The 72,089-nt window shown below is 38.7% G+C and overlaps 1 protein-coding gene across 1 annotated transcript; it reads right to left on the bottom strand.

Annotated features, from left to right (window-relative positions):
* Positions 1 to 29,316: 29,316 nt before the first annotated feature.
* LOC128380058 (regulator of G-protein signaling 3-like) lies at positions 29,317 to 37,472 on the bottom strand. Its single transcript, XM_053339741.1, has 4 exons — positions 36,732 to 37,472; positions 32,816 to 32,897; positions 30,976 to 31,081; positions 29,317 to 30,373 (listed from the first exon to the last, which is right to left on the bottom strand). The coding sequence occupies exons 1-4, from the start codon at positions 36,987 to 36,989 to the stop codon at positions 29,815 to 29,817; spliced, it is 1,005 nt and encodes a 334-aa protein (XP_053195716.1). The 5' UTR covers positions 36,990 to 37,472; the 3' UTR covers positions 29,317 to 29,814.
* Between the last annotated feature and the right edge of the window lie 34,617 nt (positions 37,473 to 72,089).

Here is a 72,089-nt window from a genome sequence, read left to right as displayed (position 1 = left end):
GCCGTACCTGTTCAAAATGCTGAGTGGGGGGCTCCCTCCTATGAACCTGGAGTTGCTTGTCAATGTTGTCCTTCAGGCACTGACACACACGGCGCTTCTGGTCAGCTGAATAGGCTTCCAGGCTGAGCAGGCAGTCACACGTCTACAGACACAGAGAGAAACGGAGAGGGGGGGTGTAGAGAGAGAGAGAGTGTAAGGGGGGAGAGGAGCAAGAGGGTTGGAGAAAAAGACATTGATTAGACATTTGCCATCACAGAAATATAAAGAAGAGGAAGTACCCCTTGATCCTTGGATAGATACAGTAGAGGGTTGCAGTGTATGGGAGAAGAAATTAGAGGATTTCAATAGAAAGTATGAATGTAAAAGAAAAATGCAAAAATAACTGTGTTCAAAGAGGATAATGACTCACAAAAGTGCTTAATCAATCACAAGTATTACAGATACAGGTGTTGTGTGTGCATGTGAGCATGTTCAAGTGTATGGGTGTGTGTCCAGCAGCATAAAATAAACACAGTATCCATGATTGACTCTGACCCTGATGGTAGAGTATGTACTGTCACTGTCTGCATGTTTCATCTCAGATGAATCTTGTTGCACTTCATGTCACATTCAGCTGTCATTTGAACTTTCTTTTCATGACACACAGGCTGTAAAGTGGCACAACCCTCTGGCAAGCAAAATGCTAGCATTAGTGAAATTAAATAATGGCCAGTACCCACTATGGCAGAATTTGAATTGATGGTAAAATGATTACCGATGGCGAGATAGTACTCCAAAAAGAGTAAAAATCAATATAGTCCTGCTGGGAAATATATGAAAATAAACATTTGACAACCAGTGGTTAAGTGAGAGTTCACTGTAAAAGACATAAAAACACTTTCAGTTGTCATCCAGAATCTGGGTTTGACCTTAGTGATGTTCAGGTTAGATTTGTAGTACTTTAATGTCCCATTTCTTTTTGGTTAAGATTCCAGAAATGTACTGTCAAAAAAAAGATCTTTCATACAACACACAAATCATTGCTCCAAATCCTAATTTGGGAACAGCTTCCGAGCAAACCTCTTAAAAAGTTAAATGAAGGGAGTCAATGGCGGTGTCATATCTCAGATGAGAACATTTTGTGCCAGTTGTGTCACCAGAGTTGTTTCTGTGCTGCTGTGTTCTAAGGACTGAATGAAACTGGACCTTAAAATATTCATTTTCTTTCTTTTGACATCAGTTCTCACATCTGCTGATATTGTTTTTAAAAATAAATCATCCCTAGTTGAAGGGAATGATTTAAGCTCCCTCTACTACATAGCAACTTCTTAACCTTTCACAGTAGCAAACAGAACATTGTTTGGGCTTTGGTGGGAATACTGAATATAACAATTACTTGCTCATTTGATCTCCTCCTGCATACAGTACAGTATATGCACACAGGCACAGCCCAAATTAAAGAATCTAATGGCATTTCCAATGGAAACACAAACTCTATGGTTCTCAGGGTACTAACTAACAAATCACTATCCAAGCACACTCTCATCAGCCCCTCTTGTCCACCTTTGCCGTTATAGCAATTAGGTATTGTGATGCCCTGGTCAGGGTTTTTTACCCACCCAACTCGTTATGGGAGCCAATCAGCACTGCACAACCCACAAAAATATGTGTTAATCAACAATCCAATCCCGCTTTACATTTAAGGCTACATCACAGTGAGCAGTGTTGCACATGATGCTGCTTGTGTGTGTGTGTGTGTGTGTGTGCGTGTGTGTGTGTTTGTATGTGTGTGTGGACTAGCCAACTGCACGCAATGTTTTTGTAAGTAATTTATAACTTACTCGTAATACTGCTCATCAATTTTTGACCCAATTGACAATCCTGGATTGTGGGTTGACCCGCACATCACCATTGGAGAATATATTATATTCAGCTGATCGATAGCCTCCATTATTCTTTCAGTTTTTATTTCTTTCAGTCCATTATGAAATGACCCTATTGTGCTCAATACAATTTTTGTTTTTCTTTTCCCCCTCTATCCAATTCGATCATTTCCACCTCCGTTGTTTGCTTCCAGCGAGGTCAGGGAAAACATTTGTGTTTTGACATTTTTGGGCACAAGTAAGGCTATAAGTAGAATTTTTCCACTTTGTGCAAGTCTTCAGAGATTGACTGAAGTCCTTAGGGCTTTTCCTGACTTTGACGGCCCTGGTCACTGGTGAATCATGATGCTACTTTATTTGCCTGTTCTCTGGCTGCATGGGATTTTTCATGCTGTTTTGCTGTCTATCAGATTATCTGTCTTTTTCAATGTCACTCAATGTCCTGTTGAAGATGGGGATGCTGCTGTTGTCAGGTCTTATGGCACTGTATGGTCTTTTTTCCTTGATGCAACATACAATGTAATTATGTGTTGTGTAGAAAACAGCACAGAACAAGCAATACAACAAAAGAAAATCCATGATGTACCATATGAGACAATAAATAAATTAAATAAAGACACATTTTCAAACTCAAAAGTGGAGAAATAATGAGACAAAACAAGCAAATGGAGCAGGTTGGATAGCAGAAGCACTTATAAAATTAAGTCTGACTGTTTTCAATTGTGCCACAAGATGATGAAATAGCGTTTTTTTCAGAGCAGACAAAAATCAGTTTTGATGTTCTTTGATATCCATCATTTGCACTGAATCTAAGTCTATAAGAGTGTAACATGGGCTATAATACTTGGAGTGCATGCACACGCACACACCCACACACCCACCCAATGTAAACAAGAAGCCCTGGACAAACCCTCATAATACTGCTGTCACTGAAAATCTCATAACTCTATTTTATTTTTGAGATCCTACATTTACGATTACGATTACATGATATTTTGCAGGTTTGGAAAGGTCAGAAAAAGGCTTAACTTTTGTGGATTGACAGTATTTGAAATCTAAGTGTATGATCACAAAGGATGTGTTTCTAATTGCATTTCAGTGTTCTGAGAAAATTTTGTGATTTACGTACATCATATCAATTTTTTCTGCCACAATGTTGGTTTGTTGGTCCACTAATATGGTCCCAATTGAAATAACTGAACAACTATCGGATGAATTGCCATAAATTCTACACAGACACAGACATGGTCTCAGCAGGTTAAAAACTCATGACTTAGGTGATCTTCTGACTTTGGAGGAAATATTTCAACTCTAAGCTGGTAAATACCCACAACATGCATCACAACATGCATGTTCTGCTGTCCAGATGAACCAGATGAAAAAAGAGGCAGGTCTTTGTTTTTATTGATGTAAACAAGGAGGAAACTGTTGTAATGTTGTATATCAAGTCTGAAATTCTTCTTCATTTAGCTAATGGCTTTAGCCACATGACTTATTGACATCAGTTGATTTCACTGTTGCATGGACACAGGAAATCAATACAATTTACCTGTATGTATGCATCAAATTAAGTTAGAGCAATGTGCATCAAAAATTCTTCAAAATTACAAATGTTTGAGAAAATGCATCTTGATTCATTTATTTTAATATCATAACTCCTACCATATCCTTGTAGCCATGTTAAGAATGATCTGGGATGGGTAATACCATAAAAATAATGCAAAGGCTCTGGCCCCCAGGAAAACACTGCCTCATATGGACAGGTTGTTCGAGGCAACTCCCCACTGTCCTACATTAGAAAAAACACATCTGTGATGGAATAGTTCAAGGGCCCAGAGGTATGCATGCACCTGCCCTCACACAAACACACACAAGCACATAGACGAAATCACCCAGCAGAGTTTGAGCTCTTACTGTAATTTCAGTCCTAGCTGCATATTTACAAGATACAATGATTCAAAAGTAAAAACAAAAACCAGCTGGGACACATACTGTAGTGACGCACTGGTCTTAGAGCTGCAGGAGGGCTTACATCCCTAATCTGTCAGAGAGAGGAACTTTGCTGAGTAAATATGACGCAAGTGATTCATACAATAATGTAAACCACTTACCGCTATGTACATTTTGTCTAGGGTAAAGAGAGAAAAAGGGGAATAACAAATGATAACAGATGCAGAATAATACTGAGCACACCTTTATTGTGAGTAATATGGCAGCATTCCTATTGTGTCATATTTTAAAATGAGCTGTGCCCTGCAAGGGGGATGCTAATCATGATTCATGTCTCCTTACTATCGATTTCCATTTCTCTTGTTTATTTTTAGTTCGCTGTTATTACACATTTGCTGTGCTGTTTAACTGTGCATTATTGCATCTATCTGGGATATTTGTCCTGACAGTAACTCACATGTCATTGCATTACATCAGTTAAAATCATGCCAGCAAATGAGTGAACTGTTGACAGCTGGTCACAAACCGCATGTTTTCAGCAGGAATCGTCTGGAGCCAGCTGGAGCTTTCTCTAATGTTGGCACTGCAATCTATTTCATAAAGCAGCTGTCTATTTAGTTTAAACGAGAATGAAGTGCAACTTCACTTTTGTAATGCATACAGTCTGTCTTTCTTTTAAAACAAAAATACCAGTGGCTTTAAAATTAGAATTCAACTGAATGAAACAATTTTTAGTTTGGGACCAAATTGTCTTCACCATTTGGACTGCTGGAGCCTCCCTGACTCTGTGGAAGCAGGTCTCTGAGGATTGTTTTCTTGGCATTAAACAGCATCCGGTCAGTGACCCAGAAGAAACAGTAAGTTACCCTTTTCCAAGAGGTTTTGGTAATTCATCAGTTTCAGTAGCAGTCATGTCATAAATTAGGTCCTTATTATTGAGATAACAGAGTGACTATTTAACTTATTCATAAAATAAAAATCGTATTAGCTATAATACCTAATGGTTCCTTTACTTATGCTCCTACTTTAGTTCAACCCTGTTTATAAATCCACCCGTCCAAAAGATAAACATGAAAGCTAATGAAACAAAATTCAATGAATGGCCATTGGTCTGCCAAGGAGTGGCTAAAAATACAGGCAGCATTTCCCCTTAATTAGATTGATTAAAGTGCTCTCTGGTTGAGGCCCTCCCCCTGAGCCATCTGGCAGATGAGTTTTCAGCGTGTCACTGGACCGCTGTCAACACAGCTCACCTAATCATTACAGGTTATCATGATTTCAGAGACAGTTTATGTATGTAATGCACATTCAGGTATCGTTTTTGTTCACACTGCCTGGTAATAATCACCAAATTGTAATGTTTTGCTCTCATGTGGCAAAGATTGCTTATGTATGATCGATGTTGAACATTTTGAGATTGTAATTCTCTCTCTTGCTAAATATTAGATGAGAAAATTGATACCACTCTCTCTGTATGGTCAATATGAAGATAGCTTATATTAGCACCTAGAATTGAAGCAGTTCTGTCATGTCCCCCCTGTGAAACCACATCATTTTCACACCTTTGTTTTTGTAATAAGTAATCAAACTATATATAGTGTTTAAATGTAAGTTTCAGAGTTGATGAGAGGCAGATAATTTTACCTTGGGACCAAGGTATGCTAAATCTTCTTTAGCATGCAGACATAGTGTCTGAGGGTTATCAATCTTCTCATCTAACTCTTGGCAAGAAAGTGATAAAGCATATTTTCTACTATTGCTTTAACATGGGGATTTTCATGGATGTTTTCAGTTCTTTTTTTGGAAATTTTTAGGTCAACATAAATTTGCTGGAATGCCTGCCCTTTTTGCTCCCACCATTCTAGCAGGCCATCCAGCCCCATATACTCTAAAGTCTAAACCCTTAATTTCTATAGCAGATGTAAACAGTGACATGAGCCAAAAAGTAAAGCCTGAAAGGGAGTGGATTCTTCCCAACCTAAGGAGTACAGCGCTGAAGATCAGTTCACTTAAATGAAAACACATGGTAATCGCTAGGGGTGTGACGAGATCTCGCGAGAAGAAAGTGAACATTGCCTCGCGAAGCTATAATTAAGGAGCGCACCAAACAAAAAACAAAAAAATAAGACGATCGGTTTTCTATCGCTCATTTGCACGTCATGTCTTCTTTTTGTAATGTCACGTGTGGTGGATTATTAACCTTGTTGCAGTTTCTACCTGCTGAGAAGATCTCACAGAAGTATGAGATGAGGAGAGAAGCAGCAGGTTGACCTGAGGTAGGAGGAGCGGAAGAATCTAGCGCAGCTATGGAAGCCTAATGATGCAAACAGTAAAATGAGTCACACTAACAAATTATAGCACAATGTATAGGTTGTTCTACTTGTGTATTTATGTGATACAGGATTTGTACAATTTATTTTTATTTCTGTGTTTTTTTATTAGCAATATGTTATCATTTGTGACAGTTAGATTCTTTATTTAATTTATACGTATATTGTTTCTACTCTTTATAATTTACTTTTTATTAGTATTTGTGATTATATCTAACTTTTGCATAATTTATGGTTGTTATTTCCAAAATCTATAAAATATCTATATGGGGAAACCTTTTACTGTGCTGCATACTGCATATGATAATTATATATTTAGAAAGTAGAACTAACATGATTCAAGATGATTAGTTAAAACATATCAATTCAATTTCCATTTTGTGAATTTCAAATGAAAGAACAGTCATTTTTTTCCTCATTGAAGTTTTCTTAAAAATATAGTTAACATCTCGTCTCGTCTCGATCTCATGAACCCAATATCGTGTCTCGTCTCGTCTCGTGAGCGGAGTGTATTGCCACACGCCCACACCCCTGGTAATCGCACAATGGTAATCTCTATAATGCAGTAAAATAGGTCTAAATGAAGAAATACTGCCATCAACTGCCTTTTAAATGATAATGACAATAACAAATAATTCTATATTGTTTGTTTTGTTTGTGCAAAAAAAAGAAGATACTTGCCAGAAAACCTACAGCACCTTGAATGGTGAGATAGAAAATGTAAATATATCCCATGCTGCTAAGAGATCAAAGAGTGTTTTGGGTTTTTTTTTTCCCGTGGCAAGTCCCTATACACTCTCACACTAAGCAGCTTCATGCCCTATTAGTCATAGCCCATACACTGGTGCTGAGCATGATATCGTGACTTCCATCAAATATGAGTTAGTTACAGATAAAACTACCAGCACGCCATCATCCTATTATCTCATAGTCCTCCTTAAAGCAGACCATGCTAGTACAGCCATTATGGCTTTGTCTGTTGACAAAACCTTAATCTTCTCTGCCTTTTCTCTGCAGTGGGTTGTATGACTTCACTGCTGAGCATTAAACCTTGTAACCGTAGCATTTAATGGGTTTATGGCTTTCAAATAAATGACATGTAAACAAGGGCTAATGATGCTTAAGCAGCTGGCTGACTCCAGGTACAGTATATCCTCACTAATGTCTCTTTTTTTCTGCATCATCATTTAATTTTACCTCTTCTTTGAATTCCTTCTACCCACATTTGGTCGATACTAGTGGCATGGTTCCAGGATGACAGTTTGTCTGCTGGTCGGTCCATCATTTTAGTCCAGGCTGAAATCTCAGCAACTATTGGATGAATTGTCATGAAATTTTGGTCCAGATATCCGTGGTACCCAGAAGATGAACCCTACTGATTTTATAGGTGATCCCCTGACTTTTCTTGTAGCACCATCATCAGATCAAAGTTTTCACTTATTCAGTGAAGTATCTCAACTTGATGGATTGGCATTAAATGTTGTATAGTAATTCATGGTTCCCATAGGATGAATCCTACTGACTTTGGTGATTCTCTAGTGCCACCATGAGGTTGACATTTAGTTTAGAGAGATATGTCTTGTCAACCACTCAATGGAATGTCAAGAAATTTTGGATCAACTTTCATGTACCCTTCAGGATGAATTTGCACTAACTTTGGTGATCCTCTGACTTTTCATCTAGTGCGACCATTGGGTTTTTAATTTGCCCTACAACCAAATACCTGCAAAACAAGTGACCCATCAGTCTTTGCTCTACTGTTGATGTTGATGATGATGATATTGATGTTAACAAGCTAAATTAAAAACATGCTGAATTAACAACATGAATATTTCAAACACAATACTTGTTAAGCATCGGTATGTTAGCATGCTGACATTAACTATACTAAACCTATAAATGCAGCCTCAGAGAACTGCTAGCATGGCTGTAGTCTTGTTCTTTCTCTCCAATTTACATTTTTCTTGTTTACTGTCATAAAAACTCCTGACTACATTAGAAGGTCTGATGAGGTCAGGGTAAGTTAATGGAGCTTGAGTCTGATTCACATGTATGGCTGTCTCATGGCAGCACTAAAGGTTGGATGATCAATTTGTTCCTGAAACTGAGATTACTTCTTACAAAAGCTAATAGATGAGGTGAACAATATAAAAGCACCTATACAGTATTCCCAGTTATAGAGGTCTTCCAGCACCTAAAACATAATCTCAACTGTCAAGTTTAATGTGGTCTCAATGTCAGTATTTTCAAAACTTGATGATGGAACAAGAACCACTAACTGTCAAAAATGTGCCACAGACAATCAAATGCATGTTCCCCCAACATTTACAGCATAGAATGTAATTTTATCTCAACCCAGTGGCTTTCCCATACTCTTTCATCTATTTCTAGTTTGTTTGTCTGGTTTCCAGCTCAAAGCTCTTCTGTAGTTTGCCTAGAAAAAAAGCTGCCATGAAAAGGCCATGTTAACTGGAGTGCTTGGCCCGAGGACCTGTCTATAGCTGCCGGGAAGGTTGTTGAGCACATGACAGGGCCCGCAGGAAGGTTTCTGAAGTCATGTACTATTTCCAAAAAGTTTTCTCTTTTTTCTTCTTTTTTTTAATCAATGGTAGTGTTTAGCATCTTTTCTTTTTTCATGGCCATTACACAGTCAGTAAGTCCATTGATCATTTGCCTTTTCACATGATTCTATCAGTTGTGCTTTCATTGTATGAGCATGAATGCACCATTATGAGCCTGAGGCTTTACATTCAAGTGACTGCTTTGACATTTGGCTAATAATATGCACAATAAATAGATTATCATATGATTTAATGGCCATATATTTGAAAATCGTTAAGAAAACCCTGTATTGTTAAATTATAGTTCAATGCTGTTCATACATACAAAAATGAATTATTAATTTGGAAATGACTTCAGCACACTTTCTCATTAAAGTCAATGAATAATTCAGATTACCATTTCCCTCACACCTAATGGAATAGGGAGGTTATCCATAGTTTACTACATCCTAGGAAAACACTTTCATCATTGAAGTCAATGCTGCTGGATAAGTTGTTGGTGGCTATAGGTCTCAGTGCAATCACATTGCTTAGATGGAGGTCTTTAAGCGATTATATTTAGATGTATAGCCACTGTCACTGCACTGTGCCAGTCACTGTGCTGGCATATTAAATCAGAGAAAAAGGAAAGTACACTTTATGTTGAGGCCCATCTTGAGAGAAGAGGGTATATCTTGGCCCAATTAGACCCCAGAGAGACTGGTCCTGCCATGACCACGTTATGGATTGCTACCATAAGGTATTTTGCTGACAAGGGCCCCTGGGTGCATATCACTCACACCCTGCCTTCAGACTGCAAGTGACAGCCTGTATTTCATGCAGTCAGTGATGTGCCTAAGATCATAGAGACCCTTAAATGCATACATGCGTGCATCAAAAGGCATTCTGTACTGTATATGTGCAAAAAGCCGTTACAAACAAGCACCTCCAGGTGTACATCCTGAAAGATTTTATATTTTCTTAGAACTGGAAAAAACAACAGTCATGCAAAGTAATCCAATCAAAATTGCACCATTTGTGTCCACAAACGTCACATGAACGTCACCCTGCGCATAATAAATGAAGAACAATCTGACCTCTTGCAAAAAAGACTATTTGTATGCGCAGCACTGTGCTATGTACTGTAACCCTGATCACGGAGGTCCCTTGCTGTTCCACGGCCTACACGCAAGCCATCACACTGTGATTTCACCTAGTTTGGAAATATCTCTCTGCATTTAGTGCCTCTTATCTCTTCTCAATCATCTCACCCTCTACACCGCATCAAGTGTACTCAAAGTCATTAATATTTCAAAACCAATAACCATATGATTTACATGCACAACTTAATGAAATAGTTTGTAACAACTTACAAACGTACAAATCTTTTATAATAATTAAAGCAGACTAAGCTGAGATGAGGTAAGTCATTTTAGTCATCGTTACCGCTGTGCTTCGGTTAGTGAAGATTATTCATGATTTTATGGTTATTAGTGACTGCATTGTGCCAATTAGATACTAATGGCTACAGTGGTGATTTCTGGGAAATCAGACAAATGAGTGGCTGTGCTTAATGGGAATCTCAGCTTTCACTTGTAGGAGTGTCACACACATCAGCATACATTATAAGAACCACAATTACAAAGCAAGTTTTGGAACAGTATAACACCAGGCACAGCACAGTATAATAAACAATACAATGTGAACATTTTCAAAAATTACAGTCATCACTGTCACTTCAGCACCACATAGCCCACTAAAAAAGTACAACACAGTCAAAGTTATATGACTGTTCTACTTAAGCCAACACAAACACTTACTGTAAACGCACACACCCTCTAAATGTATTAAGGACGACATATAATCAGCTCATTGTCCTCCAACTTCATGTAAACAGTTACAGGCATAACTCACAAGCCAGAAAGACTATTAAAAGACCATGAAGTCAGTCATTTGCTTTATAATAAACTACACTGTTCCCATAATTTCAACGTTTTTCTCTATCAAATAAACAATGCCACAAGTATTTATTTTCTTCCTATTTCATGCAGTTGAGATACATAATGAGTACAACACAAGCCTCTGTCTCTAAACCAATGTACTCTGAGCCGGTCCATCAATCAGTAGCACTTACATCTCCATTGTCAGACAGCAGGTGCTTCTGAAGAGAACTTGACTCCCTGACGAACCTCCTCTTAGGCCCAACCCGGTCGGCCAAGTTGCCCATGTTGACTTGATAACTTGGTGATGACGATGATGTACTGCAGTGGTCAATATTCTCATACGACGTCTCTCCTTGTTCTCTGTGTTTTTTGGTTTACCTACCGAACCCTTTCTTGCTGCCTCTCTTCCTGCGTCACTGACACACTTACACACACACACACACACATGCAACACACACTTGACTTTCCAGACACACAATTGCAATGCCCCCCGCCACCCACCCCTTTCGTTTCACGTGTAAATCTGGGTTATCAGTTCCGTTTTGAGCAACTGCTAAATTAGGATGACCTCCAGCTATGGAGAAGAAGGGCAGAAGTAGACACAAGGAAGAGAGCGGACTGTGACAGTGTCAGAGATGTAGAGTTTAAGAGGAGGAAAAAACTGAAATTACTTTATAACTGCTCACAGGTTTAGAAGGTATTTTTGCTATACCAAATGTATTTAACAAATGTTATCTCACTAATTATATCTTTAAAGTTTAGAAAATGACTATTATTCACTTCAAACTTTGCTACTGTGACCAGGAAAGTCAGATTTTGGACATTTTCATTCACAACAACAACATATGAATCACTGGATACATCTGGGGGCTGAATCGTGAATCGTGAATTCTAAATCTTGAAAAACTACTAATTTCTAAACCTTTTGTGGTCACTTCTGCATAACTAAATCTTAAGATAATAATAATTATTTTCCTTATTTTAGGCATAAGCAATTAGTAAATAATGCCTAATACCCAAGAACAAAATTTGTGTTACATAGTGTTATTTCTGCAGGAAATGAGTACTATAAAACACAGTGGGCAAACAGAAAAACCTGAATAAACTGACACAGTATGGAGAGACTACCTTACCTTGGCTTACATTTGATGTTGTAGGACATTGACTGAATGAGGCAATCCAGTGGGGATGTGTTATGCATGATGTGGGAGTCATTTGGGAAAAGTAGTGTGTGGCAGCACATGGGAGCCACATGTGTTGTTGTACGGTCTCTTGTGAATTTTCAGAAATATCCAATTTTGGTTGACACAGATTTATGTCATTTATGTTAATGTTTTTTATCCCATTACATACTTTATATGGTGAATGTCTGTGTGCAATCGTGGCTTTCCTAGCATTTTTTGTACGCAAATATATGCCAAGATACTTATAGAGGAACTGTGTCTGGTATTGTCTTCCTTTATTGGACAGTCTGTACTGCAGAGAGACTGGAATGTTTAAGGAGTAGAATGACGTGCAAAGCCGGTCGAAGGTCAGATATGAAGTCCCACATCTATGACGAGCACAGACACACTCATAACAATGTGCTCTTCAAACAGACAGGCAAACAAGCAATCAAACCAAAGACAGAACTGCGGAATTAGTTAGAATAGACCACTTCCTACAATAAAAACCTAGAATAATAGTAAAAGTAAAAACATCTCTCCTCATCACACTGGTTCAGTGTTGCAACAAGGCAGGAACAGTTTAAGTCTCACAGGCAAATGTAATGCTTAACTAAAGACCATGTATAAAGCAATGCAAAGGTGTCTCTTTCTCTGTGCTTGTGCATGTGTGTGACCTTTGCACAGACAGGCCTGAGGGAGCCAGTCAATTAGAGTCTATCACAGTACACACAACGTCTATGTGCGTAAACATACACAAACACAGCACCAAGGTTTATGGCCACTCAAAAACACTTCAAATATGCCTTCCTTCATCTTCTCTGATCAGCAAAATTCAGTTCTCTAGCTAGTTTGAGACCTCCTCTCCTGGTTTGTTTTGATATATTTTCCTCACACCAGTTTGCCTCACACAGCACTTTGCTCTACCAGCAGGACCTGAAGGTCAACCACTCTATAAAGACTCTGTCATCACTTAATGATAAATGAGCCCCACAGTAGTTTAACAGCTATTCACACAAACTATGACTGTACCTCAGTCACATGAGGGTAGGACAGAGAGGATGAGAGGAGAGGACACATGTTCTAAGCCATGTAGCATATAAAAGGAAATGGGCTTTTGAATAGAAGTCTAAGAGTACCATTCTTACAGTATCTGTGCATAAAAGACAAGAATAGTAGGAATAAACTATATTGTATGCACTGTTTCCTTGTGGCTACTGTTTGCCCCCTGAGGTATGAAATGAACTGCTGACAGGTGTTTCAACTATAACAGATGACTGTACATTTCTTGTATGCGTGATTGCGTGGGGGCATCAGACAGGAATGGAATCTCTGGAGGAATGAATCTGACAGGGGAGTTGGGGAGGCAGAGCCAAGTAAATCTTAACTGGACACAAACACACATACGCAGTCTCTTTGCTGTTTGTCTCTTTTCTTGGCTGTCTCCCACAGTCACTTTATTGCACAAGTTTGGTATCTTGTGAGAATCTTTCCAAGGCTTTTGACAAAAAAAAACAACAGGTCTTCTCAAGGGCAAACTGGGGAAATTGTCTGTGATCCCTACTTCTGCGAGCGATTGCCAAATGTGAGATTTATTGATATAAAGCATTCATATGCCATCTTTTAAACTGTGAGGAATCAAGAGCTTCACAGAGAATACACAAATAAGAATTATATATATATATATATAAAAGTAAAAACTTCATTTAAATAAAAAGCACAACACTGGGGAGAGAATACAGATGGTAAGATAACAAAGGCTACTGCACAACACAAGATCTGATCCTGGCAGACCTTTTTAATGGGTCTTATAAAATTCAAAATCTGCCTTTATCTCACTCAAACTCTCTCTCTTCCTCTCTCATGCTGTCTTACGTAAGAGTTTCTATTTATATATGTTGCCTAATTGGATAGACTGAATAATATTGTAGCCTTTTCCTTCCTCTTTTGCAGCCTGTGGGACAGATATCAAGCCTCTCTCATTCTGTCTGGAATCTTTAAAAAAAAAAGGCCCTTTAAAAGATTCATAAGCTGCTAATGAGGTTATGCGGCACATTTCAAAGCCAAAAAATAGTGTGACAATATATGTGTGTGTGTCTCTGCAGCAGTGCGGGTTGGGGTCTAAGTAGTTGTTCAGTGTAAAGATGAACTGTATGAGTAGACATTTACAGCCGAAACGAATTGACAAGTCCCAGTGTCTGGATGGGAAAACAATGGAAAATAGACCCTTCAGCTTTCCAGTCTCTTCAGCTTACATTTTAAACTACCTCTGAGACATTTTTAAGTGAGAAGTGTTGAAAAGCTCTATTTTTATAAAATGGTTTCCAAAAGACCAAAATTAATATATGACAGTCTTTGGACAAGAAATTAAGATATATTATTTGAGCCGAGAGTTTCATAGTCATAGCTTGCACTGTCAAGAAACAAAGCAGGGTGTCACTGCTCACTGCTAATGCACACAGGGGTCCGCACATGCTCCCCCAATCTGGAACTCTAGGAAAGCAGAGGGAGTCGCTTGTGCAGCAAGGATGGGACCTTCACTGGCTTGAAGCCCGCTAACACTGCCAGCTATGTTTGATGCAGCATAAGAGTGTACTCTCTGTGCCCACTGAGTGCAAACAGACAAAACCATTTATAAATACTTGACGTGAATGCAATATGAAATTGAGGTGTGACAGACACTTAAAAGTCATTTTCACAACCATTTTCATGCGGTAGATATTAAATCCAACATAAACTTGTTTTATTTGTAGAATCAGACTTTTTTTTAATGTTCAGACAGATTTATAACTTTCATTCATTATCCTGTATTTGTTTCCTTCCTTCCCTGCATTTCAAGATCCAGCCGGCCCTCAACTAGGGTTGTGTTTTAATAGCTGGGTTCGGTCTGGATCAGGTTTCCAATTTGGTCTATGCTCACTCTTGGTTTGTTAGTGCAGTGACCCACTGTTGCTTTCATTGGTTAAAACATTAATTAAACATCCTCTACAGCTAAAGCCCAATTCTTGGTAAATTAACATTAAAGCCTTAAAAAAATGACCAAAAAAACATCTCTTATTCCAATATATCTAATATCCTCATCTCATTTTCAGGTTGTAGCTGAATACAGGTTACCACTCCAAACACATTCTGCCTTTTCAGCCAAAAATAAAACTTTCTACAACTTTCAATTGAATTGTTGAGTTATTCATAACTTAAGTTACTTGCAAATGGTGACAGCTAAACCTAATTATATTGAATATATCCATGAATTATATTTGAAAGGATCTGAATTCCTCTGTATAACCAGATATTAGTTTGGGTTTTGGGATATGACTGAATTAAATTAAACTAAATTCAACCCATACATTTCATCATGGTGCCACCCAAGTAAAAACCCTAGAAGATGGATCTGAAATATGATTAAAATTTCAGCATGCTGATATTAGCAACTTGAGAATATTGCAGCGTATTCTTATACTCTGCCAGATGACATGTTTTACATAAAATCTGGAAATCTGGTTGAGGTGATGATGGTGAGGTCTCCAGAAAGCGAAGAGTACAAGTGATGAAAGTATAATGTATGGCAACATTAAAAGGATGATGAAATGTGGAGTTTCATTTCCCTCTGCCTGAACACTAAAAAAAAAAAAAGTAATCAAATGGATATAGATAGCAGCAGTAGAAAGGGAGTGGCAGCTGAAGAGAACGGAGAGGACAACCTTCTACCACCACCTGCAAACATACTTATTAACTACTGCAGAGCTACCAGGACAAAAGAACATTTCAAGACTGGAAAACAGCCAAGCGGGCTCCAAAACCATCAAATCCTATCAGATCTATCAGATCTATCAGATCTATCAGAGCCTCCTTTGTTTCTGTCTCCTTCCCAGCAGCTTGCTCTCTCACTCCTCCCTGCCTGCTCTGTTTTAGGGCAACAGATTTAAAACTTTCATCTGATAAACCACTGTCTAAGCATTATAATGACTACTGGGAAGCCAGACACTTTGCAGCATCGCACCAAACTTGATGAATATTTTAACTGAAAACATCTAACTGCACTAAAGTCAAACATTCACATCCCTAGTTATGATTTGCTGTGTTGAGAGAGCATATGCACTTATTCATGTAATTGTAAAGGTCATGATGTTTCCTTTTTGCTGTATGAATTTTTGCTTTTACGGTTTTGCTAAGGCCTTTTTTCAGACTGCTGAAATTCTGTTGTTGCCATTTATTTTTTTATACTGCTGAAACAATGGAAAACATTAGCCTTTAAAATGCCACTTCAGTTACCCAGTGTTGAATAATCGGTGAACACAGCAATGAAATATTAACAATCGTTCTTTTCCCTTTTATCTTAAAATGACAGCCTGAGAGGTTACAGTAGATGGAGGAAAGGATTATTATTTTACATAATAACAGTGAAACTTAATCTCAATTTAAATATGTAGATGCATTATATCTGAGCACATTCATAATGTTTTATAATGAATACTATTCCCAGGGCTGCATTGTACTATGTTACACATGTTCAGATATTCCACAGCTTTACTTTCACTGATGATTATTTTATATTTCATAATCTACTTTTATGCCAAATCAACCACTGAACTAATTGTTGTAAGCCAAAAAAATATTTTAATGGTGCAACAATAACAAGTGTGCTTTGCGTTTCTTGTTGTGACATGCATGTAAAAGCTGTTGGGTTTTTTTTAATCTTGTGCTTAAGCTTGTGGTAGAGACAAGTCTGAGATTGAGTCATATATGAGCAAGACACACAGAGAGGAAAGACATTTTCATTAGAGCTTTCTGCTAATTCTTGTGTCTTCTCTGTAATGTGATTTCAACCGGAGTCAATTGCCCCTCCGGCTCACAGAGGGAATAGGCCATTCACATTAGACCCTCCTTTTTCACTCTGTCCCTCTCTCTCTCTCTCTCATGTTTTTTCTCTGAAACACACAAAATACTGTCTCTTACCTCTGTCATGTGAATAAGGTAGAATCGCAGTTCTTCAGCATAATCTGTAAGACAAAGTAATAGCAAGGTCAATTTTAATATTTAGTGTGTGTCACACCCAAGCACTCAACCTTCTTTCCTCCATTTCATTTTCACTCACTCCTTTCCTTCCCTTCTGGAACATAAAGTGAGCTCTTTGATTTCTGACTATGATTTTGCCAAAATACTTTTATTGATGGAAAGCTTTTTACTGTAGGTCAGCCTTATAGACATCTAACTATAACTCTTCAGTGAGTAGCACTCTCTGAGGCAGGCCTGTGGGTGTGGAGTCAAGATGTATGGTTTTAATCGAATGACACACACCCCCTTACACACACACACACACACAACTATATGCTGTGGCGATGTTTACTAAGCACACACTCTTACTAGCAATCTTGTCTGATGTTCAAGATTACAGTGACGAGCGGGTGAGATTTATAATGATTAATTCAGTTTATAAAGACAGGAATCATCCATTCAACCACACATTATGTCCTTTTCTCCACCCCTCCTTTTATATCTCATTACTGCAGAGGAGCACCTATCTATCTATCTATCTATCTATCTATAATACTCAATGTGCAGGAAAGAACATTCACATATAAAGTAATTAATCTCACTGAAGCTTTTTGAGGGTAGAAAGGGATCTTTTTACCACCAGCACGAGAGGATAAATTATTTCAGCAAACAAACACAGTTTCATTGTACATTTCATGTAAACGCTGTTTTGAGACACACTTGAAAAATGTGAATACTTAAAAGCGACGTTTTATGGCTGAGTCTCAGAACAGAGATAATATTATTGACCAGCATGTTGAGCCTGTTGGCTTCACCAGCGTTGGCTCTGGCTCCACTGCCCCTAAATTTGGCTGTTATTAGCCTATTGAATGGACATTATCATCACCATCTGTCCCAAACCTATGGGCTAGTAGGTGCCCACTAAATATGTTGATGTATGATTCATCACCTATTTATTTCAGTGAGCCAGTGTTGGTGGAGCCCAGTAAGTGCAGAAGGCCTTCTATCAGGCATGTGTTGTCACTAGACTGTCAAGTTTCTGCCTGCCTAGTCAGTTGGTTAATAACAGTGAAATCGAGTGCCTCAGCAGAGCAGAGAAGAGTATTGACAAGCACAAACTGAGAAAAACACTTGAAATAATCTCTTGAAAACCTTGAAGGACCTCTGTGCCACTTTAGAAGAACAACTCCTCCTTAAGGATTTGGGGGGGCAGGAGGGGTCAGAGTGAGCCTTGTAGGAACAGCACAGTCTATGCTGTGTGTTACCATTTCAGAAAAAAAGTGTCTCTTTATATAACAAACAGCAGAGGTCACTGTTGTATATATTTCTAATTTTCAAAAACCAGCAGAGTGCTGTCATATAGCAGACATTTTTAGTGTAATCTTATTATTTCTATACAGTAAGTCATGAAAATGCAGAAAGCCCACTGCACACTTTTAGACATATTTTCCTTAATTTCTGAAAAGTTGGAAATCTTAGATGGATCTGTGGGATCGTGTGGATACACATGATAGTAGTGAAATACTGATTTGTCGAATGTAATTCTCTCAAAATTGAAGGACAATACCAAAAATTAATTCTTTTTTTCCTGCACAACAGTAAATTATTGTTGAATGAATGATTGACCTTTATTGTCATCTCACCACAGTTACATTTATACTTCTCAGCTCAAATCCTATATGTGATGACGTGACATTGCATTTCTTTAGGGTTTTGACGGTGAGGTAGTGTAAATGTAAGAAGTAAGTTTCAACTGTAAATTATTTTCTCCTCTAGTGATGGAGTTGTCATAAAGGCTTGATAAAGACATTTAGATGGACATGTAGAGGGTTTCTTGTTAATTTACTAAGTACTATGATTTTTTTGGACTGACACATGGTAATTTTGGATGCAGGTGGATTTATGTGTGTTTGACAGCACTGTCTGTGTTTCCCACGCTCTTTAGCCTAGTATCGGGGTGACAGGAAGACAGGAAAGCCCCTGTATTGAATTTGTACTGTGTCATTACATGCACGCACACACACATACACACAGATGTCAAACACACCCTTGCTGAAACAAACACAATACCCCGGCGCCTCTTTCCTGAGTGACGCTGCCGATGTGAAATAACAATGACAGGCTACAGGGTGGAGATGTGTGTCTGTGTATGTGTGTGTGTGTGTGTGTGTGTGTGTCCTCTCATGAAATACACATAGACACGCAACTCCTACTGAATCCCCTCCCTGGAGATCTCTGGGAGGGTTTTTTGGGTAAAGGGTGGAGGTCAAAATTGCCCAGAGGACAACAACACTATCTGTGCAGCTCGAGCCACCTGGGTGCTGCAGTACATTTTGAATTGAGAAATACTTGATCATTGATGTGCTCATTTGTTACTGTTTACTTTTTCTTGCTCAAATAAAAATATACACTGTACAACTTCACTGTAAAGGTGACACAATTATTTAAACTTTTGTTGTATATTGTATCTGCAATTATTAACCCCATTGTGTTGATTCTTGATTCTAATATTGAGTCAAAATTAAAATAACTGGCTTCAGTGGCACAAGTCTGACTCATGAGGTGTGCGTTTAAGTTAAATTATATTGAATAAAGTAGAACAAGTATGTACTAACTTAGCCATCTGTAAAATGTTCAGCTCTAGATAAAGCAAAAACAAAGGTGAGCGGGTGGGTTGTGTCACTTTTGCAGTTATGTGAGGTTACACTGACTCACCTCCTCCACTTTAGGTCAGCCTTTCACTGAAAGCATCACATCTACAAATCACTCAAAACTGCGCTGATTTAAACTGATTTAATACTTACAATCAGTGATCTCAGACCCACAGTTGTGTCCACTTACACTGTAACTGACTCTGAACACTATGCTGCCACTAAAGTCATTATTCTGGGAGACAAAACACACAATCTCTGCTCAACATTATCCTCTTAACACCTGTTATCCTTCTACATCAATCCCATAATCCTGATACCACTATCCTAAAGCTTAGTCCTATTTATTGTGACTCAGCTTTTGTTCATGCACAAACAATTCTGGACAATATGAAACTTATTTTGTGTTTGTTTTGGAGTTTTTTTTGGGGGGGTGGGCATTAGTTCTTCAGCATATTTACCGGCTGATCTAAAGTCTACTAGACACTCACCATTCCCATCCATATTTACAATCATTCTGCAATCTTTATATACAGCAAACAGTATGTTATGACAGTCGGTTAGAGGAGAGAGTGACTTATTATGCACTGTACTGGTACATTTTCTGCATTAAGCCTCTACAGTATGTGTATCCCCTCTCTGCAGGCATTGTCACCAACTATGACTCAAACTCTGCACCCTGTCAACGCCCACTACTCTAAACACAGATATTTACAGTGAGCCCCTTCTGTATTTATTTGACTTGCCCGTGCTATGTGGAGCCCTGTTGGCCAAACTATTCTCTCCATAGTGCCACAGGAGATGGTTGTTTACACCAAGGTGAATTAAAAAGACAAAGTAACAGGAACTTGGGCAGTCTTTCCCTAAATATCCTCTGGTTAATCTTGACTGAAAATATCACTCTAATCATACAGTAGCTCTGTATGTTTCTTTCTATGTGTGCAATTATGTGTGTTCTGGCTTAAACTTTAACATGGTTTACATTTGAATAAAATTTTTACTCTTGCATTTTGAGCTCACTGTTGTGCTGAATGACAAACACAACAAAATAAAACTCATTGATGATTAAGACTACATAATCTGCAGAAATTCAGCAGAAGAAATCATTTTCAAGTAAATGTGTGACTTCTTGATTACAGGACAGACTCTTTAGATTCCTTCCTTCTTCTTACTATCATGCCAGAATTTGACATATGAATCCAGGATTTCAGTTTAATGACAGGTGTGATAATGTTTACGTACCGTCCTGGAGCCGCAGGTGTCTGAGGTACAGGGGACTCTGAAGGACGTTACACCTGCCTGGTTCATCTTCTCGAGTCACCAGCATCAAGTCGCTGTAGACGAATATTGTAACCTAAAACATCAGATGGATGGAAGAGGGTGAAAAGGGGAATAACAGAACATTATTTCATGCTTCACAGTCTCACGTGCAGCAGCTTTTCACACCTTCAAGTAATCATATTGCATTACCAAACATCTGCTGTCCTGAAAGATGCATCTAACACTTAACAAGTCTCACCACTGCACAAAATTCACACGTACATATGGTTGTGCATGTACAAGCACCCACATCTTACTTACCTGATGACTGTGAAGTCTCTGCAACAATGCTTTCCAGTGCACTGACATATTAATCAATTATTCTTTTAATATTATAACAGTAAAGGACAACTGCAACTGACAATTCTTTTTATTATTGATTTATTGACCGATTCTTTTCTGCATGAACCATCTTGTATCTGAAAATACTGAAAAATATCCATTATAGTTCCCCACAGCCCAAGTGACAATATTTTCTTTCGTCTGACCAACGGTCAAAAGCCCAAAGATAATTAGTTTACCACCATGACAAAAAAAAGCAATGAATCATCACATTAGAGAAGCTGAAACCAGCACAGTACTTACAAAATACCAAAACAATTGTGCGATTCTCAAAATAGTTGTTGCTTGCTTTCTGATAATTGACCAATGAATAAATCCACTAATTGTTGCAGCTCTTGACAAAGCAGCCTTCAATCCAAAAGAGGTTTATGCAGTTATGCTCATTAGAAGCTCAAAAAAATGCTTTACAATGTATAATTTTAATTGCACTGGCTACAGTATCATAATCAGAATTTATGTTTTAAAATGTCTGTTTGCTTCTGTAGCCTCTGTGTTAATATATTCTAGTATCCAGACAGTGTCTGATAAAGTATTGATCATTTATTGATTATGTGGTGTTAGAAAGATGGCTCCATGTGAGGGTTGCTGTTTATGTGTAGAAGAGGCAATACTGCAGGCCAAAAATTACACATACTTCCAAACTCCTCTTTCTCTCACACGCATACAGACACTTCAGAGTTTTCCAACATGCCCTGATGGCCCATGACTGGCTTTATGTTTCTGTATTGGTATACAGAGAATAGTCATGTGAGTAAAGTGTTAAAATAAGACAGACATATGGTAGATTATTTTTTAAAGAACCTAGATATATGCATCATACTCATATTTTTTGATTCCATGCTTTCATGCAACATGATAAGTGTATGCTGCAATTCATGTAGTTGGGCACTGTGACAATGCTTTTGCTTTTGTGGCTTCCTGAAGGGTGAAATAGCAGAGGGGGTATTTGTGATGTAGCCAGTATGTGGTTAGACTGTGTCTGAGTGAGTGCATGTGCATGTAGGTGAGTGGGTGGAAGAGGATGTAAGTAAGAGTAAAGAAACACGGACAACGCACATGAGAGGAAGCAGCAGTACGTAACAGTTTTCACACAGAATCACACATTTGTTCCATTTTAAACTAAAAAGTTTGTTTTAATTCCTGCTCTGCATCTGAGTGCCTCACTCTATAAATAATTTCAACTATTTTCAGCCCATCTAAAGTCATATTTCAGTCATCTAGATGAAGTGATATCAGGCACACAACACATAAATTGTCCACTTGGTTTTGATATACAACTGACAGACAAGTTATTTGTACATGATAACTGTATGTTACATATACCAGTATTGTGTAGTTTTCCCTAAATATATCCTGTATTGTATCATGACTGTCAAGATAACAATAGCATCCTCTGAATGAAACTTTAATTTTATCAGAAACTTGATGATTCATAGTTTGCTATTATCTTGGTTTTTAAAAAAAGATTTTGAATACAGGGCACCATAACAACATGGTTATGCATTTGCTAAATGTGTAATGGGCAAATCAAATAGGCATTATTAATTTAGTAAGTATGCATATTATTTATTGTACGTGAACAAAAGAGTTGTATGTTTGCCTCCAGCGCTAACTTACACAACTCTGGTGGGTAAAGAGTGAAAAAGCTGGAACGAGATCATTAAAAACAGCCTCTATAAAATGGAACAGTGGAGAGAAACTCCCTCCTGAAAAACATTGGCTGTTAAATATTTGTTTAATGACAGATCGCAGAGAGAGGCCAGGATTACCTTCCATTTGAACAATCGCTGCACAGCAAAGATTATCTGACAGGGCAAATTAAAGAACTGTGCAAGAGCTGAATTCAATTCAGTTCAATTAATGCTTTACATTCTTCCTCTGAAAAACAACATAATACGTTAGAGAGCTTTTCCTCATTTGAAATGAAGATGCAGAAAACCTTACATAGAGTATGAAAGCCTGTATGCTTCACATAAGAGTGATAATGTTTAAGGTTCTTAGTGACATAGATCATTTGACTGTGATAAATTAGTGTATGTGCATGATTATCAAGGAAATGCAAATATTTATAAAGTCAATATTGATATATTAACGTGGCTAACATTTGCAAAGGTTAACAGTCTGCTATTCTATGTGAACTTGGCAGACACATTCATTTTATGTGGAACATTACAGCATCCGACCTAGTTCTGTTGTACAGTGCATATAGTTTGTTCGCAGAATTACATTTGACATATGAAATCCCATTAAATGATAATATATTCAGTATTTCTACACCTACAATGTTAAAATACTTGTGTCAGGATAACAAATATTATTTTATACTTCTGAAACTTTGAGTACCTTGCTGGTTTTACTTTAACAATACGATACCTTATAACGCAGGACATTATTGTAAGGTGAGCCTAACATATTGTGAAAGCATCATTAATATACATATTGAAGCAGCCAGAGCTTCAGTCAGATCTACGGCACACTCCTTCTCATTTATACCTTTATCATATAAATTATTCAGTTCCCACTACAAGCTGATACTCCAGAGTAATTACAAATTCTTCAGAGGTATTTAGACATCTAAGGGTGCCACTTTTCACTTTCGCTCCATTTCTCTATAATTCTTACTCCAAAACACACATACATTATGACTTACTGTACGATGCACATTGAGGCAATGGACCATCACTTTCAGTTTGACCAAATAAACACACAACATAACTGGTTACGTCAAACTATCAAAGTATATTTGTCTCCAGCAGTCTGAAGAGGATAAGAGAGAGCCTCAAACTTGCTGTTTATAAAACTATTTGAAAGGGCAAAGAGTCAGTCAGAATAGCAAGATCAACAAGACCCAATCCTGCATTTTTCTTGATAACATTTTGCTGCCCTTGGGTTTTCTTAACAATAGCTTTAGATCGCATTATGCACAACATTTTGGATGTTACTTGGTCAGAGCAGAATTTCCTGTGTTGAACAAAGAACTGACAAATAATAAAAGCAAAACTGAGCTTTTCAGATAAAGACAACATGTGGCTTTTTTTCCCACTTACCTTAAGAGAATGGTGCTTGCTCTCATGTAGTATCATCTCCTCAGATATGATGAGAGCTCGGCTGCACAGGTCAAGAGGCTGGACAAAGAGTGACAACAGATAACATAGACTATTATAACCAAACGTTTGTGACCCTAAATACCAATTGACCACATTTATTGATAAATGACAACTATATTCAGATGATAATGAATGACTACCAGTAAATATTTACAATTATCCTTAGCCTCGTGTCAAAATCATGAACACATATTACACATTTTTCAGACAAAAATCATTAATATAATATTGTATTTGTTATTGATTGGTAAAATAAAACACAAGGTTGCAGTACCAAATCCATTTTAGCTCCCAAATCCAAATAATATGCTAAACAGCTAACAGCAAAGCGATTCTTCTCTGTGAGAAAGTCAACTGAAACTGAGTTAGAAGACAGAAAGCTTGCTGCAACTGTTAGGTGGTATGTGTGGTCTGAGAATGACAAGACACTGACACTTAAAATGAACCAGTGCGGCAACGTGGGAGGAGGGGACTTCCTTCTTAGTCCAGAGTGTCACAGCGGACCAGCTCAATATGTGTGTGTATGTGTAATATTTGCATACTGTATGAAATATGGTTAAAGTTATGCTTTTCAACTTGAATTAACAGGAAATACCACCACAGTCACTGCATGTTGAAAGTGTAAGAATAAACTATGCTAAGATACCAGTATAAGTGTTACCAGCACAGACAGCAGTATTTTAAATGTTGAAGATGACGCAAATATTGTATAACTACTGTCTTATCTCACAATGGTCTTCATTGGATATTTAAGACTTACATTCACTGAAATGAGAGCATTTATTATGCAACAACACACAACTTAACATACCTTACCTCTACTTCCTAATTTGTGCTATTCAACAGTCATTCCAATCATCATACTATGAAGTATATACAGTATATGTAAATTAGTATTTCTGGCAAACAGCTGAGGAGATAAAAGTTGGACAGATCATAAAATCATCAATAAGGGCAAACCCTTTACTTTGGTCAATACAGTTTTTCATTCACTGTAACTAAATACATTACTAAAATAACCATCCTGGTTGCTCCATTTGTAATGCAGACTTCTGAAGTTCATTTCAACACTACCTCTGTTTCTTTGTGGTTTGCTGTCTCCCTTCACAGACACATAAATTGTCAAGCACTGCTACATCCCATGACAGTCTTCACAAGTCGTAAAATATAAGATCCTCAAACAGAAAGGTCACAGTATTTCATAAATGTGAGCAGTTCTGCAAACCTCAAATGTCTACTTCCTTCTACCCAAAATCATACTAAGCATCTTGTGCACTATTATATTACACACATTTCCTTATTTGACCACCCAAGGCTGCTTTTCAGACCATCATGGTGGCCTAGTGGTCTAAAATGTGTACCACGTAACCACTATGTCCGCAGCTGAAGTCAGTGAATGTCACCCCCCTCTCGCTTCCTCTCTCTCTTTTAACTGCATACTCATATATATATATATATACATACATGACTCTTTTTTTTTAAGAGTTCAGTGATTGTGACCCAGTCAACTGAAGATTAGAAAACCTTTTTACCCAGGCTTAAATGAGTAGATCAACACTTCTATCAAGTCAGAACAGACACTGAACTGTAACACAGGTTGAAGTTAGAGACACTCCTTCCTGGAAGGTACTTTAAAGATGTACTAGCTGATGATTTTTTATCATGTCTGTGATTGTTTTAATGATCCTGTGATCTTGTGTTTATGTAATCTGATCTCAGTGAGATTTCCTGAATAAATAACACTTAATTCACTCAACTAAAAGACAGCTGCTGTTTAGCTTAGCATTAAGCCAGGAAAAAGGGGGAAACTGCTAAACTGGGTTTGTCCAAAGGTAACAAAAACTGCCAACTAGCATCTCCAATGCTCTACAAAACTACCAACAATTACAATTGTAAAATCAGACACACGTATGTTCACTTCACACACATTGGAGTACCTGAACAAAGATGGGGAAGATAAGGATCTTGGGTGCCACTTTAACATATCCATAGTTGCCATGTGGAGTGTGTGAGCGTACGATGGTACAGTTCTGGTAATTGGCAAAGTTTGCACTCTGCTGCTGGTAGTTCGGGACACCGGCATTAGTGGAGGTGGACGCTGTCTTTGTTGTCTTGGAGTTGTTGGACCGTCGTAAGAAGCCAGCGCGACTGGAAAGACCCCCGCCACCTCCACCACTACTACTCATCCCTCCAGAAAAAGCACCCCCACCACCAGCCTGGCTCTGTGGACCAGAGGCCTGCCGTGTGGGATATAACCTGGCAGCTGAAGAACAAAAAGAGGAAGCTGAAGCAGGTAGGGGTAAAGACTACATAGAATTAGTGAAGACATTCCAAATGGCACACTTCTGGATACTGACTTGGGTGTGGAGTAACATCATTAATTAAGTCTGCTCTATGTAGTAACATCACATGGAGATGCTAAATAGTTTGCAAAGAGTTAGATGAAAATATTGATAACACTCTGTGGGTGTGCTAAATATTAAGATGGAGCCAGGAAATGCTTAGCTTAGCTTACCATGAAGACTGCAAACAGGAGGAAACAGCTAGCCTGGCTCTGTCTGAAGGTAACACAATCTGCCTCCCAACCCCTCTAAAGCTCACTGATTAACACATTATATATTGTTTGTTTAATCTGTACAAAAACTGTAAGGACTAAAATGACAAGACTTTTGAGTGCTTGTGGGACTAAGCCAGGCAAGCTGTTTCCCCATATTTGCAGGTTTTATGCTAAACTAAGCTAACCAGCTTTATATTTAGCATAATATATGGTATGGTATCTTTCTTTCTCCAGGCCTCCATTCTCTAAATGGTTGGTCTGGCTACACAGTCATCAAATTTGGGTCTAAAGATGTCCAACAGTGAGTCAATCAACCAAAGTTATTATCCCTGCAGCACATGTGTTACTGGGTGCAGATTTTTTAAACATCGACAGAATTTCCTACAGGTATCTTTGGGGTTCTGATCAGAACAGCGTTTTTCCCTATCTGACTGTTATTGTGGTTCCTACTATCTGTATGTTCAAGATGACTAGTGTGACTGTTAATGAGATCGTAGCTGGTCCACTGCTGGTTCAGCATGAAAAAAAACAGAAACCACACCACATGGTTCCTTCAGCTGAATATAAGCTGGGAGAGCAGCTAAAAAAATCTGACCATATAGATCTTATCATGTTATTTCAAAATAGGGAGAGGTGCATATTTGATATTTTAAGCTTTTGTATTAGTCAGGTTCCAGAAAGAAGAAGAAAAAAGTAAGCATAAAACTAGACAGATTCTTCCTTTTTTTCAGGATCTTTGATGAACAAGTAAAATGTTTGGAGGAAGTAATTTAGGAGCATGTGAGCTTTATAAGTATTTTAAAAGTCAGCTAAATTTGAGACTGGGAAAAAGGTGCCAAATGTTGAGTGAATGTCATTAAAATAATTATAACCTAAAATGTGAGGTTAAAAATCCAATTACCACTGGGCTACATCCAAAATAGTAAAGGCACTAAAGCCAACTTAAACAAAGGCTTTTCAGCCAAAATTTGCAACAAAGTTCAATGTAGCCTTGAACTCTGTACTAAACATTGCATGAGTCTTGAATCATGTCTTACCTAATGTTCCCTGGTTGTCTTGGTAAACAGGCCTCAAGATCTGAAAGCAGAATAATATGAAATTACATCAATATCATACATGCTTGCTGAAGCAAAATGAAAACTCACATACATCTAAGATGGAGCAAAGCATATACATATTAAAATAATGACACAAAATATAGTAATAATTATGTCACTAATCCGATGCTATACTGAGGGTTGATTCTCGCTTTAACTTTCTATGATGTGATTATGATACAGATATCCAGATAAGAAAGACATGCCATTAGGCATGATTCCATAATTTTATATATTATATATTTTTAATACAGGTTGGGGTATAGAGGGCATTTAAGATATGTATATATATATATATATTTTTTTTTATTTTATTTATTTTTTTTATTTTTTTTCCAGTTTATTTGTGTATTTGTGTTTACGTCTCTTTTTCCATTTTGATATGAAAAGGTTTAGGGATCAAGGTCTTCACTGTCATCTGTGGTTTATTGCAAGACATTGAATTTAGTTTTTAGGGCTCAGCTGAGCCCATCTGAATCGTGCTGGACTAAGTGAGGCAGTGAGGGTTTCCACCTGTCATAACAGATTAAAATCAACTGCGGGAATAAAGATAGGAAGCTGCCACCACTTCAAATGTTGTTCAGACTAACAGGTGAAAATGAAAAGACAAGACGTTTTCAACAAATCATTAGCACACTTTTCTACCAGCTTATTGGGGCAGACTGCAGTGTGTGCTTTCAAAGCTCTTTGTTTGTGAGCTAGACTATTGTGTCGGCGTGATATGTCACCAGCCTGACCCATTTCCATGGGGCCTTCGGTATATTTAGCCTGTGATGGCCACCACGAAAACTCACCAAATTCCTGCCTTTGGGCAGAAGTGGTGTCTATTTGAAGGGGAATGTTTGTGCAATATGTTAGCAACATTTTCCCAGATGCCACCAGACTACTCTTCACTCTTTCTTTTAATATACTTTCTTTCATTTCTTTCATGAAAGTCTTATTCACTGAATCTGCTTCTGTCCCTTATTCTAAAGACAATCTCATCTTATGTCTGAGACTGCTCACTACACACTGTCTTTTGCCACGCACTGCAATATTCCCTAACTGAACCTCAAGCTGAAAAGCATTTACAGAGGAAGACTTACTCTGCATGAGGCACACAGACACACAGACTTAATTAGACACCAAGGGATAAGGGAAAAAAGAGAATTTAACTTAATTATCAACCCTACATATGACAGGAAAAAGATATTTGTTGGTCTTAAGCAACTATTTACAGCCTGTAGGCTAAACCTAGATTGCAAGCAATAACACACGGAGGACAAGGTTGTAGGGAGACTGTCTCCAAACTTTTTTTTTTTCCTTTTGCTTCAACATGTTTGTCAGGTGGTTAATGGGTTAGTATTGTAGGGTTACATTGGTGTTAGCTGAGGAATTCAGTTCAGTCTTTTTGATTGAATGAATTTGCTTTATTTTGCTTTAATGATGAAAGCTTTAACCTCATATACTGTACATGATATCACTAGATGCAACCATAAGTACATGTTGTACAAGACGTCATGTAGATGCTATTCTCTGCATGTACATAATGTTATACTGTAAATGTGTTGGAATTTGTGCTTTTTCATAGAGTATACATTAAAGTAATATTTTTGTTGTATTAATTCTCTTTCTTAAAAGCCAGATTATTCATGTACTGCTGTATAAACCATGGTATACAGGTGATTTACCGATAGGATATCTCTAAGATAAATGATATCAGATACATATGTATTGATCTCCTAATATGACCTGTGCTGAGTCTGTAGTATGTAATGAAAGACATATTGTCAATAGTAAAGGCACACAATACATTATCAACAGCTACATTTTGTATGTCATCTCCTCTTTCCTTTTCAGGCTATTTCATATCTACATGACACTGTGCTGTATGTAGTGTGTTCAAAACATGTCTTGAAGCACAAATCAAAGAGACAACATTAACCCAAATGGCCCAGACATACTGTATACAGTCCTTCTATCTATCAGCACCAGGGATGTAAGGTAAGGAGACATATCTAGGATGAGCCACCATATGACCCTGGTGAGGATGAGGGGGACGAAGAAGATGATGAAGATGCAGCCCACCACCAGTCTGCGGTACCTGGCTTCCAGGATTGATGGGGGCCAGTATGATGTAGTTGTCCCCATTGGATGCCTTTACCCTGGTGCCCTTCAGTGTAGCAGTGTGCGGGTGGTGGAGGTGTCGTGGTTTCCCATCCAGTTCCTCGGCTGATCCCCCCTGGGCCCCCCACCCGAGGGTCCCTACACCTACACTGCTACTACTTCCAGCTTCAGAACCGTTGACCAGTAGCCTGCGGCTGGCAGCGGCACGGTGGTGAGCTGGGAGAGGCGGCACAGCTGGGGGGGTTTTGCTTGTGCCGACATCTGGAACACGCCTGCGGGTAGGGGGCGAGGGGGCATCATAGTTTGAGGTGGAGGGCTTGTAGGAGGGCCGGTGAATGAGGCCCTCAAAACTAGGCTTTGCTGAGGGGCCAGTGCGCCACACCACCACTGTGATCTCATTGGCGCTATTTCTGCAATGACAAGAGAGGTTGTGTTCAACATCTGGTGGACTGTAAAGTACATAATATGTGCACATGAAGGACAAAATTGATGAACATGTAATATTAAATTGTAATGTAATGTATTAATTACTGGAAAAAAGTTTAAGTTAAAAAACACTTTGAATGTTATAGAGAAGTAGCCCTGAAACACTGTAAACTATAATTATTGTATTTGTGCATCTACGTATAATACAATAAAGTATGAGACTCCTCAATTACGCAAGAACAGGTTATCAAATACTTAATATATATATACGATTCCTGATCAATTATTTGCATCACAACATCTACTTATAAAGTTGTTATGCCTTCACATCACTAAAGGCTAAGTACATATTGACAGCTTCTAAACTAAATTATATCTTTTTTTTGCAGAGATCTTGTTCAGGTATTGAGCCAAAACTATTACTCATCACTGTGGCTCAGATTGTAAATCAATAATGATGCAAAATGAATTCTCCTTACCTGTCAACCTATTTGATAATCATTAAAAACCACTTGCCCTGAATAAGCCTATGAAAGTGATTCTCCTACATTCTGTTGTAAATTCTTTTGTGTGGTGGAGTCATTACCTGATAGCATGGGCTAAGTCCACACATTTCCACTGTTCCACTGGCTGACCATTTAACTGCAGGAGAGTATCCAACTGCTGCAGACCTGCCTGATCTGCTGGACCCCCTGCCAGAAGGAAGAAACAAAAAAAAATCTGATCGTTACACACCCTCAACTATTCATGCTGCCCAGGGCGATAACTCCTTAATGTGTTAAGTTTGTTTCTTCATTGGACTTCATTAAACTTATCACAAATTGACAAATGACTGTGCAGATAAAGAAATAAAATAATGATCTGATATTATGATACTTAGTTGTTTCCTATAGCTTAATTTCAGTTTGAATCCCTGTCATCAGTGCAAAGGGACAGTAATGATACAATCAGCTCCAGATTCAGAATCTTATTAAAGGCATGGCAGCAGGGTGGATGCCTGCCAACATGGGGACTTGTCAATTTGATAGACAGGCTCCTTATTAACTGCAACACCCTGCTGCATGAGTCAATCCATATGGTAATTTATCAATGCTACCAGTGGAATACCTAAAGAAGTCACCCACAAGCAAGGTGCATTCATGAAATGCCAAACTCAAGTCAATAAATTTGAGTACTAGAGTATTTACTCAGCCTAAGTTGGAATACATGGAGGTAAATCAATAATTTCTAAGTTAATAAGCAGTTCATCCATCTGTTTTGACTCCATACACTGCATACTGTATGAATAAGGGTGTTTCAGTTTTGTGTCAAGTTCCTGTCATTAGTATAAAACTAGAAATCAACTGTTGGCAATGGTGCGAACGAAAATTAAAAACCTCTCTTAAAATCTGACTAAGGGCCTGATTGACTAAAGGTCTGCGTGTGTAAAAACGTGTGCAAACTTGACATCACCCACAAAAAATGTGCAAGCTGATCTACTAACGCAGCACACTGAGGTTTGCGTCTTTCAACTGTATAAGATAGTACGTGCTGTCCATTTAGTTTGTTTCCCATAATCAATATGTAATGTGGGGCATTTCAACCCCAGTGTGCAAAATACAGGGAGGAGAAAATGCAAATATGTTATTTACCACACGCATTGTGATTTACCAAACCTGAAGGTATTTTTACTGATGGAAACTGCGTCTATAAATAATACCTTTGAAGGGCAGGTGTTAACCGACTGTGCACTGCGCTCAGATGACTTTTGTCACTGTGGAGAGGAGGAGACGGAGGCACAATGATAGAATACACAGGACGGAGTTTTTCCACCTGTGTTAATATTTTGGAGTGGAATATTTTTGGTTTTACTAAAAGCATTGACTTCGTCACAAATAATCTCCCATATGTCAGTATTTCTGGTAATATTTGTTTTTGTTATAACTCAATATATTTGTTAACCTCTTCCACTAGAACCTGATCACTTTTTATTTTGCGCTTGCAGCTTTCTGCTCGTCCAAACTCTCTATTAAGACAAACAAAACCCTCATTTAAATACTGCTGTCTCCACCCTGCCGCACCTGTCTTCATTTACGCAGTTATTCTTAGTAGATCACCCACAAAACTCACGCAAACGAAACGCTACTATTTGGGATCTTAGTAAATCAGGCCCTAAGAGTATTACAATCAAATCTTTAAGTACCTTTGTTTAAATCTATAAATGTATGATTTTGGGTGGGACTCCAATGAGAAAGCCTCCAAGTATGAGTGTAAGTGCTGAGCAAAACATATGTAGGAAAAAATGCAGCCATCTAAAAGAAAGATCGTACCATCTGACACAGGCAATTTAACTCCAAAGAAAGAGCCATGTAATTATTTCATGTTATATAGTTTCTGAGTTGTGATGTTGAGCTGAATGTATAGAGGCACACGTGTAGAAAACTCGCCTGGGTCAACTGCCTGAACCCTCACAGGAGAATCCGAGCAGATGGTGAAGCCATATCCATCCTTTCCTCGAAGGATGGTTACCTGCAGAACACACAAACACACAAAAAGTTACTTTGTGATAAAAAGATAGGACCCTCACCACCACCACTCAGTTACTACCTGAGGAAGCAAAAGTAGCATTCTGGCAAAATAATCAACTTCCTTCCTACAGGACGATTAAGTAGATTTGTATTCTGCTTCTACTTCCTATTAAAACTGTCCTGACAGCAGTTTCCCGGTGAAGCCAATTAGCTGAGTTAGTCAGAAAGAAAAACTCCAAGAGATGGAAGAAAGACGTTTTTTTCAGTAGCTGTGAAAGGATAGAATATTCTGGACTTACTGAAATTCACATCTATATTTTATAATAGTGTAAAATTGGTCATAGCTCATTTATACAACACAATCATAATTATAATAGACCATCAGGAAAGCTGGAAATGTGTGTTTGGGTTTTACAGTACACAACTGCTCAAATGCTTCTTTAATCAATCAGACTGCAAAGCGTAAATTTAGGCTCTTTAACTGTAATTTGAACAAAACATAGAAGTAATAACTACATATTATAAAAGATCATTTCCAAAATTCACAAAAAGTAGTTTATGAGTTTATATTCCCTTGTCAGATTGATTTTAACATAAACAGCTCCGTAAAGGACAACAAGAATTGTAAAGGAGATTTCTGTAGTATTATGTCTATTGTGCCCCATATTTGCGGATTATGCGCATACATCAGGGTGAGAGTTTAAATCCAGTTTTATGTATTAAAAAAATGTGCGCGCACTGACCGAGATGAAAACTCATTACTGGAATCCTGTGACCAATCAGGGTTTTGAGAGTTTAAAGTTTGACAAATCCCAACATTATCATCCTGTACATTATTTCAACACAACAGACACACACACACATCTCAAACACATAAAATCCACACACATACACACAGACAATGCTGATGGCTCTTTCCCATTGTCTCTTTCTCTTTGACCCGGCGTCGTCAAACATTCAGTACCTGCCCCCGAAGTCAGAGCCAAAGTCAACACAGTTCCATCCAAAACATCTCACTTTCCATCTCATCTGCTGACTACGGGCCAGGGGCCCAAAACACACAGACATCCCTCTTCGACACCCCCCCCCCCTCTCTCTTTCTCTCTTTCTCTCTCTTTTTCTACAGTAGCTGAAAACTACATGTATCTACTGCGAAATTAAAAAGTCTACCCATGAGCAAGATTCATCGACTTGGAGAAATATGGTGATTATTCAGAGGCCTGAAGCTCGTCGTGACCCTAAAATGTCGGATACGATTGCAGTTTCTCATAGTCCACTGATTTTATGTGCCCTGTGTCACGCTGTTTGGGGCCACAATTCCTTAACCATATTTCTGTACCCTTCAGTCCTTTCGCATTCTGATTTCTTTCTAGTTCAGTCTAAGTCCAAACTGACACTGCTGTAAAAAAAAAATAGTTATAAATAAAGACAACTGACTTGGGTACCTGGCAAACAAAATCAGTTCAGAATTGTTTTTGTACACACAACCCTATTTGATTTGGCTGAAACTTTACCAAATCATGTCATAAGATAAAGCTGATGTGATGTTGTCATTATAATTCTTCTTGCGGAGTATTACAAACCTAAACATATGAACACAGACACACACAAGCCTTATAGTACTATATCTATCTATAATTACAAGCGATTTAATGTATGTGAAGGCAACCATCACAAAAAGGAGGTTCTTCCTCTGAGCCTGAAGAAGCACTGACACACACATGGTGGAAAACATGACTCCTCATCTTCATTCATGACTCTAAGTACAGATGGTGTTATGTCAGCTAAAATTGTTGCTGAGCTCTGTGTGTATTTGCATATTTTGTAAGAATACAAACAGATATATATCCTCAAGTCTGACGGTGTCCACAATATAGAATGAGATATACAGATACCAAGGAAATGGCTGCAGGTACAGTAGAGTGATATTAAAAGAGGATAAAAAAGACAAACAAACAGGAGAAACAGATGAAAGATAGATTAAGTGGTGATGAAAAGAGGGCAGTGGGACTTTAAAAAGTGGAACAGACAGAACAGATGACAAAGACAAATGCAGGAACAGATGGTATGAAAAAAAAAACATTTCACTGAAATTAAGGAAGACAAACAACAAGCGGAGTCATAAAACATTTCGAAAGACCAGACCAAAATTTTGCATGTGAAAGAAAATAGAGAAAAGCAAAAACCACAAGACCATAACTGAAAATTAACAGATATAAGAGAGAGATTCATCTATAACGGCTCATCTACTGTATCCGTCTGTATGTATTGTCTGTGCCTGCATCTTTCTTTTCTTTTTTTAATCAAAAGCCATTTTGGTCATTCTGTCCCTTTTAAGGGAACTCTCGGTTCTGTCAAATTTGGACCAATTCCTCCCAAACCCTGAGCCTTTTACAGCATTAATTCAATTTGCAAGTGTAGCTGAGTCCAATCACTTGGACTCCTCTGGTCTACCTGTGAGTAGTGGTCCCATGCCCCCTTTTTTATTCTAAATTAACGCGGAGGGATTATTTTCAACAGCGAATAAGGGACTAGCCTAAGAATAATACAGTAAATCAGTCTGAATGTTCAGACATATCACTGAAAATGAATGAAGATAAATGAATGGGGAAAAGTTCCCAGTATGTATTAAATATTTAAATTGTGTGAGCAAGGCCTTATTGATAAATTAATAATTCAATCAAAGGCACTGTGGAAGAACTGACATGATTTTAACTCTCTTATAATTAATTTAGGTATACCCAAAGGAAGAAAAGCCTGTAGCGCATGTGTGTACAGTATGTGTTCATGCATGTGTGACAGAGCTTTTCCATTTTTTGCATTCATGCCTCAGTGCTTCGCCTTTCAGACATTACTACAAATTGCATGCAGCCAGGATCCGAAATCCTGCCAAACTCCATCCCATGCTTACAATATATGTCTTGTCTGTTTTCCAGCAGTACAGCAGAGGTCATATAATTGGTCAACAGGTGCTCATAAAGTGTGCGTCCACGTAACTGCACGTGCAGCATATCTAACAAACACACACAGATGATATACTGCATCCACTCATATTGTAACTCTTAACACACACTACATCTCACAACCACCTACTCATTTCCCTATTCCTCAATAAGACAATGTTATCTGGGTCAGTATGTTTAGTGACTGGAGCAACACACAGACACACATATGACGAAAGTGTTGTGCTGAATTTTTCTCATGAAGGCCTAATATTAGAAATACTTTCTTATTTTTATTCTCTTTTCAATATTTAAATGGTATGATCATATTCTGTCCCTTTACAGCTGCTTTATATCATACTGTCTCCTTCTACTGTATATTTAACGACTTTAGACGTGCACCAAGCGGCCTATGTACAGTAGGGATAGTGGCATCATTTCATATCATAACAGATATCTATTTTCTCTCGTCCATTCTTACTGTCTCTTTCCATCAGATCCCACTCTCACTATTTGAAAGATAAATAATGTAGAGGATAGAGAGCTGGTTCTTCCCCCTTAAAAAAAACCCACATTGCTTAAATTTCCTGCCAGTTATTCCTTTCCGGATATGTTGAACGGGCAGTTGGGAATACGTTTTCTCCAGAACAATAATGGCAAAATATTAGGATCCATTTGTGAGCAAACATGAACATGGACACTTTTAACAGCCAAGTTAATCCTTACAGCTTTCTAAATTATGGAATATATCTTTTGCAAATTAAGGTAATCATGAAAACTCTCATCAGAAATTGTAACTTGTCATTTCAGTCTGTTATTCACACTTTCTTTTCTCAACTTCCCCCTTTTCGTCCTCCATCCCCTTGCGTTTTCTCTCCTCAACACACACACACCTGAGGAAGCCTACATCCGATGCAGAGGTGACACAGCCCATGGATAGTGTGCATCACACCACCACCACCATCTCTTCCTCCTCCTCCGTCTCCAGTGTTCAAGTCGGCAGCCAGCACACACACACTGCGACGCTGATTTTCTACCTGGCCGGCCCCTCTGCAGCCCGAGTATCTCCACAGCTTCCTCTGTGCAGCCGAGTGTGTTCTCCTGGGGCTGTGCTCTGATGGCTGGGTGGACTTGAGGGTGTTATGAATCATCTCAACAGTGACAGCTGCCCAAAGAGTGGGTGGCTTTACTATTGCAGTTCCCCAAATGTCAGATCTCCAGGTGACAGTCCAGTTGATGGGGTTGCAGACAACACTATTTGATCTCACCTTGTTGTGAAAGAAGACCCCTGTCGAGAAATATATCGAGTATAATAAGAATGGTCCTTGAAGACTCTTTTTCAGCCAAAGTGGCCTTCACTCTTCGTCAACTTTCCCCGAACGACTCTAGATTCAATTTTCTTGGTAAAAGCCCCTTCTGTAAAATTGGCGTCACTCTGCCACTGACCTCCAGCTGCACTTTAGTCCATTCAAGGATTGCTAGTAATGATTCCAGTCATCAATGCATTTCCCGTGTGCAAGATTTTACGAGTCTGTACCTGTGATTTCATCCACAGCAGTGTTCTTTTTCAAAATTCAGTTCAATCCATTCTTCTTTCCTTTATCTTCTCTTTTCTTTGCTTTCTTCTGGCAATACTATCCGGTCTGTCCAGCTTGTTGCTCAGTGGCCTGAACAGAAGCAGTTGCAGTAGCGCCTGAGATCAGCTGTGTGAGAGTGTGTGTGGTGGCGTCGTGTAGGCGAGACTGGCGCTGGCTCGGCCTGCTCAGGCCACACTGTCGCTCCTGGCAGGGGCGCTCATGGGAACTCTTCAACAGCAGAAGAATAGGAGGAAGTGCCTCCCACCGACACCCCCTCCACACACATACACACACATGCACTTACGCATACCTCGCCACCCCACAGCCAGGACAGCTTTGTGTGTCTACCCCCGATAAGACCAGTTTGCTTCCTGAGTCCACACTATGAGCTTCTGAGAGGTGCTAGAGCTCTTGCAAATATACACAGCGGTGACTAATGTAGGTGCCACAAGTGCAAAACATAAGAGGGAGAAAGGAAGGCACAGAATATGAAAACTTATGAGAATGCAGTTAAACGAAAGACCATATTCACACTGTGAACGGAAATGTTTCTGATTGCTTATAACTTTTGAGTCTTTTAATGACCACCCTCCCCAACAAAAGAGAATGATAGCAGTATTGTTGTGGCACATTTGACACAGTTACTTCACACTGACTCACATAACTCAATCAGACTTTCTCACCTCATCAGGCTCTTTCCACTTAGGTTCCCATACTCCCCAGTCTCCGTCCAGACATTATGCTTGTTTGTTATGTTTTCAACTTCCATCTTTCCTCCGCTTTTCCTATCAGCTACTGCCCCCTCAGCTCTCCCAAACACACAGTACGGAAATTCACAGGTCTGAAAATTCTGGCAATCCCCCCTCCTCTTCTAGTTATGCAAACAGTGGTTTTATTTTTGTTTTCAATATCCATATGCCTGGGAAAGAGGTGGTGGTAATCTGCAAAAAAATATCAACAAATACCTCGGCAATACAGGAAAACGCCTGTTGAATTCACACTAGAACAGTGGCCAGTCTAACCCCTAGCAACCCCATTAATTGCCGGCTTGCCTCTTTTCCTTTCTATCATTTGGATGCCTGGCTCATGGAATGAAACGTGGACAGAGAATTGACGGAGAAAAAGAGGGGTGAAAGAGGAATGATGCTGCACTAGTCTCTACAATGCTAATAAAGTAGCAGAAAAGGCCGTTGTCTTAAGATCTCTTCATGCCAGTAGTAATGGCAGCTTTTCCCTGTTTGCCTTTTGAAAAGGGCGAGGGTTACCCGTCAAGCACACAAAAAACACTTTCTCTCTCTTTCATGCTGCGCTGTTCACCTCTAAATAGGCAGAAGGACGGATTAGAGGGAGAGAAGAAAGGGAGAAAAGAAAGCATGTCTTAGGGAGAGGAGTGAAAGAAGAGTTTGAAAAGCTTGTCTGGGAGCCAGACGAGGCCAGTCTGGTCTTTAGCAGTGTGGGAGCTCTCTCTCTCTCTTTTTTTTTTCTCTCTCTCACTCTCTATCAAAGGAGGAGGTGTCTTCCAAGACAGTTAACACACAAGGTAGGTCCAAGGCCAAGTACAGGGTCACATTTCAGGTTGTACTTGGAGCATATGGACTCAAACTTGTACTGCAGTTACAACATTTTTGGGGAGACACTGTGCATAATATCAGGCAGTGACTTGATACCACCCTCCTTGACCAGATTTACACCTGAACAGACCCTCATGGTTTCAACCTTAGACTACTTAGGCAAGACTTCAACAAAAACAAGTTGAAAGGGGACATATCAAGCACATTTCCAGGTCTATATTTATATTCTGAGGTTCTATATTTTTGTATTATTTACATTTCAAAAACTCCTTCTTTACCTTATACTGGCTCTTTATGAAACTTTTTTAGTTCATACTTGTAGTTTCTACTGTTTAGTCCCTTTTAAAATACCCCTCCCAATGAGCCTACTCTGTTCTCATTGGTTATAGCGGTGTCACTGTTGCCTTCAGCAGACAGAATTTTTTGCCAAATCTGATGTGAAATATGCAAGTGAAAAACACAAACCAACCACGAACCAACCTTAGCAACAACAGCTGCAGAACGGACGGCCATTTGTGGGCATGTACAAATAATCTGACAGCATCACAAGGAGGAAGATGAGGTCAAGCATAATAATACTAAGCAAACTAAAGAAATATAGACCATAAAACCAAGTAATACACACAAAATCACACAAAATAAGATCAAAGAGAAATTATTGAAAATGTTGTCTCATCAGCTTGATAGTGATGGTAAATGGACTGCATTCAAGTTGTCCTTTTCAACCCGAGTAGGACAAAATGCTTCACAAAGCCCCTCATTCACTCATGCGCACACGAACACACACACACACAAGTACGCACATAAGCACGCACACACACTAACAGACTGATGGCGGCTGAGCTGCTTGTTCTGAGTAATTTGGGGTTCAGTGTCTTGGAGTTCAGCTCAAAGACCCATCATGTGGACAGGAGGAGTCACGGATCGAACCACCCTAAGATTAATGCACGACTCACTCGACCACCTGAGCCTCAATCCAAGCTATATAATTAAACATTGTATAACTACAGTGTTGTGCATCCCTTGTATGTGGTTTTACTGTAACTTTTTTTCAAATTAAAAGATGCAAGCAACAAAGAACAAGGTTAAGTGTTCATAAATACTGCATCTAGAAGAGAACAGACAAGGTTTAGGAGCAGCCACGGCTTATTGGGTCCAAAAGACTCCCAAAGGGATATGTTCTGCTTATAAAACTAACCATTCTTCATTATTTCTGAGACGCTGGCCAGAAAATCTAACCTCTCTGTCCTCTTTTCAGGCCACCTCACCCTTCCTTCCCATCTTTCCCGTCAGACAGAAGTGTCAGACCCATTTTTACAGTGACGGTTTAGAAGCTAATGCTAGCTGACAAGCAAAGTGATGCAGGGAGACATGTTGTCCAGGACACAACTATTGTTAATATTCATGAACTCTCTGCTCCCTGCCAATGACATGGACACAGCTTTTTTTTCTCCCTTTTGCCTGCCTGTAATGATAACTGGTAAATGCTGACATGGCAACTGAGAAGATGAACCCCTGTTATGCTGCATGTCAAGTCTTTAATCTGTGGTTGGAGTGATTATTGTTATAAAGTAAGAGGACAGTCATTTTCTCATTCTCGCATTTTATACAGTAGATACTCAAATATTTCATGGCATGCTTTCTTAAAGGCCAACATATGTTTTAGACATCTATTTAAAATCAGTATTTCAGCAAGGTAGAGTAACATATGAAGTGACAAATTATTATTCTCTGTTAATTCTTCAATCCCTTAGTTCTATCAAAAAGGCATTAAGTCTTTTTTTAAGAGCAAGTGAAAGATTCACTAAATATACTGACTTAAAGCTGCAGCTTATGTAACTCAAAAAAATGTCACTTCTTTGACAAATTTGACTGATTTGACTTTGATTTATATCAAATGCAAACAATTCCTGCGTACAGTATGTTCAGTGCACAGTGAGTGAGAAGAAGCAAAATAAAAAAACTTCATTGGAGTGACATTTTTTAAGGCATAATTTCTCTCAAATGTGTTGCAAGTTGTAAAAGTATAGTCAGTGGTGGATAAGAAAATGTTCTTAAATAGCCTTGTGGTTTTCTGAGGGACATTCCTTTGTGGATATCAAGTATTATCTTCAGCAACATCTGAAGTGTCCAAAGCTTTCAATGAGCCTTGTGTAAATTGCTGAAATAATCCAAGTGTAAGGCCATCATCAAACACTGAAAAATGTTTGAGTCAGTAAAGAGTGGGCAGTTAATGATACCACAGAGCTCTTTGTGTAGTCAGGGTGATGGTCATGGGGTGACAGAGGGAGAAAAGAGAGGGAAAAAGAGGAGGAGGAGGAGGTGGTGGAGGAGGCCACAACAGTGAAGGAGGAAATACGCAGCGGTCTGAAAAGGAGCAAGGACAAGGCAACAGAAAACGGTTACTGAAAAAAAGAGGAGAAAGTCTAAAAGGTTTTCCATTCTCCCTTAATTTGGTCTCTGAATGTGTTTTCCCCCCTCCCTTAACTCTCCCCTGAGACTGTCCCACACAAACCGCACAATCATCTGTTACTCTGATTCACCCGGAGATAAAGAGGAAGAGAGAAAACAAGGGCGAGAGGGGTGGGAGGCGAGAGGAAGGAGAGAGGAAAGAAGCATTCACAAATACGGATGAAAAACTTTTCCATCTCAATGCAGCACCACATCATTAATGCCCTCTTCACCTTCCACATGACTTCAAAAGCTGCTAAAACTCTTGACACACTGGGTGCAGCATTGATATTTGGCTAGCAATGTAAGGAATGTAATGAAATTAAACAGCTTGCTTGTGATAAACTGTGCCAAGTGCAGTTTATTTGAAACAAAAAGCCTTTAAAAAAAAGGCAGGGTCAAATGTGGTAGCACTACTTAGTGAGAAAGTAATCACTAACTTGTGTTTCTCTATATTTATGTGTGCAACCTGCATAATGTGCAGACACAACAGAGAGAAAGAAGACAGTATGTTAAAGGTGAAAGTAAGAAGGAGCTCCTCTGTCTAACCCTGTCCAGCCGAGCTTGTTAGCTACAATAATTCCATATGACCACTGCTTTCCACAGAGTGCACATCTTGGAGCATTTCAAATGCAACACAGATATGTTTCTGTGACAGATACTGATGTAGCAACTCCAGGAGTCTAAGTTGTAATGATACATTTTACCACTGCATATTACAAGAACTTACCCTTTTTTTTTACCCAACCATGTCCAGTTTTTTTTTAACTAACCAGCTTACTGCCCCTCTTTAGTGTGCCTGCCATTGCCTATTGGATTCTAGTAAAACCCACCAAATGAGTTCTCTAAATTTAATTGGTTGGGTAATTCTAAAGTTAATGTTCAAATTAATTTGTCATTTGGATGTTCTAGATGCAAAACATTCTGTCTTGAGATTGTTCCCATAGCATGACTTCGCAGGATTTCTTGTCATTACGCACAGCAGCACAAAAGCAACAGCAAAAATGAGAAAATATGGGAACGACAAAAGAGTATTATCAATACTTTAAGTATACACAATGGATTTTAAACCTCTTTTTGCAGATGAATGCCTGCTTGTGAATGCCGACTGTAATCAGTGCTAGTGGGAGGATTGCTCCCACTTCTGCACTGCCATCAAAGAAATGCTTTAACACTACCAAGAAAAATTATCCAAAATATGAGTTCAGTGCTTTGGAATTTTGCAGCCTGTCACTCCATTCGTACAGTAAGCAGTTACTCTTAAAGGGAACATATGGACATTTTATATTTATATATATTTTTATTATTTTTATATCTTTGCATGGTTTCCAGTTCAAATAATTACTTATTTACTAATTTGGCACTATGCAGCTCATCAATTCAGCCTCTGTCTGAAACAGACCACTTAAGCTCCTGTCTCTGTAAGACCCCCCTCTTAATGAGCCTACTCTGTTCTGATTGGTTATCTTCTTTAAGGCTGCGTTCACACTGCAAGCTAAAATTTTTAGCCAATCTAGATTGGAGTGGCCCAGTCTGAACAGAGCCAAATCCCATTTGGACACTTGTTAAAAACAGTGTGGACAGTCAGGCCTAAAAATCGGATTTGAGAAGGAATCAGATTTGAATCAGATTTGCCTGCAGTCTGAACGCAGCCTAAGATGCACCTCAGGAAACGTCCAGTGGTTTCTGAGACTCTGTATGCAAACAGTAGCAGTAGATTTATTTATTTCTTGCTATTTACTCAAAATGAACATAGGTACATGTTTAAGATCAAATCCATTCTAAAATATGCCAGTGGACAACGCAAACAATCTTAGCAACAACCCTAGCAACAAAGGTATTTGGAACGGACAGTCGTTTGTGGGCATACCTAAACGGCCTGACATCATCACATGGAGCAAGTAGAGGCAACATCGCAAACAAAATGTCCAGAGCAAGCTGAAGCATTCAGCTCAAGTTTCAGAACTTTGACCATGTTTAACACAAACATCCAACATCTTAACAGTATAAAAATAACAGAAAACCCCCAAAAGCACGAGGTACACATTTCAAAACCACATTACGTTACAGATAAGACACCACAGTTAAGTTTGGGCTTTCTTTCATTCCTACTTTGCTTATTCAGCATGATTAATCCCATGATTATCCATGCAAAACAGTAATTACCAGTTAACTGTTTTGCTACATTTTAGTCCTGTAAGCAGTTAGTATGACTTTGACTTGAAGGTTTAGAGCTACACTTCTTAGTGTGAATGTGAATTTTTTCTTGTTTGTGGTAAGCATATTTGGAGCAGACTGGGGCTGCTGGGGCACTTCTCCTATAGCAGACAGCCATGTGTGCCCGTGGTTTCGACTGTCTCTGTCCTCACAGTCTGTCAGTATGTTTTACTGGGCTACTGATTATGCTGGAGTGCAGTTTTTAGACAATATGCTGCAGAACAATCAGCAAAGAATGCATATTTGCATTGAAAACTGTGTATTTCTCTTCTTTGAAAGTGCTCTCTGATTTTCTTTTTTTCACATTCATGTAGCCAGAAATAGATGTGTATCTAAAAGGTTCCTTTAGCCTCAGAGGCAGGCAGGCCCTTGCTGCTGTATGTTGTCTTTGACTGACAGCTGACCGAGCAGTGGCACAGAGACATGGTTGTAAGCATCATGCTCTGTTACTGTACCTTAAAATGAAGGAACAGACAGCGTAATATTAGCTAAATATATAATACAATATTTTTTAAGTTTATGCTGTCGAAGTTTAAAATACCCTAATAGCCTACTTTTGTCATTTGTAGATCTATAACAGGTTTAACCAACTTTACCACTGGGGTCATTTCATGAATGACAAATATACACATGTGCATATGTTTCTGTTACAGTTATTGTTGCCATAATTACAGCTGCTGCTGTCAAGCAAATTCTGACTAAACGCTCCAGTGTATAGAATTTAAAGGCATCCAGCAGAATGGATTTGGCTGAAATAGAATTTAATATTCATAAGTATCTTTTAATTAGTGTATAACCACCTGAAAATAAGGTTGTAATTGTTTTGTTTTAATTAGCTTAGAATGAGTCATTTATATCCACATAGGGAACTGGTCCTCTTCTACAGAGCCCGCCATGTTATACCGCCATTTTTCTACAGTGGCCCAGAAAGTACAAATCAAACAGTGGCTCTATAGCTCTATGAGGGTCCTTCAAGTTTTTTGCAAGATTCACGACCACTGTAGGTCATGATTGGAAGGTGAGGTAGGGTTAGGAGTCTTCAGTTTGTTGCAGCAACTTCAACTATCAGCAGCCTCACAGCTACATGCCATTAAGTGCTACATACTGCACTTTTAATTCATCACCGTGTTCTATTTTCCAGCTGCAAAATTAGTAAAATCATCAGTCATCCTCATGTGCCTTTGAAAACAGGGCTCTTCCTCAGTAATTATTAATAAATGCATGGCTAACATACTGTCAGCAATGTGGAAATTGAGAAAACTTTTAAGAGACATCATATTTTAAACTTTTAAGACAAGATTGAGAAGACATGAGATGTAAAAGACGAAAGAGGAAAGCACAGGAAACAATTTGTGATCTCCATGAGCAGATAAGAAAAACTGTCTTTACATGCGACCACCAGTTCCCCTTTCCTCTTTCTCATGACAAACCATCATTCTGCTCCATATGTGACTCACATGCAAGACAGCTTTTTGACAAATACTGTCTTTGAAGAGATGACATCTTGCTCTTTTCACTGCTCAAAGCTCAAACGCATGATTCAATTAGTTGCTATGGTTGCTGTGGATGTGTAACATGGAATTCAGGCAGTAAATATCTTTCTAAAGGCATGTTTATGCATGATGAGGTTTTCAGATTTGGTGCAATGTCACGGGTCAACTGCTTTATATAGGCCTATCCATTCATTGTGCACGCATATGCAAACACAGTCAATTAAAACACATAAGGGCAAACATTTACTACCAAAAATCAGAGAAATAAATCAGTAATAACCCTATATAGAGAAAAACTCACCAAAATAGCCAACAAATCATTATAGCAATAGCATTATTTCACATTCATGTACACGACTATCGATTAAACTTTCTAAATATTTCTATTGCTCAAGTTTACATGCACCCACACACAGAGCAAAAAAAAAACTGAGGATGTGAGCATTGTAAGCTTTACATGCTCAAACACAGAAAGTAGAGAAAGATCATGATCATACTTACTGTTAAGCATTGCATATTCTCAGGGCGATTGGTCTCGGGGGCAGCACCATGGTTTGACAGCACAGCGTCTGAAATGTAGACAAAGGAATCACGGGCTGAGACAGTGCCTTTGGAGCACATTTCTCCCTGTGCCAGCGCAAAACAGCCCTCTGGATGCACAAAAATAAAGTCCTCAAATAGTTCTGAGAGTCCATAAAAGTGACTCAGGGAGATAACAACAAGCAATTATGGCAACAGTTGTCTGGAGCAGCCTTCGCTGGGCTGGGATTCAAACTTCAGAGCGCACATAAAAAGCAAAAACAGGCCAGCCGAGTCAGGAAAATCCCGTAAGATGCGAGGATCCAACAAACTGCCCAAGAGAGGAGTGGAAGTGAGAACAAGTGAGAGGGAGGGAGGGAAAGAGGGAGGGAGGGGTGAAGAAGAGAAAAGGAACTCCTCTCTCACTCTATTATCCGTCCGTCACAGGGCTCCTGGGAAGTTGCTATGGTTACAGGGACTCACGCCTCAGTGTCCTTTTAACTATTGCTCATAAGGGCAGCATTCAGCTTTGGGCCACAATGTAGATCCCCCTCTCTCACTTTTCATTTCTCTCTGTTTACATGTGTCTACATCTCTCCCTTTATATGCATCTTTCCTTCTATGTTTCTCCCTTTCCTGTCTCTCAAACTTCACACGGAGCCACCCCACTGTCCCACCTACAACCAGCACCACTGTCCTTCTGTCAAGTGTTGGTATTCTTCCTCTCCTTAATTTTCTATACTTCTCCATCACACCCCCATCTCCATCACCATAGGGGAGAAATAATCCCTCCCCCAGACAGTGAAATGTTGTTTTCCTACCTCTTGCAGCCCGGTCTTAACAGCCTAGCGCATTATACAGCATATGAGGAAAAGCAACCTTTGTCATACTTGTGAGCAGTTGTAATAATCACATTACATACATAGATACATACCTTGAAATCAGCATGAGATTAAAAGCTTTAAAGTAAGAAAAACACATCATGCTATGTGTAGTTAAAATATTCTAATCCAATCCTCAAATACCACTCAGATCTTTGACATAGATAAGAGTACCGATACAACTGTCATACTCCATTACAAGTCCTGAAATCAAAACCTAGGTATTAGCAAGAAAAAAAGTGATTTAGTAAAAGTATTCATTCTGCATGAATGATGGCCCCTGTAACCATTATACTGTATATTACATACATTATTAGGTTGTTGATGCATTAATGGAAAAGTTGAGTATTACTGTTGTAGCTCGGGGAGTTGGAGTTTACTTTAACTACTTTAAATACTGCATAGTGTACTCCAGTAGTTTCCAACCCTGTGGGGGGAACCCATATTCATATGATGATTAATAAGGGAGAAAAAAAATCTGCTTCAACAATCTGTTAAAATCTTGGACCAAAATTCTTAACTTGAATAAAATGATTTGAGAAGTTTCTCTCTTTGCTACAATTGATGTCCTGTTAATGTTTTTAATCTCAACTTGAAACATGACAAGGGACCAAAACACAAGCACTTACTTGAGTTCTCAATGCAGGAAGTGCTACTTCTTGGGGTTGTTTGCTTTGGACAAGATCGTCAAGTAGACATGTAACTAGACGTTTTTGGGTTTTTTTGTAAGAGTTCATAAGTCAAAGTGATAAAAGAGGTTGGAAACCACTGGTTTAACAACTTCTATCACACATTCGAAATAAAAATAATCTAATTTAAAATAATCGTATTATTATTGTTATTATTATTATTATTATTAATCTAATCTAATCTAATCTAAAAACAATAGATTATATTTAAACTCATGACATGTTTTTTATATAAACTCTATAAGTAGCTCCTAACTACAGCAGTCAAATTCACGTAATGGAGTAAGTAGAAATACAACTGCAGCACATTTAGCCTATCTCAAAATTGTACAATACTTGAAGTGCTGCAAGACAACATGGCTTTACTGCTACCTGATATGGAAGTCATATAAACCATTCTCATGTTACACTAAAATTATGTGGGACTACACAAAGTCTGGCAGTAAAATGTGCATTTGTAATGATGAGTCCTTGTGACTCCAGCCAGGCTTAGGAGGTCAACCAAGAGCTAACCCTAACCCTAACCCTAACCCTAACCCTGACTTCTCTCATTTTAACTGGCAACCCAAAATCACTTTGAAAGGTATCCAAAATGTGTGTCATCACAACCCCAATACCCTCACAAGAATAGAAAGATCTCAAAAGTCACTCATCAAAATATATGATAAACAGACCACGCACACACATAAGCACATCTAATATGGAAGTCAAATAAACCATTCTCATGTTACACTAAAATTATGTGGGACTTCACAAAGTCTGGCAGTAAAATGTGCATTTGTAATGAGTCCTTGTGAGTCAAGCCAGGCTTAGGAGGTCAACCAAGAGCTAACCCTAACCCTAAGCCTAACCCTAACCCTAACTTCTCTCATTTTAACCGGCAACCCAAAATCACTTTGAAAGGTATCCAAAATGTGTGTCATCTCACAAGAATATCTCGTCATGAATAGAAAGATCTCAAAAGTCACTCCTCAAAATATATGATAAACAGACCACGCACACACATAAGCACATATCTGATTAAAAATACTTAGGGCAGTCCACATGTGGAAAAGAAAATGAAGCACCTCTCAAACCTTTGGACAGACTTTTCTGCTTTGAACCATGTAGTTCAACCGCAGAGTACATGGCCAAATCTCATAGTTGCAGTTACCATGGTAACCCAGGGCCTTTTATATATAAAAAAAAGGATTGTCACTTGTGAATCTGAAAACTCCAGGGGTCCGTCAAAAGTGAGGGGCTAACCTGGCTGGCGTCAAGCCCAGGAGAGGAGTCTTTTGTCTGGGTAAGACATCAGTAACACAGGGCATGAGGGGAGAGACGTGGAGCAGCTGGCAGCGAGACACATCCAGCATGACTGACATAAAAATGGGGGGAAAGTAAGAGGGACAATGAGAGATGGAAGAAGTGGACAGTGGGAAAAGCATACATAAGATACATTTAGGGAATGAGGGGAAAAAAGGAATGAAGTTAGAAAAAGGGAATAAGAAACTGAGAAGATTAAAGAAAGACAGAATTAAACTAGAGGGGGAGGGGGGTCAAAAAAGAGGCAGAAAATAAAGACATGCAAAAGGCAAGAGTAAAAAAAAAAGAAATCAAAAGGAATTGGCAGTCTTCTAAGTCAGCCAGAATGAAAAAGCCCTTGACTCTGCCCAAGACCTTTATTGCACCGCTCGCTCACTTGACACCCAATCCCTCTTTTCAGCTCCTGTTGCTCACAAACAAATAAACACTTGATAGAGAGAGTGGAAAAGCCTAAGAGGGACCAGGCTGCCTCCACTATACTGTTTAGGTTCGCTAAGATCACCTCATATATTTTTTAAATGTTAACACCAATCACTGACACAGTCTTAGGAAATTAACTGACATGGACTGACAAAGGTGCTTTTTAAGACTGACACAACGATGAATGGATGACAGGCTGCTACATTTTTAACTCTTCCCGTGTTGACAACCAGTCAGCACATTTGAATAAGATGGCACAGTGCTTGTACAGTCTAAGTACAATATCTGACAGACATTTAAAAAGAATGGTGAGATTTTTCTTTCTCTTTTTTTTAATTTTCAGAAAGAATAGCACTGGACGTGATCTTTTACAACTTTAAAAGGCAGAGGAGAGAATTCAAACAAAACTGCCTCTTTAAGCTTAATTCAACTAATAGCAATAGTGCTCTGAAATAAATGAGATGCTGAATAAAGCTAAGGACCCTATAGTGGTAAAAATAAAATACCACTGAAGTACAAGTTAAATTACTGAAAATAAAAACAATGCAAAAAGCACACACACAGCAAAACCTACACTCACTTCCAGTAAATGCAAATGATTAGCATATGTTAATAGAAAGCATGTAAGTCAAGTTAAAATATAGCTAAATAAAATAACTTTTCTCAGAGGATCAGGGTATAAAAAACAATAATACATACACATATAGTAATACAGACAATTCCTCCTAATCACATTGGAAAGAATCAATTAATTAAAATAAAATAACATTTTTCAGTTTAATGAATTAATAGGAATTAAAGATTTATTATATGTGTACCCATAAGGAGAACAACAACTCAGTGCTGGTGTAGCAGTGCAAACATTTAGGCCTGCACATTGTATGACATCACATTTGATTACATGTACAATGCACATTTGGTGATTGTACATAAGTAACAGAGGAAACCAACATCTCCCTCAAATTACAAGCTTGTCCATAATAACTTAAAGGTGCTCTATGGAGTTTTCTGGGAAACAAACAAAAGCTAAGGTTTAAATCTACATCGTTTGCATCATCTTAGCTTGCTAGCATTCTTCTGCTTCATGGCCTTGGCTGGGGTATTTCTATATTTATAGGTGCGTTACAAACACCATGGCATAATGTGAATGGCAACCACAAGCTCATACCTGAATATATAAGCAGCAAAAAAATATTCATTAAGATTTCAAAACTCATCCAGAGTATGCAGGTGCTATTTGATTATATCTGATTAACAGTGATCAAACAGCCCAACAAAGTGTATGACATCACCTTTTTCCAAATAAGGCCCACTTTAAACCAGTGGAAAATATATACAGTAATCTTCTCATATAGCAAAATAAAGTATAAAAACAGAAATCAAGCCTCAAACATCTATTCAGAAAAGTATTTTTTTAAGGTTTCATTTTGGTGAAGATGAAATGTGAAATGGGACTAACGTGTGACTGATTAATATTACTTTGGGTTAAATAGGTTTTCAGTATTGTTTTATCAATTTTATTATTATGATTATTTCAGGTTATAAGTCTTGATTTATATTTGTAGTGAATACCGCATGATTGGGTTCCTCTATATTTAAATGGGAGAATGTTCAAATAAACTAATCATTCTGCAGTCTGTTCGCAAAATAATAAGCCTTATGGTTGTTTTGGTAAACACATCTGGCTCTCATATATTTATGCATGATGGTGTTTTGTTGGTCAGTGGACATATTGATTCTCAAAAAATGTGACGTGGATACAGCAACCTAAAATATATATAAGTCCCAGCTTTTAAATATATTCTTGTCACAATTCCTGCCTCGGTCCTGGCTCCCTTTACCTGTTGCAGCTGCCCCAGTGGCTCTCTCCCGCTTTCTGCCTGTGTGTGATTGATTGAGTGTGGTGGAGTCAGCGCAGAGCTCCACCAGCTGCATCCCATTCCATAATCAAGACATGTACTTACACTCAGTCCTCCACACTGCCAGATCGAAGCCTCTGCTCAGTCTATCTACGCTTCAAGGCATTTCTCCTGCATTTTTCAGTTTTCTTGTTGTTGCTTGTTTTGCCTAGCCTGACCCTTTGTCCTGTTCCCTGCAATCCCGTCTGCTCTGTCTCCCCTCCCTCTCTCCTGTACCCTGCAATGCCATCTGCTCTGTCTCCAGTGCCTATCTCCTGTCCCTCATCTCAGCAACTCTGCTTCCCTGCTGCCCTGAACCCCCAGCTATCCAGCTTCCATGGATTCCACACTCTGGACCTGTTTTCCTTGCCCCAGCTTGCCCCAGTGCCTGGTTCCAGGCTTCCATACCAAGCCTCAGCCCCAGGTTCCCAGCTACCAGCCTGAGCCCCAGTTTCCCAGCTGTTAGTTTCCCCTGGCATGCTTGAATAAATATCTTGTCCTACTGTGTCCCTGTCTCCTAGCCTCTGTGTGCCTGCGCTTGGGTTCACCTGCTCCACCCACATGCAACAAGACTTTTTCATAAGATTGGCCATTATTCTACTCTTAACTTTTAGACTAATTGATTTATCCAACTGTGTTTCAAGTTACAACATCCAATTTGAATTCTATTAATTTAATTAAATATTTAATTAACTTGGTTGCAAATGAGCCTATAGGAAAAAATCCAGGGGCCATACTGAAGGAGCAACTATTCAATAAATAATTTAGTAGTCCCACAGGATTAAGACTGTATGTAGTGCCTTCCTATTTCCTTAATTTCCTTCAGGTCAAGTACTCCATGTTTTACTTTTACTTAACAGAAATAGTGGAGGATGAAGATCATCTCTGTAGGACTTCAGGATAATGTGCTAAATCCTTCAGGCCAACAATTGATCACCGGCAATGACACTTTTCAATAATTTTAAAGGTTTTCTTGATGTGTTTTTATATGTTAAATCTTTTGTTGCCATCTCCTGGACACAAGTCATAGCCTAAACACCTGGAGAAACATTGGGGATGATATACTTTTCACTAAAACAGTGTGGTTGACATGCCTGCTGGATGTAAACATTTATGGGATACTATGAACCTCATTATGCTGCATTATTCCTAAGACTGAATTTTCAATAGACTGCTTATAAAGTCAGATGCTGTGGCAGATGTGTAGATGACCTTTGGGAAACGTTTCTAGATTTGACAGAAACAAGAATAAGAGTCTTGGATATATCTACTGCACATTCTTCTGCTTTAGAAGAACTGACCACAACACAATTCTAAAAGGATTTTCGTGTCCCAGTTTGGTGCGCAGGAGATGGAAAAAATAACAGGAATGCATTACAATCCAATGCTAGCCAAAACAATACACCACAAACTATGGCTTCAAATACAATAGCTGAATCAACTGCTCTTTAAACAAGAAGTGATATAATAAGAATCAATTAGGACATATTTATTTACTAATTACTTTATTGAATGGGTATTTATTGATATAATATAAGGAATGTCCATCCCTATCATGCTATGCAAAAATCTACATGAAAATAGATTCATAGGTAATGTACTGTACATGCTCACTGCATACAGTTTGTTTCCTGAGATGAATACATTTTATATATGCATGAGTTATCTGCACACTACCAGCTTAAAATGCAGAGAGATATTTGCTCTCTGATTCTGCATGACCTCAACAAATGCTGAGTGACTGACTTATTTATTGCATGATGTGACATGAAACAAGACAATGTGATGGGCATACTGGGTAGCCGGACAACAGTGATTGAAGCATTTAATTTCCTGTTTCTGTCCGAAGCAAGGCAGAACAGCCCGAAAGGATTATGTCTGCTGTCTGTCGACTCAAAGTGTTTCATGATTGTCCCTGATAGAGATTTGTCAAAAAGGATTTGAAGAGAACAAGCCTAGAAATATTCAGTGACTGGAATGTTATTCATATCCAGCCTGAATGGTACCTCATCAAATTCATTAAATCATCTACTTCCACAATCACTTCTTTATCAGGCTCATCATTTATCAGGCTCAGAAATCACCTTGATCATATTTATGTTCTCAAGCCACAAGAAAACCAAGTTGTCACTTGAGATTTTAGTAGGCCTGAAATTGTGCATTTTAAGAGTGGCATGGTTAAAATGGAACAAAAGAGGGGGTTGGCAATTCAAATGGACCGCTCTGATCATATTACTAAGTGGTACAGTGCCCTTGTACCCCGATTGAGCATGTTATATTTTAGAGAATGGTTTGAAAGGTTGCTATGGAGGTTTTATTATTCTTTTCCAGTGAATTGTCGTGACTGTGATGGAGTAACTGTAACTGAAATTAATTCAAACTGATAACAGCTGTAATTCTCTGTAAAGGAAGAACAGCCACATTTTAAGGAAAAAGGCATGAGCAATGATACTGAAATATATTGTAGTAGTTATATGTTACCTATTATTTTCTGTTACTGTAATTCCACATATTGGATGGGGAATATACTTGTTTTCCATATGGGTGCTCCCCTTATTGGCGGTAACACTCCCCAAAGTCATGCCCACTTCATTCCACCCACCATCTGCAGGCTCAACATGTCTGCCCATCAGGATATTTATTCTAGTTTACTTTGTGTCCATGACAACTTACAGCCATCTAAGTTCAGTGCCTCTGACACCATCACATGGAAGTGTCCACCCACTTAAGATTAAAGCCTCTGCTATTTGGAGGTTTGTAGTCTGCATAGATGCATGGTTGTGAAGCAGAGCTTTGATTAAACAAGTGGCAGCATCCTCTATGGTTGCCTGACACATAGCGAATGCCCTCCTTCCAATAACCCTTAACACTTTCTAGTGATCAAAATGTCTGTCACCACCTTCTTGTTCAATCATTGGGACATTCCTACAATCATTGGGACATTCAAAGTAACACAATGAAAATAAATCTATAGCCTTTTGCCAACTAAAGAGGGGTTGCTCAGGTGTGGGTCCATAATGTCTTTTTTCTTGTCTTTAAGTTCATTTAAGGGATTATCAACTGATTATTTTACAATGTTATGGTATCAGAATGCACTTCACTCAGTTATAGCTTTACTTTCTGATTGACAAGGAACACAGGGTCCTTAAAATCTCACAATAATGTTCTGTTGTTTGAATATCTAGTAGATGTGTGCCAGACTCAGGGCATTTCACACCTGTTTTGTTTAGTTTGAATCGAGCTCTAGTGCGTTAGGTTTGTTTGGGCAGGTGAGAAAGCAGCAAACACACTTGGGTACAGACCAAAACAACCAAACCAGGGGGGTATTCCAGAAAGCGGGTTATGTGAAAACTCAGAGTAAGTTAACCCTGAGATGAGGGAAACTCAGTGTTATCCGTTCCAGAAAGAGAGGTAACTGAAACCATGGTAACTGACTCTTGCTCGCTGGCAAGTTTTCTTTAAGAAACCCTGACTTTCTACCCGTCTCCTCTTACTTGAAGCAAGCTGCCAAACATGGATGGTCCGTTTCTTCGCAATCTGATAGATATCGAGGCAGAATTCATTCGCAATGCCTTATGTTGGGAGATGTATTCAGGGCTCAATTGGATGTGCTGTCATTCCGAGATGAATATCTGTTAGAACGGTATCACTTTTCATTACACTCAATCATTTCTTAACATTCTCCGGCCATATCTGCCTTCTTGTTATTTTTAGGAAGTATTTTATTTAATATTCATGTACACATCGTCATATTTTAGTCTTAAAATCAATGACTCCAATATATATAATAAGTAAAATTGTGTTAAATAAAAGTGTTAAAATAGTGTAAAATGTTAATCTACTAAGCAGGATATTAGATGAGAGGACATTGTGTTAAACAGCTTTCTGTTGGGGGTTTAAATTACTACATTATAGCCACTGTATTCATATTTACTTTGTTTAATAGCCTACGCCAACTATCAAATCAAAGTGAGGTACAATCATAGCCCACCAAAATGTGCCTTACTTTTCTGAATTATGTTTTTGTATTTCATTTCTAGCTGCTTCCAATTACGTTACACCACTTTTTCACCTGTATGCTACAATTTTAAGTGAGGTATGTTAGTCAGTGGAGTGGTGCATTAAAACTTAAGCATTGACTCAGGCAGCAACTTGCTCCCATGCCGCTTCTCTCTCTCCTTAGCGTCTGCAGCGGTGTTACTTTTAGTGAAATATATGATCATATTCGCCACAGGCCTGCAGGGGGAGCTCCAGTTACAGTGAGGTGACGTAACTCGATCTTTTTTTCTCAATAGTTGCCATGGTGAATCAAGGTATCGGAGCTCCATTGATGATGGATTTTTATAGCGGTTGTGCACACGCTAAACTCAAAGTTACATACTCAGCGTTGATTGAACTAATTCAGATCAGCTGTCCTGGAACCGGATACTCACAGTTTCCCATCTCTAGAGTAAGTCAACTCAGAGTTCAGGGTTAGACTCAGAGTTTGTTGAACCTCCTACCTGGAATACCCCCCTGGAGAACCTCTTCAGCAAGGTCTCATGCTTAGAAAAAACCCTAGTATGGTTAATTTATTGTTTGAATGTGATCAGCAAGTGTTTGCCCCAACTGCAGAAAACATTGCACATTTTGGAATAAACCAGCTCCCACAGAAAGCTGCACTGTGCTTTATGCCAGGCTGAGGAAGAGCTTTGTATTGAAACTGTGAATCGAGGGTTGACCTGGAGAGGTGACAAAATACATTGCCTTCTCCTCATCAGCCGACCGAAGGCAGAATGTCTTTGCATAATGTGAAGCAACACATTGTTTGTGAGATGTTGCTTTTAAGTGCATTCAAATGCAATATTTTGTTTACTTATTGTTTTATGGCCAAAATGATAACTGCAATTATACAGTGATGCCAATTCTGCTAGTCCATTTTGGAAAGCTATCTCAGAGAAAAAAATAAACTCTACTTTCTTCACTCGCCAGATTTGTGACCAACGAACAGATTGACAGCTCCCACAAACCTTTTGTCGATACATTTTGATTCACTTGAAATTTTACCACTGTGAAACCAAACCAACCCAAAGGCAAAATACAACAAAGCAGCAACTCATCCACTGATTCAGACCAAAACAAACAAAGTATAGTTGTGAAAATACCTTCTTGTGCAGAAGGTCGAATACACTCAATTACTCTCTGAAATTACATACACACCTCGTGTCCTCCAACACAGGTGTTACTTATTTTGCCTCATGAGACTTTGTCTGGCTACTGTGTTGGCTACAAACTCTGATTAACACATGATTGTACTGACCTTATTCATGCTTTTACATTTTAGGCATTTTGACTTGTCATAGTATGAAAAGAACATTTGTTATTAATAATTTTAATAATACTTCTGTTTGTAAAGAGAAAGAGATAGAGACTGACAGACAGACATAGATGACCAGTAACTTAACTTGTTTATTACAGTATACTGCTTAAATTAACTGAAATCCATATCTGTGATTTCATCTGTCCAATTTCATTATCTTTTCAAATACTGAAAGAAGATCATATGGTGTATGCATTTCTGAGGCAAGAAAATGTTAAATAAGATGTTAAATTATTATAGCTGACTACATGAGAGGATCAGAATGTGCAGCACAAAGCTGAGAGTGTACGTAAGCTACTGGGTCAAATGCTTCATGTCAGATCGAGTGGATATAAGCCCGGGGTGAATGTTACCCTTCAGAATAAACATCAGATGCAAGGCATGTCAGACACATATGCACCAACAAATCATTTCACATGATCTCACACTTACACACACAAATTCACAGCTAGTGTTTATTAGAGCAACTTCATAATATAAAAACAACCTGCCTCCTCCATGTCCACCCCCTTCCACATATTCTAATCACATTGTGTACATTTTAATCTGCTGATTTAAAGGCACAGCTTGCCATCTGGAAAAGTGTGTGGGCATGTGTGTACAGTATGTCTGGGCAAGCATTTGTCTGTGATGAAAACTAAAACTAAAAGTGTGTGTGTGTGTATAATGCAGATAACACAGTTTTTTAAGCACAAGCCCAATGGCTGTTCTGCTATTTTTGCTTTCGCGTACATACAGACCACCTGACCCACATCGTAAGCTCGTTGGGGGGGAAATGCATTAGCCATGGTCAAAAACACACACACGTACATGTCACTGTGGGTCAGTTGTCTCACTGGCATCGTTGGCACACTACATAAACCAAAAAAAGCAGAGCTGAGGGAGTTTCTCAAACCCAATTTTTTCGCTTTCATTTAACAAAAGCACAGACAAGAGAAAATATACATATCCTTGTGCACAAACATGCACAGATGAGCATGAACATACTTCATTTCCAAGAACTAACCACTCAGATTATAAAACATCACATTAACTGAAACAAATTCACTGCTATGTAATTAATTAATTAGAAGACATCTGCTATATGAAGCATTTGAGGTAATAAATTCATAATTTCTTGTGTTTTTTTTTTCATTGTAAATATTTAACTAATCTACAAATAAACCAAATCTGTGTATCGGCAATATATTTCTTACTCTATAGACTCACAGATTTGAGTATGTCTATTCCAGTTTAGACTCAATATCTATCCATGTATGCTGTATTGTTAGTAGAATATCTTTTATAGAGTCGTTTCTGTAAAATATTACTGCAGCTTCACATTGGTTTTCACCACTGCATCACACAAAACTGTATCCCGAAAATCAACACCAATTGTCCTGTCACTCCATATCTCAGAAATGTTGTTTGGCTGCCACTCATACCCAGACTTTCCATTTCAGCCTCTCAACTCGTGTAAAGCAAAGTTAAGATGGCAGGCCTTTTATTGTAGCCCTACAGTGTAATTAACTGTCAACGCTTAGAAGATAGGTTTTGTTATGGAAGCACAGAGTCTGAACTATGCAGGGGAAAAAACTGTCTGTGTGACAATGGGACTAGAGAGTAAAGAGGAGCATGACTTTATTATATTTAGAGATACTATGTCTCTTTCTGTTTTGTTTAGTTTTTTGATAGATGTAGTTTCTATATTTTTGTGAAAAGCATATTCTTTTGTGTATCAACGGTTTGAAAAACATTAAAGGACAAGGATATCCTAACTATATGAGATTGTATTAGTCCATCTCCTATTATGTTTTGACTTCGGAAGACCAAAGACAATTAATTTCTTTAAAAATGGGTTGTTTTGGGTTTTTTTTTATTCTCTCTTTTTTTTTAAATTGGTACTTTAAGCAGCAAATGAATTTGCATTCAGTGCTTTATTGAGTATTTACAGCAGAAAGATGCTATAAAATAGTTTTATTTATATAGTCCAATATCACAAATATGCCTCAAGGGACTTTAAAATCTGTACTGCAATACAACATCTTCTATCCTTCACACCTTTAATACAAATAAAGGAAAAACTCCCTAAAAAAATGTTCATTATAATGAACTGTCATCATCCAGTGCAACAGTGTGGCTCATGATGTTTTTAATCATTTTTGGACAATAGAGGTCAATGGCACAGGGCTTTGGCAACGTAAGCAAAACTAATTAATAGGATACATTGATTTTTGGTTTTGGTCTTTTAAGACTTGTTGCCCATATATATTTTAAACATTTTCTTCCTACATACCCTGTATGCCCTGTGCCAAATATGTCCTTGCCATTAGGGCAGGATGATTGCATTGTTCTAAGCTGCTAACTTCCTAGTGGAACATAACATCTGTCAAAGCCTGTCACCAGGATTTTTGGTCTGGCTCCTGGCTCTGACCTGGCAAAGGCAGAGTAAGGGATTAGTCAGACACACTGATCCAAATAGTTCACCTCTGGTGACAGTCTGTTCACATCAACACTGAATCAACCTAGCAGATCAGTAAAATATTTGTTTCATATGATGTGTGCTTATGAAGTTAGACTTCCTTTCAAGGTGAATATGTCATGTAGGATTATCACAATTCAGCTGTTCACGTTCATTGTCTTTGATGTCAACAATAGGTGAATGTGAATATGTGGTATTTTTGTTCAGAGCTTCTGGTAAAATAAGTTATTTAAACATTCTGAGTGCATACTCTCTTTGTGCAGGCTGCTATAATAAACTTCTCAGTCACAAAAGAATTACATAAAGACTGACAAGAAATGTCTACTGTAGTAATGCTTTGTTAGAAAGTGAACGTAAGTGCAGAGTTTAGGGTGGGCATTCATAGTTGTTTTTAACTCCTGTGACTCATGATGAATTCTCAACTCAGTCATCACTTGGCAAGAGGATTGTTGACTAAGAGTGATGCTTAAAGTGTATTTAAACATGAACAAAATCAAAGTTAACCATAACAAAAGTTGCTTTATTGCACCAAAACATGTTTATCTACCTAATCCTAAAACTTAATCTTGACCATTTACATGTCTATACAGTATAGAGTATAGTATAGAAAGTATGTAAGTAATATACTAAGTATACTTAACACTAAGATAGTATTCTCTGACAATTAACTTAATGATTAGTGAATTTTTGGGCTCATTTGATTAGATCTAGCCATTTTACCCTTGTGTAAGCTCAACTGTGGTGCCTGGTGAAAGAATACAAGCTGCACCTCTTTCACCCATGGCTCTCAGGTTCTGCCTGGCTAAACACTGCAAACCATAATTCCCTTAAGTACTGCATAAAAACACGATACACACCAACCAAGCAACCAACACACACACAACCAACTACTGCTCCTCCTGCACACCAAATGAGAGGGGATACTACTCTGAATCTGTTATGAAAACTATAAAATGTTTATTTACATCCCCTGATAGTGACCTAATGTTTTCTTGGTTACTGGCAGCAAACATTTATACAAATTATGTTGCTTCTTACATAGTAAAACTTGTGTTCAGTAACCTGAACACAATGACTAGTATCAACACTTCATTACTCTTATAAAATACAGTCATTGGTGTTACACCTTAAGTGTCAGAGCTCATAATCCTGCAAAAAGCATCCCAGCAGTTTTTAATGTTCTGTTTTATGTTATGGTAGCATTACTTGACCTTAGATTTAGAGTTAAAGAAGATGCATGATGAAATGCAGCAAAAATGGTAAATTGGCCTTGAATCCAAAGCCTTTCAAACCACAGCGAGCCTGCCAAGCTTCCAGTATGCCCCTACTCATTCCTGCTGTTGCTGAATTTCCCTTAATGATATACTACATTGTAGATCATAGTCTTGTATAGGCTGGTAGCTATACTGTTACATCAAACTGTGTGTTTAGTAAAAGCCTTTTTGCATTCTTCCACAGTGCCGGGTTACATAAGAAATGGACTGAAGACAAAGAGACAAATGACAAAGATGCCAGGCTGAATAAGAAACAGTGATGTCTTAGTAAAAAAGAGAGAGGGGAGTTGATAAAAACATAGGTGCAAGGGAGAGGTGTGAAGTGAAAAAGATGAGGAAAAGGTTCAACGATATTTAGAAACACAGATAATGAGTGTCAAAGTGACACTAAAAATAAATGGACTGACTGATATACAAGGGTGGGGGGCAGACAGACAGAGAGAGGATGGACACACAGAGTGATATTGTAATGAATGGGATTTTGGTGATAGCCATGTTCGTGCATGTCATGGTGCAGCAGTGCCTCCATGGCCTACATTCTGCCAGCTGGCTGGGCAATGCACAAGTGCATACATGGGTATGCACCCCCCAACCGACACAAACACACACACACACACACACACACACACACACACACACACACACACACACACACACACACACACACACACACACACACACACACACGGATCAGATGAGACAGTAGTGGGGCAGTATTACCACTGGAAAAATGAAAACATTCTAAATCCATTAATAGAGACAAGCATGCTGTTTCCTTTTTCTTTTTTTATTATTATTAATGAACTTAAAACTTCCTCTACCGCTCTAGCTCAGCACCAGTATTGCTATATTTGTTTGATACTTAAATACCGTCCTGCCTATCAGCACACAGCTAAAATAACTATATTTGTTTCTGTAAACCTTGCATATAAGTCAGGATCTACTCATGAGAGTCTAGTAATGGTTTCCTGCTGGCTGAGTCTTGTCTAATCTGATACCCCTGTCCCAGTTCCATCCACAGAAGCATAAAACTAATTTTAAAGTTGCATGAGGCAGATTAGCCTAGTTCAGCCAAGCAGTGTAAATTGGGATGGGTAAGCTGACGTCTTGTGATATCACCGTCATTCTCATAACCTAGAATAGAACTATGTGAACAAGCAAAGGGAAAGTTGAGAGTGCTGAGAGGGATGGGACTACATGTATGTGCATGTCACCATGTGCTGATGTGTAATGTTTGTACATGTGTCTCTGTGTGTGTGTGTGTGTGTGTGTGTGTGTGTGTGTGTGTGTGTGTGTGTGTGTGTGTGTGTGTGTGTGTGTGTGTGTGTGTGTGTGTGTGTGTGTGTGTGTGTGCGCGCGCACAGAAAGATGGGGTCATACTGTAAGTAATCCAGTGAATGGGTAAACTAAGCTCCTGAAGGGGTCTTCCATTCAAAGAGATTCAAAGTAATGTCGGCAACAATACAAAAAAGCACATAAAAGAAATATAAAAATGGAAGGAGATATGGGAAAGGAAGTAATCTACAAGAGACAGTGAAGGGAAAAAAGGGAGTGTGAAACAGACAAAATTAGAAGAGAACACATTCCTACAGCATCCTCAAAATAAAACAAACCACTTCAGTGCACTGCTCTGCAACGTAACATGCAACTTTTTAAAAAACACTCGTGCACAGAGTAGAGTCAAGTATGAGAACACAAACAGTACTCACCTAGTCTAGGCTGCCCTTATGGCTGGCACAGAGTAGCATAACTCCAACACACAACACCACCACCACCAACGTGAAACTACGAGTGAGTGCACACACATAAGTAGGAAAAGAAGGAGCGGACACACTCGAAGGTGCAGAGAAGAAAATTAGATTTCCAAACAAATGTGTCACTGTGTGTGTGTGTGTGTGTGTGTGTGTGAGTGTGTGGGTGCATGTGTGGGTGTGTGTGTGTGTGTGTGTGTGTGAGTGAGAGTGAGAGAGAGAGAGTTGAGTGGGTGTGTGTCTGTGTGTGTGTGTGAGGGGAGATCCACTCCAGTAGCGAACGGTATGGGAGAGCTCCGTCTCTCTCTGGCAACTGTGACGCGTCAGGCTTTCGTTCAGACCCCTCCCTCCCTTCCACTCTCTCTCTCTGTCTTTCCCTTATTCGCTCTCCCAAACCCTCTCTCTTTCCCTCTCTTAATCCTTCGCTTCCCCAGGGGTCCCACCTCCCGACCCAAGCGCTGACAAAGACTTAAAGCTGTGAGCCTGGCACACTCCAGGCACACATACACACACATGGCAAATTGTTACTGAAGTTACTCATTTTACATTTTCAATTTCAATAGATTTGACCCTAAAATTCTTATTTAATTAGGCTTCAGACTATTAATCTGTGTGGCGAAAAACAAAATAAACCTCCTCTTATTCGTTAATGCAGATTGAATTTCATTCTTTTGTACACTGTTATTATTATTATTAGGCTTTATTTTTCAAGAAATCTTGTTGAGATTAAGATCTGTTTTGCAAGAGAGCCCTGAGAATAGGTTACAAATATCACAATCACAAAACAATCACCATACATACTCATAGGCATACTACTTAAAGAACAATCACAAACACTATGAAGAATATCAGCTAGTAAAACGTCCCTAAGGGACGTCCCTAAAAAGTCCCTAAGGGGAAATTCAAGCTCTTTTGTAGTTAATTCTAGGTAAGTATGGTAGTAACATTTCCATTGATTGAACACAAACCATTTCAGAGTCTGTATGAGGAACTTTTAGAGTCAACCTGCCCTGTGATCTGGTGTCATGGTTATTAGCACTGAGCTCGACCAAGAATCTGAAAGAACTACACAACTTAGATAGCAAGGCCTTATAAATGAATGATTTATAAGGCCTTCTAGATGCCTTCTAGATGTCTGGGACAACCTCTGACCTTTTCAATGACTAACACTGATGAGTGCGATATCTGTCTTCTGTAATTAATCTAATTGTACTGTGGTAGATAGCATCCAGTTGTTTAAAGAATGTTTAATGAGTAATGTGTTTTCTGTTTTGAAAATAGACATAAGCTCTTTTACAGTAAAATAATCCAATTTGAGATTTTTAGTTTTTGAGCGAGATATTCAACATGAGTTTTATAGAACAATCTACTGTCTAACCAAGTCCTAAGTATTTATAGTTATGTACTGTGTCAATTAGTGCTCCATTTATACCATGGATAGGCATGGGAACATCAACGATTCATACTTTTTTGAAATGGACAGATTTAGCCTTTTTTGAGTTCAGAACAGAAGCTAGAAGTCTAGAAGTCGTCAAATGCGGACTGTAACTTGGTCTGATCTGCAGTAAGGCTAAAGGCATACAATATGGTCATCTGCATAGAAATGCACATTACAGTGCTGAGTTTGAAAATAAACAGCGAGGGGTCTAGTATTGATGCTAAAGGGACACAACTCCTTTATTCCCATGCCTTCTTTACATCAATATGGCTGAGTATTGTTAGAAAACTCAGTGACAATATGGAACCAGAGTTTAAACATGTAAACGTGCCCCGATTCAAATAAAACAATGTCTGATTGAAGAATTAGTAAACAGGCCTAAGAATCTGACCAAGCATTCAATGTAAACGTTTCACACATGTTGATACTAATTACAATAGACAACTTTCAGTTAGTACTCCAAAAGTATTTTTTGTTAGATAATTAGTCCTAAATATCAGTGTTAATGATTAGTCATTAAATGAACCATACTTACCAGTGGCGTGGAAGTTGTGAGATGTTGGCACTTTAAGATGCTTCTTCCTCCCCAGCTTTTCCCCAAGTAGGTAGTACCATCCTCGAACTTCCTACAGAATGTAGACAAAGAGTGGCTTTGTATATGTATATGTATGTGTCAAGCGCACTAATACAAGTATGCATGTATGCATGAGTGCTGACTTCATGCTTGGGGATTCAACCTAATGAGAGCTACATTTAAAAGACAATCCTCTACGTGAGAGCATAAACAGAAACACACAAACATATACATATACTGGCATGGACACACACACACATACAAACACACAGACCTAATTTGCTTGCCCCTCCAGGGCAGAAAACACTGAACATACACAGACCCACTACTCACAGTGCTTTAGCTTATTCCAGCAGCTGATGCCCCCACTTTTGCACTTTTGCCTTGTGAGCCAGATGGTGTGTGTGTTTGTGTGGAAATGTGTGCGTGTGTGAACATGTGTGTTACGTGTTTGTGACTGTGTGTTACATAAAGCTATGCCGGCTGTGGCAGAGGTAGTTGATTTGTAATCTGAACGATGTGGACACAGTCTTGCAAACAAGAACATGACAACACTGTTGTAAGCTCGACATTATTTTACTCTGTGTTACACAGTTATTACAGCACACAAACACACACACACTGCCGGCCCATTCTTTTGTACTAAATAATGTGATGCCATGGACAGTGACAATAATCTCCGTTTTAAAAGCATCTTATCTGAGTGGACAGATTTCTGCAGGCTGTGGGACAAGGGTGGGGGTGGGGGTGGGGGGGGTGCTTGTACAGACGGAGGGGGAGGGGAGGGCACATGTTGTGATGTGAAAGTCATGGAGGGATTTACGCCATCGTTCAATATTACCCTGCACATGTGACAAAGAGGGAAAGAGTGGGGCAAAGACAGAGGGGTTAGTGAGGAGGGAGAGCGAGGTGGAAAGAGAAAGCGGGGGATGAGACAGAAGTAAAAAGCAGAAAGTGGCAAAAGGGTGAAGTAAATGACAAGATGTGACAGGCAAGTAAAACATGTAACAAAAATAACACTCAAATGCATCTGAAATAAAACAAGAACAGGAGGGAACCAGAAAAGTATCGGCTTGTAAGGAGAGTTCGATGAAAAATAACAGAGAATAACAAATATGCTGAGATGATGAACAGACATAGCTCTCTGTGATAGTTAGCATAGTTAGCCAATTAAATATTAATTGAGATAAATGTTAGAGGAAGGAAGCCTCACTTAAAATATATTTTCTTTCTGTTCTTTGTTTTCCTTACTGATGTTAATTGAAGCTTCAAAAAGACTTACTGGGGTTGTAGAGAGAACTAGTTTCCTATATATGCAGCTGTGTTCATGCTTGCTTTCCTAATTCTATTCCCAATCTGTTAACTTTTCAAAAACAACTATAATTATAGTAATAATAAAAATACAGACTAATGTGAGGCCTTTTTTTTAATTCAGTCACCACTTTCAATGATGTTCAAACTGACCTGTTTAGCTCACAAGCAGAGATTTTGTTATGCCTCAACAATCAGTCAAACAAGAGTTAAAAGGTGACGCCAAGAAGGTTTTAACTGTAGTTTTTACTGTAGATTGGTTCTGTAGTGGACCACTATGTCAGAGGAAACTTATATTTTATAGTTCACAAAGAGCTCAGATTTTAGTGGTCACTGGGGCAAAGGACTGGAGAAGAGCAGACGATTGTAAAAACTGATCCACAATGACAAAAACAGAAGACAAAACCTGTAATTCATGGATGAAAGGTTTTCAACTTTCTCTGAGGGGTTTTGTCATCAGTGCTGTAACCATAATGAGCATACAGGTTTCCTGTTGCTTTCTCTATAGGCAGGGTACAGTTTCTGCCTTCATGTACTCATTTCAAACGTTTGACAGGATATAGCACTAATTGCATACATATTGTGTGCCATGAAAGTAATTCATTTTCCCCATAACCTATAAAAATACATATAAATACTTGCGTACTGATGTAATAAAACTTCAACATTACAGTACATATCAAATACTTGCAGTGGTTACCACTAAAACGTGGCCTTTCCTTTATTTTATGTGAATATGTGGTACACTGCAGGAGGAAAATATGCACATCTGCAAAGGCTGAGTGAAGACAGTTGGATAAATTAGAGTTGAATAATTAAACAGTGAAAGGAAAGAACTAAGAAAAGTAGTTATGGGGATATAGTGTACAGGAGAGGAGAACCCATTACTTCTAAATCAGCCAAAGAGCAACAGTGAACTCTTGGACTGCATATATCTGCTATCACCTGGGACAGTTTGAGGAGAGAGTCAGGGCAGGTGTTATGATGCAGGTGTGTGGGGAAGAAGTGGTGTCACACTGAGTCCGTCTGTATTTGTCTGTTTTTCGACGTTTGTCCTTTCCATTTTCTGGCAGGTAGTTGGCAATTAAATGTCTAATAAGAAAGGCCCCATCTGTGTTCTTTTGTATCGATTAATACACCCATATCAGCTAGCCAAAGCACAAACACCAAAGCAACAGTTACACCAAATGTATGTGTGATGAGAAGAGGGTGTGCTGTGTTGTTGACAGCTCAAAAGCAAGTCGATGAAAGGAATTGATTTTGTTATCGTGTCTTGCAATAGAAAACAACAAAGTGAGTTTTGTTGTCATTTTAGCCCGAGTGATGTCAAAGGTCACCCAAGAAAACCCTTTTCTTTTAATGGCCATGCAGTCTTTAAAATTTACCATATCCGTTTGTAATGTTCCACTACAAAAGTCTCAATATGTAGCATGATAACAAACGTATCTATTCTGTGAGAAAATATTTGCACTTTTGTTGTAATTTGAAAAATAAAGACATTAGAGAGTGTGAAAGAGAGAGAGAGAGTGTGTGTGTGTGTGTGTGCGTGGGTGTGTGCATGCATGTGTGTGTGTGTGACCCATAACATTTCAGAGAGGAAGTGAGTCAAATTCTTTTTTCACTCCAGTACCTGGGGGCAATGTTGATGTGCTGTAACATTGGTATTTTTTTTCCCTCTAAACTATTAAGGTCATTGCAATTCATTCACACTGAACTAAAATGTTAGATACATGGTCTAATGGTTAGACACACACATAGACAAAGAGAGGGTGAGTAAAAGTTAAAAGGCAAGCTAAGGACACTGTTTACAGACTGCATTTATATCTGTAATCTCTCTGTTAAAACTCACCTTGTGTCGGTCCATAAGCGAGCGCACACCAAAGCTCATGCAACCCAGCAGCACGCTCATCATATTGATGCAGAGAGAGGACAGACATCAAGAATGAATGAATAGGATAAAAATCAATTAATACCCCTAAGGAAAGCCAAAGCGTTATCTAACTCTGGTCTGGCATCTAAAAAGTGTTCTTTATCCTCCAAAAGCCTTAAAGCAAACAGACCTAACAACATATACAAACAAATCAATGTTAATCAATCATTTAATATTATGTTTCTTCCTGTCCAGATTCTGTCAAACATAACACTGTCCATATCACCTTAAACACTTATTTATTACAGAAGAGATGGGGCCAGATTGATCCCTTTGGTGAAATCAGTGTTGTCTGAAGAAAAATAAACCATAATGGAGATAAACAAAACAATGTTAAAAGTATAAAGCAATAAAAATGTGATTCTTTAGAACTATTTCTCCTGAATACATTAGAATACTGACATTGGACACACATGAGTTAAGGGCATGTGGATGTGTGTGTGATGGTAATGCTGGCGGAGGGGGGTGGGTGATCTTTAATTATGCATACATGAGAAAAACAGTTTTCGACAACCTCCCAGCTGGACAGGAGTAATGCAGCTGCTGTTGCTGTTTTGAGGGCAAACTGGCCGTCAGCACGAATGAACACCTGAAATGTTTCTTGGCTTCTTTTGGTGGAATGAGCCAGTGACCGAAAATGCTCAGCTGTGTTGACAGCATGTTTTAAAGACACTATTAAGTTATAATAGCCTCTTCTACCAGAAATTCCCCATTGGAGCCCACAACTGTTTCAGACGTGGAGGGCAATGAGAAAGAGAAATAGACTAAATTCTTTTTTTTGTTTGTTTAATGAAAGTAAGAAACAACTGAAAGTAGACAAGTACCCAAGAAATAGTCTGGTAACATAGCTAATATGTCACCAGACATTAAGGAATCATGTTAATTTCAAACACTGATATCACTAACAGCAGTAGTCCAGCCAGAATATTCACATTTGAAAAGCTAAGTGGCAGCCCACAAGTAATGTTTATGTTGTCATTCTGTGTTTTGGCCTGATGCGCCACCCACCACCTATCTACCAATCACAAAGTCAGTAGCATTTCAGCATCTAGGTTGCCAGTTGCCACTGAGCTGCAGCTCGGAACACTGCAGATAATGTCTGATGTTACAAAACCAAAAAAGCCTTGTTATGACTCTCGTCGTGACAATTTGAGAAACAAAACAAGGGTATGTATAGGAGATGCCTTTGAAACATGGAGACGGCTGGAGACGGCTACAGCTGTCTGTCATACAGCACTCAGCTGCACGCGCTGATACGGAGGAGAGGAAGAGCTAACTCACTGTGTTTGTGTGTGACGGTGACGCTCTCCTCTGCTCTCAGACAGTCTGTTCAATGCGGGGATGCTAAACTTTATTCCGCCTCCCTGTTATTTATAAAAGTTCAAAACACTGCACGGAGGACAGAATTGCTCCGTCAGAGAGCGGCTACAAGACGTTGTGTTAACTGTGGTGGAGTGAGGTACAGTGGATGAAGAGGGAGGGAGCGGTGACAGTAAGAAGCCTATGAATCTGATCAATAACACGTTATTTTCTGATTGTTTCACATTGGTTACGTTCAACAATGACTAATAATAATAACACACATAACAGCTGGTCAATTTACACTGTGCAGACATGCCAACTCTCCCTTAAAGCGATGGTTCGGCGTAATTTCGACTTAGCGTCATATGCACCATGAGGTCTATCTAAACACCACCTCAGCCGTTCATTTTCATTTGGTCGGAAAATAGTGGAGTTAGAGCCATCAGCCGAATTTAGTACAGGCGCTAACAGGACCACCAGTGTATCTCGTAAATTACCCCACTAATAATGCCTGGATTAAAGTAAACACTTACCTGATGGCTTTTACTCTGCGGCTACTGCTAAAGCTGTAAACATCGTCGAAATATCGTGCAATCACGCACAGATCTTTAGATGTGCTGTGCGGGTGTCTCGCGAGACCACATGGTATTTCAGTGATGGCGCGATATTTCGACAATGTTTACAGCATTATTAGTGGGGTCATTTACGAGATACACTGGTGGTCCCCCCCCCCTCCCCGACCTAGTGTAACCCCCCCCTCCCCGCAGGTTGGTATGTCTGACTGTGGGTCGCATCTTCACTCCGCATTGTGTATGTTGCGCTCATCTCGCGTGCGTGCGTGCGTGCGTGCAGGATCACGTCCAACAACTGGCAACCTGCGTGACTGTCAACTTTGGCAGGAGGGGGCGAGGAGTGACAGCTCTCTCCAGTGTTTTGAACGTGAGCTGCAGTACCATTTCTAAACGCTTGGTGTCAGAGTTACATACTTCAACTTTAAACCCTACTGTGCACCCCTTGAAGGCATGCCTCACAGTTTGAAAATCTCATTTGGTAAACTCTCTAATCAAGTTTGATTGATCCTTGGTGATTTATTGGAGTGAATGATTTATCAGAACCTTTGACTAACCTTCGTCATTACAACTAAGTAAGGATTCTATACTACCGGCCATTGGCCAGGTGCATCATCTCTCAGGATTACCCCAGACTCCATGAGCTCTGTATCTTTTTCCACTTCCACTGAAAGTTGCACTGCACACTGGATGCCAACTTGAATCTTAATGTTTCTGTAATTTTTATTTTTAACTAGGAAATTATTTGTGAGAAATAAATAACACAAGAAAATAAAACATTCAAGTATAAGTTGAACAGTATATTCAAAGGAGTCTTTGCTACAGTGATATAGTATATAGTTTTTTGTTTCATCTTCAAAGTTGGCCAAACTGATTAAACGCCGCAAAGCCTTCAGGCTGCCACTGCTGTGGATAAACACTTCTGTGAAGCTGGCAGCAGTCCACATAAAACAAATTGGTCAATTGTGGCTCTTTTGCAGATAAGAATAAGAGATGATTGAAGCACAGTGCGGGGAAAAACATACATAACTCTCACACGTACATTACTGTATATAGAGTTATATAGTATTATATAGTGTGTGATACCCAATTTCCAACTGAATTTAATCTGTGATCAGTTTTAGCATTGCATCATTGTACATTATTACAAGCAGTAATAATTGTATGTGTATGGATAAATAATGCTAGGACTGCCCAGTGTCTGACTGGAGTTGTTATTTAAGTGAAGGTCTAGTTTTAGAGCACATTGTGTCCATACATCACTGTATCAGCTGGGTTTGGCTAGAGCAGCAATTTGGCCAATGCTCTGTGGTGTTAAAGAGGATTTGCTGAAGAGGCACTGCCTAGCACAACTCCTTTATAGCAACACAGCGGGAGAGCGCATTGAATAAGCATCTTTTCATGACATTCCAGGCTGGATTTTATTTCAAATTGCTCTGAGAATAACATGGGTGGCACGGGGTAAAGATCACCTCTCCATGGGACCATGGGTTCAATTGTTGGTTGTGACACTTCAAATTGACCACATTTGCATGCAAGAAAACCAATAAGAATTCTTGTTGGTGGATTTTGGATCTCCATAGGCTCGTATTTTTTAAGACACTGATGGTCCATGCACTGCTTTTACAGCATTTGCTGGCATGCACAGTGCTGATAAAACATCTTGTACTATGCAGGCCACTTTGTACAGCCCAGTGTTTGAACACCTCATCATCAATGCTGTTATATTAAAATCTTGTCTACAGAGCAAAATTTTAGCAGTCTTCACATAACCATTATTTTAGTGCTTGTCACTGCTAGGTCTGTTACATCTCAAAAGGTGACATTCTGCTTTCTGTATGCTTAATGGATTCTTATAGAATTCCTTGAAGGGGTCTAGCAGTTTCAGTTCAAAAACATGACAAATACAACACTACTCAACACCCAAATTATGTAACTGTGCAGCAATGTTAATATTACTTTGAATGTGTGCTATCCTTGGGTGAATGAAAGTGGAATTAATCAGAAGGTTTTGTACTCAACATTTTTTCCTTGAGCTACTCCAGAATAAAGTTCTCGATGTTCAGGTTACTGGTGTTCATTTGAGGCAACAGGTACCGCCCTGGTTTATTGGAAAAAGGCTGCAAAATTGTCTTTGCTTGACAGAGCATCTGGGAATCCATGGCCGTCTGTGAATTGGCTCTGTGCGGATTTGAAATCTGTGGTCAATGTCTCTTAAAAACATTTATTTGCCCCATAACCTTGGCTCTAATCTAAACCATTCTATACACAGAAAATGGGAGCATGTAAGAGTCTACCTCTTTCATATTCTAGTTAATTAATACCCATTGCCAGAAGGAGGACAGCATGTCTACTGCTTTAAATAAATCAACTTCTTCAAGAACTTTGGCAAGCTACACTTGGAATATTCTCAATAAGAAGACTAAACAAATATTCAACAGGCATATTCTGTATCTGGCAAACATAGAAGGATTTTGCTTTCCAAATGTGTTCTACTATTGGAAATATTTGTTAGGCTTTTCCCAACTAATGCCAGCAGATATTTGGTGTAAATAAGGCTTAATTGCTTACCAAAGATGAGTAAATCACTCTTAATCTGTGTCCCAGAAACTGCCAGAAAAAGGTCTTTATCTTTATAATCAGTCCATGATCCAAACTCAACCACTCATATCAGCCTGTCACTATATATGGTAACATACAGTACATCCTTTTAAATACATGCTGTATATGGTATTTGGTTTAATTTTAACTGAAAAATCATCTAAAGAAAATAATGGGATCACAGTGATGCTTCTATGTTCAGGGCAAAGAACTTTTGACCCTATAAACCCTGTTAAGAAGAATAATGTTCTGCAGTATTTCCAGCACATAGTCAGCTCATTGTACTCTCAATACAACATTGCTGAAGAAATGGGTGACTCATTCGACCATAAGTCCGCCATCCCTAGCAATGACCCTGTTTCAGCTTAAGTCTACTGAGGCAGGGAGGCGAGAGTAACACATTCACTCTGCCAGATTCAGAAACAGGCATACAAAGAAAGACACACACACACAGAAGTATGCAACAGCATCAATTATAAAATGGTTTTGCTGCTCTGTTGGGAAGTGTATATATGTATTGTGTGCCACCTATTGTGTTACAGTGAAAAAGTATTTTGAATACAATTTTAAGTTTAGAAAATCACAAAACATTTTCCTTTGTTAGCATATTATCACCACCCTCAAGAACAATGTCTCTATCATAAGCATTCCCAGCATATA

The sequence above is a fragment of the Scomber japonicus genome, chromosome 19, assembly GCF_027409825.1.
Source record: "Scomber japonicus isolate fScoJap1 chromosome 19, fScoJap1.pri, whole genome shotgun sequence".
NCBI classification, from domain to species: Eukaryota; Metazoa; Chordata; class Actinopteri; order Scombriformes; family Scombridae; genus Scomber; species Scomber japonicus.
Note: the sequence above shows the minus strand (reverse complement) of the source record. Positions and strands in the feature narration are given on the sequence as shown.

Excerpts from the sequence above, each read along its gene's own strand:
- LOC128380058 (XM_053339741.1), bottom strand. The coding sequence starts at position 36,989 with ATGATTCATAACACCCTCAAGTCCACCCAGCCATCAGAGCACAGCCCC. Across the intron at positions 31,082-32,815 it reads GGTTCAGGCAGTTGACCCAG|GGGGTCCAGCAGATCAGGCA; the intron begins GCGAGTTTTCTA and ends TCCTTCTGGCAG. Across the intron at positions 30,374-30,975 it reads GACTTAGCCCATGCTATCAG|AAATAGCGCCAATGAGATCA; the intron begins GTAATGACTCCA and ends TTGTCATTGCAG.